The following is a 72,089-nucleotide window of genomic DNA, read 5'->3' as shown; positions in this document are numbered from 1 at the left end:
TTTTTTTAAAAAAACTTTCTGTGCTTTCAACTTTCTCTATTCTGCAATGTGAGCTTGGTAGGAGGCATACAGAGGCCAATAGAAAGGGACCAGCATGACCTTAAGAGAAGCCAACAGAAGGAAAAAGTAAGGCCATAAAGCAACAAGTGAGACCCCTATATAGGTTATGATCTCAGAAAACATTTCCTTTGGCTTCTTCAGTTAAACTGTATATAATCACAGCTATTTTCTCTCAGAATGAAGGCACAGGGGGTCAGCTGATTTCTGTTCTGAAAAGCCAAATCATTTCTCCAGCTTTCTTTCTTGCTATTAATTATATTCCAAAGTATATGTTTGGACAATCTTATCATCACTGGAACTTGGTGATAAAAGCTACTTGATATGGATACACAAGACATTAATCTAAACTTTCCAAATCCAAAATCAGCATTGCTATACTGATCAAAAACAACTCTGAGGTTTATTTGGCTTATAGCACCCTGTTACAGTCCATCACTCTCAGGAAGTCACAGAGGCAGGGGCTTAGGGAGGTGGTCCCATCACATCCATAGTCAAGAGAAACAAATACATCACTGCCGCCTATTTACTTTGAGCAGCTTTCTCACTCACTGTCAGGGCCCACATGCCTATGGAATGGGATCGCCCACAGGGTGTGAGCCTTTTTTACATCAACTATCAATTAAGACATTCTTCCATGAGCCAACTTAGTCAGATAATTGCTCATTAAGGCTCACAGATTATTTGTACCAATTTTAATCCATTGTGCTTTTGATGTCAACTTAAGAAAACTTTTTCCATTCATGAGGCCCCAAGTCCCAATATGCAGGCATGCATGCATATTTGCTTGCATGTATGGGCATGTGCAAGCCACACACACCTGTTTCCTTCAAGGTTCTTACAGTTCTGTCTTTCTTTGGGACAAATCAAAGTGACAATAAGCACAGGCCTGCAAAACTCACTTCACTTTCAGCATTATGTTGAAAACTTGCCTGAAATTTGACTGTCACTAAGAAAATTTGCCTCTATGGTGATGTGGCCACTCCACTACTCCCCTGTGGCAACAACACATGTTCAAATTACGTTGCCCCACCTTTAGGATATGCTAGAATGTCTGTTCCTTATACATCCATGTCAAGTTTGTACACATGTCAGAATCATAAAAGAAAAAAAAGAAAATCAAACTTGAACTGATTTTTAAATCAGTTTGATGAACATTCTTTTTGGTGCATTATCTATCAAAACATGAACTCTGGTACTTTCTGTCTTACTGTCTATGAACTATTATAATACACAATACTCTCTTTAAAGGTTTGGTACAAGTTTTTAAAAGTTTACTCCCTTGTAGACAGAGAAAGCCCATCAAACAAGCCCAGGTCCTCTAATCCCTTTAATGGAATGTTTCAAATGTAATTAAGACTAATAATAATTAGGGTCTGAAGAGTTGACTCAGTTAAGAGCACTTGTTGCTCTTTCAGAGGCCCCGGGTGGATTCTCAGCATCCACATGGTATCACAGCCATCTCTAGTCCCAGTCCCAAGGTGTCTTAGTCACTCTTCTACTTGCTGTGACAAAATACCATGACCCAGGGCAACTTATAAAAGAGTTTAATTGTGTTTATGGTTTCAGAAGGCGAGGGTTCATGATGGTGAGCAAAACCATGGCAGCAGGAATAGCTGAGAGCTCATATCTGAATCTACAAACAGGAGGCTCATGGGAATGGCATGAGTTTTTGATAACTCAGTCTGCTGACAGTGACATGCCTCCTCCCACAAGTCCTCCTCCTAATCCTTCCCAAACACATCCACCAATAGTCAAACACATGAGCCTGTGGGGGGTCATTCTCATTCAAATCATCACAGGGAGTCTGATGCCCTTTTCTTGCCTTGATGGGCCCGAGACAAGCATGGGGCGCATATATATACACACATATATATACATATGCACATATTTATATACACACCATTATATATTATACTTATATAGCATACATATAAATATATAAATTATATAAATAATACAAATATTAAAAAACTTTTAAAAGAGATTTCTAATAACCATACAATAACTGTGAACTGGGGATACAGTTGACAAGGTACTTACTTAGCATCCAGACTCAACCCCCACCTCTGTATAGGGCAGGCATGGCAACACAAGCCTCTCCATCACTGAGGAAGTGAAGGTAGAATATGCAGCTACATAGTGAGTTCCAGAACACCCTTGAGGCACTGTCTCAAAAAGAGCAGCAGCAAAAAAAAAAAAAAAAAAAAAAAAAAAAAAAAAAAAAAAAAACCAAACCCCAAAAAACCCACCACATCGAAAAATACAAGCAGTTTATTATGGATTGAGCAGAGTGTTTTCTTTCATATAAAGACCCCCAGATTGTACACATATGCATTACACCTGGTATGGAAGTAGACGGGACTATTTGGGAATAGGAACAGGGCTAGTAATAGGAGACAGGAGAGTGTATGGGGATAGAATAAAGTTGAAGCATATGGTATGCTTGAACAAAAGTGTCATTTGAAACCCATCAATTTGTATAATGGATATATGCTAACTAATAATTTTTGAAATGTTAAAACTTCACAGGATGGATTTAGAGCTATACTAATTTGATTCACTTGAGTGTTGCATTGTCGGATTGCAGGTTACCGCATTCCCGATTTGATTCACACTGACTACATTCCAGAAGTACTTACCACAAGGTCTGATTGCAAGGGCAGCAGGAGGCTCCTTTAGGCAATTTAGTTCAGTCTCACTCTCTAGTTGACTGTTTTAGCATATAAATCACGCCTTGGGTAAACGTTCCCCCTACCAAATCTGCTGACCTGACTATAATCAAGGGAACAAGCTCCAGCAAGCTGTCAGATCTCCACAAGCAGGCACGTGTGTATGCGTGTAATACTGTGCACGCTCACATGTGGTTTATCAGCAAATTCGTGAGAAAACAATGATGGAAGTAACTCTTAATACAAGTTGCAAATTCCAACACCTTGTTGAGCCATTAAGAATGAGCAGATACCAGGCTAGTTCACTTGGACATAAATTTGCTTTGTTTCAGCCATTCAATTTTTTTTTGAGTGGTTATGGACATAAGAAACAGGTTCTTCATGATTTTCAAACTAAAACAACTAAGTTACTCTCAATAACTGCTTAGAAAAATAAACTTGAAAGAGATAACATATCCTTTCCAAGACACTATTTTAACCTTATATCACATTTTCCTTCCTATATACACTGACCTCTATATGTAATTTCTGCATTTACTCCAGGAACTCTGGAAGAGGAGCCAGTGTCCTTAAACACTAAGTCATCTCTTCAGCCCTTTGAGTTTGTCTTGCACAACAATTACTACTCAATTGTGTTTGAAACATGTTGGAAAGTTCTGCTAGTTTTCTCCAATTTTCCTAAGGTTTTACACAGTGCAGATTTTTTCTCTATTTCCTTGATAGCAATATTACCTCAGTCCTTGCCATCGTTGCTTACTGCCTCTTCTCCATGGCTAAGGTTAGGCTATCTTCCTGTTGTCATATGGATTTTGGGAACATGCATCACCAAGCCCACAAACTTGGTGCCAGTAAAGTTGAAAATATCAAATACAGCACACTAAGCACCAGCTCGGATGTAACTGTAAGACATGGCTTTGTCTTCTAGAGAGTCTCCTAGTGGCTGAAGCAGTCTACATCCTTCCTATCTCACAATCAAAATCAGCTAACGTGAACAAGTTTTGTTTGAAGCCCTTGAGAATTGGATGCATTCATTCATAGATTTATTTTTCCAAACAAGACACTGCTCCAAAACCTACACTGGACTTGAATGCTCTCCCTGCCTTGGCTTTGTTATTGCTAGGATTACAGATGCATAGCACCCCATCTATCCGGGGGAAAATTGAGTCAATAATCGTGCTGGAGACTGGCTTGTCTTTATTTGCTGCATCTCTTAACTTCAGTGTGAATGTCCACTTAATCCTTCCCTGAGATGGTATTGTTTAAAAATAATGTTTTCAAGCAGGACTAATCAATACCTTTCCTTTTGTTCCTAATCATCATTTTAATTCCTAATTAAAACTTGCTTTAAAGTCCACTATAGGTCAAGAAGCCATGGATGGGACCGGACAGATGGCTCAGTGGTTAGCAGTGAAACCTGCTCCTACAAAGGATCCAAGTTTGATTCCCTGAACTCACCTTGGGCAACTCAAAACATAAACATAGCTATATACACACTCATACTTTGGAAAAAATAAAGTCTCAGGCACAAAACTGTTTCTATACTATTTTTATTGCATAATTATCCAATATATACTTATAGAATTGATCACTTTGACAATGGATTTGTTCTGTGAACTTTTTCATTTATCCAAAACATTTTTATTAAATATAATGAATTATGTTACATCTTTGTTGATGAATTTCAACTTAAATTTACACTAATGGGGATTGAACTAAGGGCCTGGAACACACCAGGCAGGTAAGTGCACGGCCACCAAGCTTGTCCCCGGCCCTAACTTGCCCTCTGCCACTGCAACAGGGTATTTCCAGCGCAAGTAATGCTTTGTGTCTCCAAGTTACTTCTGAGTACATTCTGATTCATCTTAAATTTTCTTTTGGTGATATTTGTGAAGTGGCTTTTACATTTTAATTTGAAAACCATGTAAAGTTTACCATCTTAACTATTTGTGTGCACTTTATTACTGTTAAGAATAGAGACATTGTTATAACATTTCTAATATTCTCATCTAACAAAACTGATATCATATATTCACTTAATAGCAATTTATAATTCTCTTCTCTCAGCTTTAACAGATGTCCATCTCTAGCTACATGCTCCACATTAATGGAATCATGCAGTATTCTGTTTTGTCGATGAGTATTTCTCATAGCATGCAGCCTTTAGGTTCATCTATGTTTTATCTTGTAGCTAATTGAATAGAACACTCTCTCATGGGTTTATTTACATTTATATGCTTGATGAAAATGCTGAACAGATTTATAGGAAGTTATCTATACAAGTCCTTTGACCATTTTGAAAATTAAATTATACTCTAGAGTTGTAGGTGTTCTTTATATATACAAGACAATTCCTTATCATGTTTTATACGTGTGATATACAAGAAACTACTGATTAGTGGAATGTCAGAAAGCTCTTCACTTACGGGTGGACTTCTTCAAAATTAGCACCGTCTTGATGCTGTGCCCCTTAAATACTGTTCCTCATGTTGTGGTGAACCCAACCATAAAATCATTTTATGTAATAAAATGTAACTGTAATTACATAGCTGTAATTTTGTAATGCTATAAATCATAAATTGTCTGATATGCAGAATACCTAATATTCAACTCCTGTGAAAAAGGGCTGCTCAACCCCCCCACCCCCCACCCAAGTGCTGCAACACACAGTCTAAGAACTGCTTTCCTAAGTGTTCTATAGTTATGGGTGTTATATTTAAGCATTTCATCCAATTTCAACTTTTTAAAAAATATAGTGTATTGTTTTTACATTTGGATTCATAGTTTTTTCAATACCATTTGAGGAGATTTTATCTCCATTGACTGTCCTTGGTACACAAAAAAATCATTTGAGGTCCAGCAAGATGGTTCAGTGGAGGAAAGGCACTTGTTTATGCCTGACGTCTATTCAACCTTTGAAACCCAGCCGGTTAAGCGAGAAAATGGACTCCTGCACGTTTTCTTCATGTCATAAGCTGTCACAGAAGTATTCAGCACAACACCTAACATCAACCTCTGGCTACCATGCATGCACGTGCACACACGCACACATGCATACACGTACACATACATGTACATATTCACACACAGGATTCTTTAAAATCATTTGGTACATCCATGGAGGTCTCTTTCAAAGCTCTCCCCAGAATTTTGTAGCACATCTGGAGTGTCCTTCTTTCTCCGCCATTAATGGTTGGGTTTTTAAGTGTGAGTGCCTGCAAGTATGTCTAAGCACTGAGTGCATGCCTAGGGCTCAGAGCCCAGAAAATGGTCATGGATACACAGGGAGGGGGTTGTGAGCTGCCAAGCACAGGTGCTGGGAATGAACTCAGGTCCTCTGCAAGACCAGGCTGCACTCCCAACTGCTGAGTCATCTCACTAATCTCCCCTCCCTTTTAGACCATTCTCACTAGCAGCCTCACTTTCTCCTTGCTCAGTCTCAGTGCTGGTGTTACAAGCTTGTGCCACATTCAGTTATTTCAACTTTATTCTTTTTTGAGAATGTTTTACAGAGGGCAGTAAGTTTTTGGTCAAATATTTCAATGTCTGAAAGAAAAAAGTGCTGTCAAGATTTTGACAGGGACTGGAGATTCTAGATTAATTTGAATAGTACCGATATGCTAACAGGATTACATCATCCATCGACATGAATGTTGGATTTGTTGACACTCTGGCTGAGACAAGGTCTTGCCATGTGTATGCTGCTGAGGTTGGCCTCAAGCAATCCTGATGTAAACTGGGACTACAGGCACATGCCACTCCCACCCCCTCTGCTATCATTTAACATGTGTAATTCACATAGACAATTCAATCAGTTTTACACACTTAGCTCTTAGATTCCCAAAGATGGCCAGCACTCATCAGCATTCACTCCACATTTCTTACATGCCCCCACAACTTGCACCAAGGAAACTGTAAAGTACACTCTATCCATGGATATCCTGTATAAAGAGGCTCAAAACCTATGGCCCATAATCTTTCGTGCTGTACCCCTCACAATGATTACTAAATGTTCTACTTTAGGTATACAACACATCTATCAGCTGCAGAGATTTGAGTTTTTGCTTTTAACATGTTTTAACATGAATATTTGTGCTCAAGTATTTTTGTCTTGGTTCACGCATGTAGGAATGGGATTGCTGGGTCATGTGATTACCAAACTGTCTTCCAAACTGGGTGTTCTATTTTATATACCGGGGGCAGGGGGAGAGACTTTAATTCCTCCCCATCCTCAATGGCACTTCAGTATCTATCTTCTGTAAATAGTAACTAATAGTCATGTTATTGGTATGAAGACATGGATTTTTTTTCACTCTCCTGATCCTACATCTTCTTTGGAAAAATGCTTAAATTCTGCCTCAGTTTTAGGTGGGTTGTTTGACTTGTCTTTACATAATCTAAACACAATTCCTTTAGGAGATACACCTTTAGTACAAAAGTACCTTTAGTACTTTTTGTACACCTCATTTGTGTACAATAGGCCTTTGTATTTAGAGTAGTTTTAGGAACAGAGCAGAGCTGGGCAATGTACAGTTACTGTCACACATCACTGTACTCATGCAAGCACGCCCTTCCCACTGTCAATGAGCAGTCCAGAATGGCACACTGCTTAAAATTGACAAACTGACATCAACATCAAAGTTCACAGTTCGTTCATAAAGGAGCACATTCTACATGCTGACAACTAATGATCAGCTAGCTACACTGCCCTAAGAGTCGTCTGCTGTCTTCTCGACCCTTCCCACGTCTCTGGCAAGCTCTTTTTACCGTCTCCAGTTGGTTTTCCAGAATGCTACAGCTGGAATCACATACATTGAGCAGCCTTTTCAGATTGGTTTCACTCAGAAACACAATCTTTAGACTTACCTCTGTATTTCCTCAACTTGATTGTTCAATTACATAAAGCAATAAATAAAAATTCATTGACTGAATGCACCATGGCTTATTTACTGACCTCCTTTGAGTTATCTTGATTATATCCAAGTTTAGGCAATATGGCTAAAGCTGCTAATATCCATGTACATGTATGGTTATAAACTCCAATTTGTGTGGTAAATTTGCTTGCTTTATTTTTGTAAAAGTTATTACAATTTATAAGAAACAGTTGAAATAATTTTCAAAGGTGACCATGCTTGTTATTTTGCACCCCCCACAAGCTACCCACTTCCAGTCATTGCATTTGGTATGCTCACTGAATTGGTGTTTGATGATCTTAATGGGATGTTATAGCACCCTGTGTTCTGGCTGTAACTCCCCAAGTGGAACATCTTTTCATAGTCTCTCTTGCTACCTCTTTTTCTTTGGCTTTTGGGACAGTTTTGTCTTGCACACAGAATCTCATACAGTCCCAGGTTAGTGTCAAATCTGTTACATAGTAGAGGATGACCTTAAGCTCTTGATCCTCTTACCTCTCCTTCCAAGTGCTGGCACTTCAGGAGTATGCGGCTGTGCCCAGCATTTTTGATTACCCTTAAACCAGTTTGATTTCTTATTTTAAATGGCTTTTGTACATATTTTTGGTCAGGGTGCTTTGTCAAACTTTTTTTTTTGACAACTATTTCCTCCTAGTCTGGTTGTTTTTCCTATCTCTTAGCAGTTCCTTTCATACTGCATGTTAAGCTTAATGAAGTCTAGTGTTCAGACATTATTTCCCTAGATAAAACTTTGCTATCATACAATCCCAAGGACATTCAGATTTTCTCATATAATCTGAATTTCCATAAGTTTTACTTTACATTTATGTATAAAACCCACTAAGTTAATTTCTATCAAGAATGTGAGTTTGCATGTAGATTATTCTGTATGCTAATCTCAAATTCTTTATTACATTTCCTTCTCAGCTTTGTGAAGAGTGTCAGCGTCCATTCACAGCACAACAAAACAACACCAACAGAAAATGTGTTTCGTGCCTTTTGCACTAACATTTACTCTTCTAATCCTAGTAATCATTTTGTTTTGTTTGTTTGTTTTCTTGAGATATGGTCTCATTTGATTAAGATGGCCTCAAATTTACTGTGGATAGCTGAAGATCACCTGGAACTCCTAATTCTCTATCTTCCACCTACCAAGTGCTGGAATTAGAAGGCACAAGGCCCAGCCTAGATAATTTTTTTAAAAAAAAATTCTGATAAAGGGGAGGACCTAAACAACTTTATTATTTGGCATAGATATCCAGATTTCCTTCCACTACAAACAAATATTCTTCCCCCATTAAATGTAAATTGATTGATAGACATTTAAGAATTTGACACATTCAAACACACATATACCTAAACCTTATGTTAGTAATACTGTCTTGGTAATTATAGTTTTATTAAGAACAAAGCTAAACACTTTACTATATTTTCTTTCTTTCATTCTTTGTCTGGCTGTGCTAAGAACACAGTACAGAGATTGCTAGAGTTCAAGGTAAGCATTCTCCCAGTGAGTAGCATCCACAGCCTAACTTTGTTTTCTGTAAAGTTTGTTCTGACTATCCCAAATTATTTAAAAATTTCACATGAATTTCAGATCACTTTGTTAACTGTTGCATGAACATACAACACACACACAAACACACAAAGCCATCTGGGTGCTTATGGAGATTGTGCTGATCTGATGATGTACACTTCTCCTGTTCATCTCGCTTGTCTCCTCAATGTCTCGCATGTAAATGACTGGTTGTACTTTCATAAACTCTTGACAACCTGCTTACATCAGCTACTTAAATATTTGTACTAAACAAACCACCCCAGCAGCCTTTTTTATTTTTTTTTCTTTCTCTTTCCTTTCCTTCCTTATTTTCTTTCTTTCTGGTTGGTAGTTTGCAAGTTTTTTTTTAAGGGGCTGGAAAGATGGCTCAGAGGTTAAGAACACTGCCTGCTCTTCCTGAGGTCCTGAGTTCAATTCCCAGCAACCACATGGTGGTTCACAACCACCTGTAATGAGATCTGTGCCCTCTTGCACCTGCTTCCGATTCCCAATCTCCCACGTTCAGTCTTCATGTTTTCTACTGAATCTAATTTACTAATTCATCAATCCCATCAATTGATTTTTATGCTTATTATTTGTATTTTTTTTTTAATTTCAAAGAGATCTGCCTGCCTCTGCTTCCCAAATGCTAGGATTGTGTGCCACCACACTCTGCTCTTGAGTAAGTATAGAAAAACACAGGCAATCCACATTTGCTTAGTAATTCCACCACCAATTACTTTAAGGGATGGTCCTCCTGCGCTCATTCTCACATGTGGCAATTATTAACTTTGTGCTACTCTTTCCTTATAAAACAACTTTAAGTAAATACCTTGTGTTCCAGAAATAAAGCTGATTCAAAGTGATCTAAATTTGCTTACAGTGGGCACCTGTGAAATTGACAGGTTCTCATTAACTTTTTAAAGCATATTTAGTAATTGATATTTATGTGTTTGTGTGTGTACATGTGTATGCACATGCATGAGGAAGCTCTCCACCTATTTTTTTTCTAACTTTTATTTACTTTTAATTCTATGTATACGAGTTTTTTGACTGAATATATAAATGCTCACCATGTGTGCAGAAGACAGTTTTGGGAACTGAACTGAAGTTCTTTGGAAGATCAGCTAGTACATCTAACTGCTGAACCATCTCTTACCCCCAATCACTTCAGTCATTCAAACAATATACTTGGGCTACAGGAATGTGTCTCTAGTGTAATTTTTTCCTTCCCTATTCTGCTTAAAACAATCAAAAAAATGTTCTATTCCCTAAGGGAAAAGAAGAAAAGGCAAATTAAGTTCTTTCACTGAGAATGTATTTAATGTTTGTTTTTGTTTTTGAATTTAGGGAAGAGCATAAATACAGTCTCCCACAACCAAACTTACACAGTGGAGCTAAGTCACAATCTTCAGGAAAACAAGCTCCTGCATTTCACTCAGGTGCCTTATAGACCTTTGGAGATTTTAAGATGTCTCATCTCATCGTCTATCACGTGGCTACTTCACTGGTTTTACCAATAAAGTTATATGCACCTGCCCCTATCACACCCGTTCAACACAGCTTCTGGAACCACCAATACTTCTTCATTAACACATCCTGGCATATTCTGCATACCTACAGAATCAACCTTCCAGTTTCCGACACACCCGATTCTTCTCTCTTATCCATCAAGGCTCAGATGTAATTCATATTTCCTGTGCTACCAGTTTAACTAAGATTATCATTCTCCATCTCCTAGACAGAAAACCTGTTAATAGCCTCCCGCCATTTTTGTCCCCATATAACCTATTTCCTGTGCTATGGACAACAGTGATCTTTTAAAAAAATAAAAATAGGATTATGTCATAGTCTATCTGTAAACCTGCACTTGAGTTTTTGATAATTCCACACTATTTAACGTGGTGTACAAATTCTAATCTAATCTGACTCTGCCTTCACAACCTTAATTACCATTTTATACAGCTATGGGCAAACTGGTTTCTCAATTTTCACAGCTGCCCTTTTTCAGATCACTGACACTTCAGTGACTCCTCTTCCTGAAATAATTTTTCCTGCTTTTTGCTCATTTCATTCTTACATATCTGATTTTACTCTAACTTGACTCTTTCCAGAGGACCATTCTATCTAATCCAACACCAACCTGTTTATTCTTTTAGATACAAGGACAGTGATTTCGTCATGGAAATAGCCTCAAACACGCTAATCATTTATCACTAGCTATATCCAAGTTCAGGCTACCCTTGAACTTATACTGCTCCTATTGGTTTCTTTGTGATTGATTATACAGGCCTGCCTCCTAGCCCAGCAATTAGTAGAATATATTTATGCTTCTGTTACAAAAATGATTCCACACAGACATCACTTCTAAAAACAAGCATCAGAAACAAAAGATGGCTCAACAAGTAAGGGTGCTCCCTGCCAGGCCTGAGGACCTGAGTTCCATTTCCAGGACCTACACGGAAGGAGAAAATCAACTCCTTCAAGTTGTCCTCAGACCTCCACACTTGCAATGAGACATGAGTGAATTTGCCCACCTTTGCATGCATGTGTATACACACACAAATGAATTTTTATGAATAAAACCCTACTATCTAAACCTCATAAAAACATACATACAAGATGGGCAGTGGTGGCGCAGGCCTCTCATTCTATCACTCCGAGGCAGAGGCAGGTGGATCTCTGTGAGTTCGAGGCCAGCCGGGTCTATAGAGCTCGTTCCAGGACAGCCAGAGCTGTTGCAGAAAAACCCTGACTCAAAAAACAAACAACAAAAAAAAAAAAAACCACAAACAAAACCCAAAAACAACCCCCCCCCCAAAAAAAAACCAAAAACGAATGAAAACAAAAATCATACTTCCTTTCCTACAGTAGCAAGACTGGCAGAAAACTGTATAAGCTTTGAAACATCTAACATAACCTACCTGAGGCGGTTTCTCTGAAAAGGCAGTGGCCATAAGCAGTAATGAATGGTGATTCCAAGGAGATCGTGTCTCTTATTCACAAGCCCAGGCAGTCCCTCTGTTCAAACACTAGCTGGCAGCTTTTCTTTCTACAGCTGCCTGATTTCCCTCTTATTTGAGGTCACCTTCCCTCATTGTTTCAACACTCACTCTCATGTTTACCTTTGGAAGCCTCTCTGAAAAGTTTAACAGCAGAAAAAGACCTGCTCACACTCCTACAAGTTAAAGAGATCTGGAGCCCAGACAGCTATTCTGGCTCTCTCTTCTACCTTAGCTTAACATTTAGGCAAGAGAATGGAATGAACATATCAAGTAGGCCTGTCTATAGCAACTTTTTTATTCCTTCATGAGAAATTACATTTTTTAGTCAGAAAATTCTATTTTTTGATGCTGACAGTATTCATATATCACTTAAAATTACTCCTTTGGTTGTGACTATTTCCAAGAATTTTCAAATTGTGTATAATTTTATACAACAAATCTTATGACATAAGTAAGTTTAAGAAAACATGTAATACCATACAATCAAATCAAACTATCAGCAGAAAGATGCTCACCAGAAATCGTTACCTTTATGGCTGCGCGTGCATTTTCACTTTCTGTCCACAGGTCCTGTTCATAGTAATACAAGCCATCGTTAATCACTTCAGAAAGTTCTGATGTAATGTTTGCTTGTGATGTATGGGTGCCTGTTCAATCGCCTCCATGGTGCTTTCTCATATAATGTGGTGTCTGAGTCACAATCAAAATCTTGTTTAAATCTTGGTCATCAATTTCAAAATCTGAGTCTTCATCAGACCAATCATTGACTGTCATTTTCCTTCTTTCTGTATGTTCCATCTCTTCAAACAAAAAGTCACGTTCTTTTTGTTCTGGGTCTGGAAAGGTTAGTTGATTTGATGTCTCTTCAAGTATAGATATTGATTCCTAAAGAAACAAGGCAGCTTGATATATATGTATATATATATATACATATATATCAGATATACATAATACATATATGTACGTACATATGTACTTTGTAAAAACCTTTTTTCTTTTAGGACAAATGTTGTATACAAGTAGGCAAATTCTAATAGAAAGCTAAGCAGTATTGTTTTGGATTAACTGGAGAAAACACGAGGTTGGGTAAAAGAATTGATGCAGACTCCCTGGAGTGGTCCCTAGATCATCTACAACATAGCACTCTTGAAGGACACAACTTCAATTTTTATAAAACACTGGGGGAAAAAAATCCATGTATGATAAACAGAAAACTCATTATACTCAACCAAGGCACACATTTCATTGGGGTTTGTAAACTTACTTTTAATGTGACTGGGGATGGAGGATGCCTCTCTTTCACGTCTACCCATGGTTCTGAGTCCAGGTCAGGCAGGCTGGCAGACAAACCTCTCGACATCACTCGGAGAGTACTTGTTTCAGTATTGTTCTTTGGGCTCAGTGGACTTCCAATTCTTGGAGAGTTTGTGGCAGACTCTAAAATTTTAAATCAGTTCTGCAATTAAAATACTGGCTCCTCTTTCCTATAAACTCAATTTCATCTTGCCTTAATTTGGATTTTCCTGCACAAAAACATAATAACCAATTTCAAAACCCTCCCATGATTTTCAAATATAAAAGGCTTGCAAGATCTACTCCAAATATTCAAAAGGAAAATCATCGAATGAAAGAATGTTACCAACACTTATACAGAACATCGCATTTGTTATAGGTTCAAGAGGACCAGTGAGTCGCCAATTAAAAGCCTGCACATTAGACTACAGAATGTCAGCTGCTAGTAAGCCACAGGTAGTCTAAATACACATATTTCCTGACAGTAGCCAGTACTCCTATGCCCACATTGCATGCATTAAAGACAGTGTGTCCATTTACTTCATGCCTCATGTTAAACACTGCAACACACACGCCACCACAGTAACGCACACAAATCCACAATAACATTTCAAAGATTCAGAATTTAAAAGACCACTTTTGGGGGTTGAAAAATGGTTCAATTGATAAGAGTTGCTCTTTTCAGGTCTCAGTATCTACAGGACACCTCACAACAAACTGTAACTCCAGTTTTAGGGTTTAGGGTGCCTGACTCCCTCTTCTAACCTCCACAAGCACCAGATATACACATGGCATATATGCATGCAAGCAAATAAAAACAGTAAAATCTTTCTTTACCTTCCTTTTCAGTTATTTTTAATCAAAATAAATATAAACTCTACTGAATCTAAATTGTTTCCTCTAAAATGTTTTTCAAAGGTTTAAAAACCACTTAAGTGCCTTTTTTTTCAAGACATAGTTTTCACTTGGAGCCTGACTTAGAACTTGCACTCTATAGACCAGGCTGGGCTCAAAGTCAGAGATCCGCCTGTCTCTACCTCAAGTGCTGGGATTAAAGGCACGCACTACCACAGCTATTTAAACTACAATTTCATTCCTAGGTCAGAAGAAAACCTGGAATATTTTTATAGAAGGAGCCATTATGGGATTAAGGAGAAGCCTGGTTCTACAAAAATTTCCAGGAATCCAAAGGATGATACGCCTTCTCCCCAATTAAGACTCCTAGCAATAGTGGAGAGGGTGCCTAAACTGCCCTTCCCCTGTAATCAGCTAGGCAAATACCCTAACTGTCATAGAACCTACATCCAGTAACTGGTGGAAGCAGATACTGTGATCCACGGCCAAGCACTGGACTGAGCTCCTGGCTTCAGATGAAGACAAGAAGGAGGCGTCATATGAGTAAAGATCATGATGGGGAAAATCAGAAGGCTGGCCTCAACAGGTAGCTCATGGACTCTGAACTGACTGCTGGGGAAGCGGCATGGATCAGAATTAGGTCTTCTGAATGTGACAGTTATGTGCCTTGATCTGTTGGGGGAGAGATGCTTGGCAATGGACCCAGGACTTATTTATCCCAGGTGCCTGAACTAGCTTCTTGGAGCCCATTAACTATGGTGGGATACCTTGCTCAGCCTTGACATGGAGAGGAGGTGCTTAGTCCTAACTCAACTTGGTATTCCAGACTTTGCTGACTCCCCAAGGGAGGCCTTACTCCCTCTGAGGAGTGGATAGGGGCCGGGGGGGGGGATGGAGGGACAAGAGAAGGGGAGGAAGGGGAACTGGGGCTAGTTTATAAAATTAAAATAATTTTAAATAAAAAGATTATATGAAAGCTGAAACAGATGAACAATGAGCCTTTTACTTACTAAAGGCACAAAGCAGGAATACGTGTGATGAGGGTTGCAGCATTTATTTCCATAAGCATGCTAGAGTTGGATTTGGTATCCTCCCCCTATGATACATGGATGCAGTAATCATCAGATCGCTGTTATTTTTAAAGAATTAATTTGATTTAGAATAGAAAAGTCTCCAGAATATCCCAACCAATGCAAGCACACAGATAAAGGGAGGCCTTTGCATTTGATACCCAAAACCACAAAAAGTTTGTTAAATATAATACACTCTAGTTATAAGGAGCCAAGAACTGGAAATGGGGCTAATATGCTAAATGAGCAAAGATTTATGTTAGCCATGTTAATAATAATGTCACCATATTAAATAAAACTATCTATGACAATATTACTGAAATTAAATTAAACTGCAAGTTGGTGTTTTTGTTCTGTTTCATTTAGACAGTCTCACTGTGTAGCCCTGCTGGCCTAGGACTTACTAAGAAGACCTGGAACTCACAGTCATCGGCCCCCCTCTGCTTGTCTTGGCACTGTAAAGGTGTAGGTCAACAACCTGACAAATAATTTCAAGGCTACTAAAAACTTTGAATTTATATGTAGGATTCATATATCCTTCCTGGGACATTGTTGCTCTATAACATTCTCCATAAACAGCTCATTTATCACCAATTCACCAATAAAACCAGTACAAATGAAACAAAGAGGTTATATACTCTTTCACACAGAGAGTAGGAGAACTGTTATTCTAATACTCAGAAATATTTACACAATGACGGAAGTTTTATTTTATTTTTTTATTTTTATTTATTTATTTATTAAAGATTTCTGTCTCTTCCCTGCCACTGCCTCCCATTTCCCTCCCCCTCCCCCAATCAAGAATGACCGAAGTTTTAAAAGAACACAAAGAACCACTATCTTGTTAACTAGGGGGATGATTTAGTTCCTTATACAACTATCACTGAACTGCATATATAGCTAAGGCGTAAATGTCAGAACAGTACTGGAGCCATACACAGTAGGAAAATCAAAAGTGTGGCCTTTTAATCTTTATTTTTATTTGGGTATGGGTACCACCTGTGTGTGGGTACCCAACAAGACCAGAAGACGGTGCTGGATGCCCTGGAGCTGGAGTAATAAGAAGCTGTGAGCTGTACTACATGAGTCTTCTGGCTGCCTACTCCAGCCCCAGTAGTTTTAATACACAAGGTTCGTCTTCTTATACTCACCTCAGGGTTTATTATACAATCACATCTTCATGTCTCCTAGGCTTGAATTATGAGTGTACCATGGAGTGTTCTAGCAGAGTAAACACTATGTACTGAGAAATGCAATGATAGTGAAATATTTGCCAAAGGAAAAGTTAGTACCATCAGAATGAAAGCTTGAAGGTGTTCACTTTGTGTTTAAATTTACACTGAAGCCCTGTCGTGTTTTCTGGAACCTTAATTTTTTATAATTAAAATATTTCAGAGTACCTATTTTTAAAAAGCTAAAATCAAAAATTTAAGTAAGCTTTGGAGTTTCTGACATTACTTTACATAGATAAAAGTGGTTTAAACACATACCTTGGCTACAACTGGTGAAACTACAGACAACTTACCTTTGCTGATTTTTGTATTAAATGAAAAATATCAGCCTGGTTCTCCAAAGACAAACATATTTTTTGATCTAGTGTGGTTTTTTTCCTACTGTGGGAAGACTGCAGTTCTGAGTAATGAGGATTTAAGAACTTTGACAAAAGTTTTCAGGAAAAGCCCCCCAGCCTATTCAGTAGCCATTAGGCCCTCAAAGGTCACAAGCTGACAGTACACCGCACCCACAGCAAAACCTGCATTCCAGAAGTCATCTTACCAGTCTCATAATCAACCTTTTGTGGTGATTAAGATCTTCTGCTCAGTGGCAATGCCAAACCATGTTACACAATTCAACCTCCAAAGAGGAAAAAGTAGATATTTAAATTTCTGTGATGAAAAGGATCAATTATGTTAATATTTTACCATACAAATGGCACAGAAAATATAATCAAAAGTTATCAAGACACTATAATTTGGAATTAAGGGGCATTAGATAAAAGCTTCACTCCTTTACTCCACCTAGTTACATAAGGCGATCTATACACCCTACCTTATTTCTTCTCCTGTACATAGTGACAGACTACTTCTTCAAGCAGCCTACAAGTAGACTAACGAGGTCATAACGTGACAATTCAGAGGAAATGGTGGTGGACAGAATTACTCCTATGAGCTAATGTGGGTCAGCATGTTTCTATCAATATCCCATATTCCCTTATTTACCATCTATCAGCTCTTTGTATAATCTAAGGAATCTGATATTAATGTGACATCTATATTGACTTATTTGTATGAATATGAAAACATGTCAAAAAGTAAAATGTACCAAACATTTTTTATTCTTGCAATTTTATTAATAATACACAAATGGTTAATGGAAAGGTAACTTGACTTACCACCTTAGCTATCTTATGGAAAAAATACTTTGTATAATGCCAACATTCCCAATAATTGTTCATAAGGTAGTTAAAATATCATCTTAAATCCCAAGATTACAGTTATCTTGTGGAAGAAGTAGTTTCTATATTATACAACTTCCCAACTAATTGTTCATAGGCTGGTTAAAAAGAACCCAAGTTTACACACCAAATCTTTCATAGTTATTTGTTAAATCATTAAGTATAAAGATCTAAATTTCACTTTTCTTTAAAAACATACACTAGTTATTGCAGAGAGAAAAAATTACGAGTATAAAAGATCTGAACAGAGATATAACTTTGGGGCACAAAACATCTGAAACTAGTTCTTTGTAACAATAAGTAATAAATTCTATGCACTGTGTGCAATTATAATTAAAATATCTTTATAATAGAATTAAGTCATATGGTGTTTTAAAGGAAAAGAGGGATTATTTTGATTTGACCATTACTCTTCACTGATAGGCAGTGTATTAGCTACCTTTTTATCACTGCAACAAAACATCTGACAAGAAGCAACTTTAAGGGAAGAAAGATTTATTTTGGCTCACAGTTTGAGGGGTTGAGTCCATGATGGCAGGGAAGACATGGTGATTGATGGGAACATGAGGTGGCTGGTCACACTGCGTCTACAGTCGGGAAGCACAGAGAGATGAATGCTGGTATTCAGGCTAAGCATCCAGCCCATGTTTAGGATGGCTCTTCCCTCTTCAGTTAAACCTCTCTGGAAATGCCCTCACAGACATATCCAGTCAGGCTGTCAATGAAGGTTAATCACCACAAGTACATTCCTTTGTCACCTTGAATCTCAAACAAACCACTTTTAAACCATTACATTTAATCTCTGATCCCCATACGCTCATAAAGCAAAATGAATTCAGTCTCACTTCAAAAGTCTCAATAGTCTTTAGCTGTCCCAACAGTGTTCAAAAGTCCAACGTCTCTTCTGAGATGCAAGGCAAACTCTTAATTGTGAGTCTCTATAATTTCAGAAAACAAGTTACATAGTTCCAATGTACAATGGCACAGAGTAAACATCCCCATTCCATTGGAGAAGAATGGGGCATAGCAAAGGAAGATTCAAAGCAAGACCCAAGTCTAGCAGGCAAACACTAAACGTTACAGCTCCATGCCCATCATCTGGGGCCTGTGATACTATCATCTGGGCTCCAGTGACCACGGGCAGCTCCACTCCTTCAACTTTGTCGCTTGAAGCATAAACAGTCTCTCTCATGGGATGACTCTACTCTTCTAGTTTTCCTTGGCAGATGTCCCACAATTCTGGAGTTTCCAATAGCTAGGAAGTCTACTTTGTAACTTAACCCTCACAGCTTCAAACAATGGTGTCTCAATCTCTTTAGCCACACAGTGGGCTTCCGGTGTAAATCTCCATGACCCTGTATCTTACATTTTAAATGCATACTAAACTAGCATGAAGTGGATGAAGCATTCAAGTGCTACTGGCAGATTGGGGAGTTATCTGGACCCCTCCTAACACTGCTGTAAGTGGCCTTTGTACAACTTTGTTACCAAACCAGGTGAACATTTCATTTCGGAGTTTACATAGCAAGGAACCCCATCGGCTCTTCTTTCAAATCAATGTCCATTTCCACAACTTAGAAACTTCCAGGTTTTACCCACACTGGTGCAGTCTTAGACTGTAAGATACCTCACTTTGGACTAACAATTAAGCTTTGTGTACACCCTGCTTGATGGCAACTTCAGATGACACACCCCCTACCTATTTCCCCAACTGCACATTTCCTAAACTTTCTGCTTTCTCCTGTTATAGATCTCAAAAGGGCAGTGATGCTATCTTAAAACTGCCTTTGCCAAACAAATTGCAAATCACTCTATGACATTTTCAGGAATGGACATTCTTCATCCGAAGAAAACACAAACAGCCTTTGACTCAGCTTCCCCCAAAGTCCTTGCCCCTCGCTGAAAACTCCTAGGCATAATGTTTACTTTCCACCTTTTCATTGACACACTGGTCTCCGACAAGCCCAGAATGGCCCACTGAGCTCTACTTACAGTGTTCTAAGGGTTCTCTTGCCTACAGTTTAGGAGTCTTTCATATCGCTTCTAAAAGCCAGCTTCAAATGCCTACAAACCATATGGTCAGGATTTTCAAGTGACAGTTCTACTCCTCGGTACCAACCGTCTTTATTAGTTACTTTTCTCATTGCTGTGACCAAATTCCTGACAAAAAGAATTTATTCTGACTCATGATGAGATGCATAGGCAGGCAGTGCTTTCATGTCAATGTATGAAATACAGTTTTGAGACCAGCCACATGGCTCAGAAAGTAAGGGCACTTGCTGTGCAAATCTGACCACCTGAATTTAATGCCTGAATCCCACAGTGGAAATAAAGAACTCTCAAAAGTTGTCCTCTTACCTCCACACACACACACATCATGGCACACATGTGCCCACACTCATATCATATACACACATATCATGTATACACAATAGTAATAAATAAAACAATAAGAAAAGCCCTTAAATAACAATCTTAAAGCATAAAATGCCCTCATTTATTTAACTTAAATTTTTTATCCCTTAAGTATTCACATTAATACATATTATAGTACATGTGAAATATGACAACATGTGAGTTATGCAAAGTATACTATATTAAAGAGCAAGTCAAATAGCAAAGGACCTAACAATTTTGGAAATGCTACTCAATCCTCTCTTTTTCTGCTTTATTGATCTGGGCAAAGTAATAAATGCCTGGAAACAAAGATAGAATTTGCAGTATTTCCCCAATGATAACAATGAACTTTCCCACCATGAATGAAGTAGCCCGTGCAGCCTAAGCTAATGACATAGAAAGGAGAAGCTCCTACAGTAATGACAGCAGTCCTCTGGTCTGTCATCATTATCGTAAAGGTGGTTATCTCCACTGCAGGCTGGCCCAACCTTCTCCACAAGGGGGTGGGCGTGGACATTCTTGCACAGAAGACAGTATGGTCACTCTCGCTTCTGCAGCACGATTTGCTCTCATATTTACATGGTATTTCAGGGAGTCACCTACTCCACTGTACATTCCGATCATATGACATCCAAGAGCATCAGTAGATCATCACCCTGACTGAAAAAAGGTTAAGCACACATATTTTTCCCAAGAGCAATTATCTTAAAATGAACCAGGCCAAAAAAAAAAAAAAAAAGAAAGAAAGAAAAAAAAAGGCTTAACACAAATGTAGTTTTTGGAAACTCAAAAGAACCAGGTTAAAGAAAAATCCCAATTCTATTTTAGAATATGCGTTATTTTCTATTTTCAAGACAAGATTAAAGTACATTACTGACAAAAGTAAAGGAAGGCTAGCCCACTCTTGATCACAAATTTTGGCTCTTTTGGTTTTACATGGAGAAAAGTGGCACTATATATAGTCATTTAGTAGAATTAAAAGAAGATAGAAAGAAAGCCCAAAAGATAACACAGACAAAATCTATGATCAAGAAATATCAATAGAACTTTACCTATGTTCTGAATAATTACAGTCTAGCTGGGAGATAACATAAGTAGAATTGGGAGGACCAGCAGTCATTTGCTTAGCTTTGGTTTCCCCATGAAAGCTCAATACACTACAAATAGACAGGCAAACTCAAGCAGCCCACTGTCACACTGTTTGCACTAGAAGAAAAGCAGTTACCTGTATGGGAGCCAAAGGCCTGCCCTGGTATGAACTCCGGACAATCAATCAACTGAGAAAAGTCTGTTTGTGGCACATTTCGTGGAGGAGGGCCTGGGATTGGCCATTTTTCTGGTTCTATCTTTTTCCTCATTTTCTCATCCACAATTTCTACTTCTGTGCTATCTTTCAGTGCCTGAAATAGACAATTTAAGCTGTTAAAGTAGCATTCAGAAGGTTTTAGTTATATGCCTTATACTTCTAAACTGAAAATTAAAAAGCTTCAAGTTAGTAGACTGTAATACCGTTAATGACTTTAAAAATAACCATGAATTTGTGACAGGAATAGAACAAATTTTTTTAGGGATATTGGCCCAAGACTATAATCCCAGTGGTCAGGTGGCAGAAGCAAGGATTGTGCCAAGTTTGAGGCCTTTTGGTCTACACAGCAAGCTCTGGGCCAGCCCCAGTTTCAAAAACCAAAATCAAGGCGGGGCGGTGGTAGAGCACACCAGCACTCAGGAGGCAGAGATAGGCAGATCCCTGTGAATTTGAGGCCAGCCTGATCTACAGAGTGAGTTCCAGGACAGGCTCCAAAGCTACACAGAGAAACCCTGACGCAACAAAACCAAAAATAAATAAATAAATGAAGGAAGGAAAGAAGGAAGGAAGGGAAGGAGGGAGGGAGGGAGGGAGGGAGGGAGGGAGGGAGGGAGGGAGGGAGCGAGCAAGCAAGCAAGCAAGCAAGCAAGCAAGCTGGGCAGTGGTGGCACACGCCTTTAATTCCAGCACTTGGGAGGCAGAGACAGGAGGGGTCTCTGTTGAGTTCAAGGCCAGCATGGTTTACAAAAACTAGTTCCAGGACAGGCTCCAAAGCTACAGAAACACCCTGTCTTGAAAAAAAAAAAGTAAGTAAATAAATAAATAAAAATAAAACTCAGGAAGTGGGGATAGGAGCTAAACAGTGGTAGATGAAGTTCTCCTAGTCATTCTAGGCTACATAGTGTGCTTGAGGCTAGGCTAGGCTATATGAAACCCTGTGCTGCCAAATGCAGCTGTCAAAAAGAGTAAGTGAACAAAGGAGGCTTAAGACGTAGCTCACTTGATAGAGTACCTCCTAAAACGACAGATGTCACCATGTCTGGTGACTCATGCTTATAATTCCAGCACTCAGGAGGTAGGAGCAAGAGGATGAGGCGTTCAAAGAGTATCCAAAGTTACATATTCTGATATGAGCTCAAGACAAGACCCCACCTAAAGAGGAATGTACAAAAAAGAAATCTCACAGACTGTCAAGAAAATAGGTGACTAGTGCTGGAGAGATGGCTAGGGGGTTAAAAGTACTGGCTGCTCTTCCAGAGGAATTGGATTCCTAGCATCCACATGGTAGCTCAAAACTGTCTGTAACTCCAGTTCCAGGAGATGTAACACCTTCACACCAATGTACATAAAATAAAATTTAAATAAAACAAAAAAGAAAATAAGTGATTGATTATTTGGTCAAAGATGAGACAAAAACTGTTTGTTACTGATCCTATGTAGAAAACAACCTGTGGTTTTCACACAAAAGGCTTTACATACTGTCTTTAGCAAATCAACAGGTGGAAATCAAATTTAAATTATTCACAATTGATGCCTTCTTAAAAAAAAAAGGTACAGAATACATATACACCAAGGGCCAGGCATGATGATTCATGCCCATAATCTCAGCACAAAAGAGGCTGAGTAGGAGGATTATTTACTACCTTATGTCAAAGAAACAAGCAAACAAACTAAGTATATTGCAAACAGTTCAAGTAAAGATCTAAAACTGGCTGGGTGGTGGTGGTGCACGCCTTTAATCCAGCACTTGGAAGGCAGAGGCTTCGAGGCCAGCCTGGTCTACAAGAGCTAGTTCCAGGACAGGCTCCAAAGACAGAAATCCTGTCTCGGAAAAAAAAAAAAAGAGAAAAAAAAAAGATCCAGAAATGATATTTTTATAAAACCCAAAGCATGACAAATTGACCTAAACAAGATCCCATACACAATAATTTAGGATATCCAACATTCTCATTGGCTGATCAACTGGGTATTCTTTTTCATGATAGAATTATTGAGAAAAACTTCATGGTGGTGCACACCTCAAGGAGGCAGAGGCAGGCAGATAGATCTCTGTGAGTTCAAATACAGCTAGGTCTACAGAGACCTTGTCTCAGAAGAAGAAAGGAGAAGAATGAAAAAAGAAGAGGAGGAGGGGTAAGGAAGGAAGAGGAAAGAGAAGGTGGCACTGGGCTAATGAGGCATCTTAGCTGGTAAAGACACCTACCACCAAGACAGAGGACCTGAATTAAGTCCATAAAACCCAAATGGTAGGAGAGCACCAACTCCTAGAAATTGTCTGACACACATACACACCTTGCCCATTCATCTACATGCAAAATAGATGTCTGTTTGGCTTAACAGAGTTAAGTACTGGGGCTGGAGAGATAATTCAGTGGTTAAGAGCACTGGCTGCTCTTCCAGAGGTCCCATGTTCAATTCCCAGCAACCACATGGTGGCTCACAACCATCTATAGTGGGATCTGAAACCCTCTTCCGGGTTTTAGTTGTACATGCTGATAAAGCATTCATATGCATAAAATCAAACAAAAAAATTCTTTAGTACTGGGATATGTACCTATGAGAACCTGAGAAGAAAGGACTGAGCAGCTGCAAATTAAGTAGATACAGAAAACAGGGTTTAAGATTAAACAACATAAAGTTAAACAGCTGGTAAACTACAGATCCAGGCAGGATTATTTGTATCTAAGGCATATATCAATAGCAAGAAAGTTATGAGACAAAAAAAAAATGAACGTTGAGTGTAGGATTTCACATCTGTAATCCCAGAACTCAGGAGGCCTGATGCAGGACTTCTGTGAGTTTAAGGCCAGTCTGGGCTACGTTTTTAAGGGAAAAAAACCTGATTCATCATGTTTAGCTATGTAGACAATACTAAATCAGAGCAACTCACTAAACTTTCTAGGAACTACAGACCATCATAAATCAAAATACATTCACATAAAGACCACAGTTTTTATTCATCATTTTCAAATTGTAAGAGGACAACTTGCATGAGTAGGCAGTGGCCCACTTCTCTTTTATCGTTTTTACTCCCGGCATGAACCTAGGACCTTATGTACATTGGCCAAATGCTCCTACCATTCATCTCTTTAACACTATTTTTCAGGGCAGTTTTTGATTCCCAGGAAAAGTGAATATAACTTAGATTCTTTTTAAATGAATATTTACCTCCAAGATGAGATTAAGGTTTGTGGTGAGAGCTCGCACACGGTGAAAACCAGCAATCAGGGAAATAGGCAGGAATCCCTGCTCATCCATCTTTCTGCGAAGAAAGAAGTCCCGCTCCAAGTTCTCTGTGCTGAAGTAATACTCACTAAGAAAGGAGAGGACATGGGTTCATTCACTCATTTGGCAACATAGAGATATACCCACTGCTTACAACAACTGCTACCAAAATGTTTTCCTATGCTTAATAATACTTATTATCTTACAGGTTAGGCAAAATATACATATATAAAACAACAAAGGACAAATATGAGACCAAGCAAAAACCTGGTTAATTGACAGTTTCTCTTATACACAAGCATAAACAGAATATTAATTAAAATTTAACACTATCTAGAATAACTTCACTTAAGTCTAACAAATTAAAAGCTAATTTTAAAATCCATTTGTTGATGTTGTTGTTTGGAATCCAGCCCTATACGTGCTAGATAAGAGGAAAATCTACAGTCCTGGATTTTTCAATTAGTCAATCATTGAAAGATTCCATTACAAAGACATCTCCATCTGCTTCATTTAAACACTAAATAACAAAAGATAAACACCAGTTTTACTGCCTGTCAATTTATTCCCAATCACTGGGGAAAACAGTGCACTTGAGAGTATCTTTAGTTCATACTCAAACATAAGGAACTTGAGTTTGTCTTTTTAACCTAAACTGACAACGAGATGACTTTTGGACCCTTTGCAACCAGCACACAGTTAAGTTAAAAAAAAAAAACACAGTTACACTTCTATATCCATAAATATGCACAGCTCCTAGAAGCCCCGGATTTGGTCCTCAGCACTTTGAAAACAAAGGGAAGAATGAATGAATATAAAATAGCTAAGAAAGAAATATCAAAGACTTCATGAAGTCCATGGAGTAAAAATGCAGACAATGCTTAGATAACTCAGGGTTAGAAAAGTGTAGACCAACCTAACCAATCCCTAGACAGAAAGTAAGCAGAAACTGTCAATATGACCAAAGACTATAAACCTCGATATAAAGATAAGAGAACCAACAGAAAATATATTCAATAAAAGAATTTGGAAATCATACATTTAATGTACAGCGGCCACATAATAAAATGAGAGTAAGATTCTAAAGACAAAGACCAGGATCCCAGACAGGAGAAAGTGAAACCCATGGTGACATAGCGTAGCTGGCAATCCTACAGCTTCTCAAGACCTGAGGAAGTTCAAGAGGCAGCAAGTTAAGAAAACACACACAATTCCACATTTTTTTTTAGTGTAAAACTCCATTACTAAGTACTTAAGACAAATTCTAACCTGAAAGAACTAAGCACCTCTAAATAACAACTAGTTTGGGGCTATTACACTTGTGGGAGAGGAAAAGTTATCCTACCATTAAAACATAGGACATCTAAATTTCTCTTGTGTGATATTCAAAGTGCATCTCAGCAACATTAATAAATCATTTGCTCTAAATAATGAAAAAAACCAAAGTTGTACATTCTGAGTTTTTTGTTTTTTGAGACAGGATTTCTCCGTAGCTTTGGAGCTTGTCCTGGAACTAGCTCTTGTAGACCAGGCTGGTCTCAAACTCACAGAGATTCACCTACCTCCTCCTGAGTGCTAGATTAAATGTGTGTACCAGCACCGCCCGACACATTCTGATTTTTATTGCACTTCAAATACCTAATCACAGTGCCTCGGAAGCTTGAAATGACTGAGATTACTAAACCTGGGACAGTATACCAGGCATTCATGCAGTCACAAGTTAAAATTGTACTTAGATGCAAATTTCTTAAATGAATAATAAGCTTCCCTTTAAATGCAATCCACTAAAGACCAAACTACATAAGTAAATCTACAAATCATTATTAGCTATAGTCTATGCTGGGTTACAAACATACAAATCTCTAGATCGGAATGACCAAAGATTCCGTCCGCCCGCCCCCCAAAAATTATCAGTGTTAAAATTTAATCCAGTGTGATGACGAGATAGCACTTGGGAAGTTAAGGAAGGAGTCTGAAGCAAGCCTTGACTCCATTAATGTCTATCACAAAAGGAAAAATAAATTAAAATAAAAACTTTAAATGTATTATTGATATAAAATTTCCATTTAAAGTGATTGAGACTATCAATTAGGAATAGTGAAGCATATTAATTTAAAATTTATTTCAGCTACCTATTTATTAAGCTTTGTTGGTTAGGGTGTGGTACTAATAAAACATACTTAACACCAAAGAACAATGAAAACTTAAAAAAACAAAAAGCGAACCCAAACTCAAACAGATCACTTCTCTAAGTACTAGACTAGAAACACAGTCTACAGCATGATTCCTCAAAGCCATAACTCCACTAAGCAGAGTAAGAACCAGTTTCCCTGAGACTCCACAGATGTTTGCCAAATCCCTGCCTGAAATCCCTAAAACAAAAAGAGAGGTCAAGACTAACGTCTGACATTTTTTGCTCAGTGTCCTTGGGGACATAAAAGTCCTACCTTAGCAGCTCTGCATTCTACACTGCATGCCCAGAAACTCCTCCCTCACTCGCATGAGCACAGTGGAGGCCGATATCCTGACATGGAGTTGCATGTTTGTTCACTGTCAGGTCTCAGAAGGGACCTAGCAGTAAGAGTTACAAAAAAGACAGGAATAATGGGATGAAGTTGACTGACACTTTCTGGCCATAAAAAGGCCCTTTTCCTGATCAGCTTTGTGTCAGCCCTAACAGAGGAAGCAAGAAGCAAGTTGCTCTGCACTCAGAGTCCATCTCATCTACCACCGTGGCTACCAAAGGTGCCTGGCTGGTGTCAATGAAGAAATTAATTTCTAGTTACAGAGGAGGATCCAGTTTCTTTTTTAAAAATGACTATTTTTTAGATGCTCATGCCCTTTCAGAAATAGTCCTTTTCCTTTACCATTCCAGATTTTAAAAACAATAAGATTTTATCCAGTTTTGTTACACAAGTCATGTGGTTTTTCTTTTATCATTATAAAGATATCATCCAAATACACAAAATGTATATTTGAAACAAGCAGAGGGCTGGACAACAACTGTTATGGAGATGTCAGGTCTGAACTAAAACATTCATTTAATAGAGGTCACAAAGAAATAACAACATAGGATAAAGAGCTTAAAAGATTTAAAAAAAACAGACAATATAGAAATCAATTGCTAAGCCGGGCGGTGGTGGCGCACGCCTTTAATCTCAGCACAGGTGGATCTCTGTGAGTTCGAGACCAGCCTGGTCTACAAGAGCTAGTTCCTGGACAGGCTCCAAAACCACGGAGAAACCCTGTCTCGAAAAAAAAAAAATCAATTGCTATGAAAAACTAAGACATTGGAAGTGCTTTTATTATTATTTTTAAATGAGACAGAGTTTTGTTCTGCATCTCAAGCTAGCTTTGAACTCATAGCAATTCTGCTTCAGCTCCCCAGTGCAGGAGTTACAGGCATGCACTACCACACCTAGATCATTTACAAATGTTAATATAAACATCTATTTGCAAATGAGATAAATTTTACTTAATTTCAAATAATATGTAGACATTAGAGTCTTTTTATGATATTTACTCATTATGTAATGATATTTAAACTATTCTTAGGAAAATGATGAGAACATGGGAAAAAAATCTGTAGATACTTATTTTGTCACTGTTTTCTAGGAAACAAAAAACTCACTCTCTAACTTTTATTATTACACTTTTGGAACTGTGATAAAATAGTCAAAGATATAAGTTTGCTACAGAAACAGACATCACTGCCATTCTAGTGTGCACCAACTTACATCTGGCGTTTAATGTACTCTTTGAGCAGTGTCTCTTCCACAGGATATACCTGCACACCTGTGCCATCGTCGTAGTAATACATCATGCTGGTGTTAAGCTCTGTGGGAAATGGCTGATCAGTTCTTTCCCCTGGCTCTCGATAACCATAGGAATAATCAAAGTTCACTGGACACAAAGTAAAAGAAAGGTGATCACAAGTTAAAAAATAAGCTCATAAATGTAAAGAGAAATCAAAAATGAACAAGTTCAAACACAAAACCAAATTTATTGGGAAACCAAAATAATTAGTAGAAACATTATCCTGAGTACAGTTCCTGGGTCCCATGTGGTAGAGAGGATCAACTCTGCCTTTGTCCTGGTTTCCACATGCACACCACCACGGTGCACTCACCTAAACACTCACACACACACACATGCGCGTGCAAGCACACAAAAAACCAGCATAATACAGGGTAGTATGAAAAAATGAGAAAATTTGCTAACTTTTTTTCAAAGAACATCTAATTTAACAGAAAAAAAATCTCATATCATACATCTAGGGTTTCCTCGACCCCGGCCTCTCCCGCGGCCCCGGCCTCTTCCGCGCCCTCTTGCAGAACCTCGGATGGTGCCACCCTCACTTCTCACACTCGATACTTCATCTTGATCATCTCTCTTTTCTCTATCCCGTCTCCAACCTTAAAATAAGATATTTTTTAACATTTAAATTTGCAATAAAATAAATCATCTCTATGAAAACATAGTAATTACCTTCCACCATTTTTTTCCTCTTTGGATTTTATAGTATCTTTTATTTATTCTTTGATAATTTCATGTGTTTACAATGTATTTTGATTGTAGTCATCCTCTACTCACCTCTTTTGGATTTTTTTTCACACAAGGCCTCACTATGTAGCTGGGACTGGCATTGAATTCATAGATTTGCCTCCCAAGGAATGGGGATTAAAGCTGTTAACCACCAGAGATGGCTTCCCATGGTGGGTTCTCAGATAGTGTCTGACTATTCATTCAGTCCAGGCTGGCCTTGAACTCTAAGATCTTCCTGCCTATGACTTCTATGATACAGAGATTATCAGGCAGGGTTTCTCTGTATCTCTGGAGCCTGTCCTGGAATTTGTAGACCAGGCAGGTCTCGAACTCACAGAGATCCACCTGTCTCTACCTCCTGAATGCTGGGATTAAAGGTGTGCCTGCCTTAAAGATTCTGTAGTAAGTAAATGAAACATCATAAAGACAAAGAGGTCCTCTGCTAAGAATGCACTGATATGTACATGTTCAGTGCTCCAAGGCTATTGAATTTACATGTAAAACTCCTGTAAGAAAGAGATGCTACCATTTAAGTAAAAAGCTTTTGTTCTAAACAAGAGAAACTGAAAGCACACACACACAAATCCAGAAAAGACACATGAACAAAAGGAACTGGATCCATAATACACATTCTATGTGTCCTGTCCATATCTGGCCCCCTCTGCCTCATTCTCCCTATATTTTTTTTGTCTGTTTGTTTTTTTCTTTTGAGACAGGGGTTCCCTGTGTAGCTCTGGCTGTTCTGGATATTGCTCTGTGGTCTCTGCCTCCCAAGTGCTGGGATTAAAGGTGTACACCACCACTGCCCAGCCCATTGTCTCATACATACTACAAAATTAGAAAATAGCTAAAAGGCCAAACAAGAATATACAAGTAACCAATAAACATAAAAAATGATGCTCCATCTGATTGGCCCTGAGGAATGAGCCACCTATCTAGAATGATAGGCATTCTAAAGTCCTATGATAGCAAGTTCTTTTTTTTTTTTTTTGGTAATATAGAGCATTAACAGTGCTAGCTTAGTATTCTACAACCAAGGCATATCATAAGCCCAAAAATGCTGACCAAAACAGAAGATAGTACGTTGTGTACTGTTAGTGAGAGTGAAAACATCAACTTTAAATTGGAATAATACAATTAAATTATAAAAACAACCAAATTATAGATAAGGTTTTTCAACTGGTGAAGAGAGGGTTAAATGGAGTTACCGTGTGTGCTATTTAGATGTTTTACATCCCCCGTCACTTTCGCTATTAGACATCAGGCCTCAGTAAAGACATCCAACATTATCTCCCCCACTGAGAGCAAACTGCCCTAGACCCTATAACTTCATCCTCAGTGCCAATTTAAAATTCCTTGTAACTTATGTGGATGTGGATGTCTACCACATCTGAAGAGCCCACAGAAGTTAGAAGGGCCCCCCTTGGAACTGGCATTACAGGGGTTTGTGTGCTGCTGCTACCATGTGGGTGCTGTAACCTTCACTGACCTTATACAAGAGCACTGAGCGTTTTTAACCCCTGAGCTATCTCTCTAAATATTCTTGCTAAAAATGGTAGCACAGCCGGGCGGTGGTGGCGCACGCCTTTAATCCCAGCACTCAGGAGGCAGAGGCAGGAGGATCTCTGTGAGTTCGAGACCAGCCTGGTCTACAAGAGCTAGTTCCAGGGCAGGCTCCAAAACCAGAGAAACCCTGTCTCGAAAAACCAAGAAAAAAAATGGTTGCACACACCTACAACCCCAGTTATTGGTATGGTGAGGTAGGGGTATTCTGAGTTCAAGACCAATCTGGGCAACAATACCCAGTGAGATCTCATCTAAGATAGATATTTCTTTCTTAACCCAAAGTAGGCCTTATTTTACAACACACCATAATAAACTCACAAAAAGTTTAATATTTAAACATTTTATAGAGTATTTGATGACAGTCATTGTTCATGGTACACTTTTATTAAAGCATTTGGGAAACAGGCAGGTTGCTCTCTGGTCTATATAGAGAGACCCTGGACTCACAAAAAAGTAATCGAAGATTCCTACTATTTTAAAGTTCAAATCCAATTATAAAAACATTACAAAATCCAAACTAAAGAACAGCTGCTTAAAATAATCTTATTATTTTGCCGGAAATAATGATGCATATCTTTATCCCAGGACTCAGAGGCAGAGGCAGGCCAATCTCTGAGTTCAAAGTAAACCTGGTCTACAAAGAATTCCAGGATAGCAATAATAATACTATTATCTTTTTAAAAAGATCAATGTCAGGAAAAACAAGGCAAAAGAACTGTCAAAACAATGATGGAGATTAAAGAGAAAGACAACTAAAGCAAAGTGTAATACCAAACCAAAAAGGGAGACATAGGACTACAAGCCCAGAATGATGACATCTTTCTGTCATCCTAGCATCCTAGCATGTAGGAGGCTGAGGCAGGAATATCACAAGTCTGAGGTCAGGCACATAAAAAGTGCCCAGCTAGTCCCATAATGAGATCCTGTCTCAATATAAAATAAGATCTAGAATTAAAATGAAAGCAAAATTGGACAAAAAGCCGGGCGATGGTGGCGCACGCCTTTAATCCCAGCACTCGGGAGGCAGAGGCAGGTGGATCTCTGTGAGTTCGAGACCAGCCTGGTCTACAAGAGCTAGTTCCAGGACAGGCTCCAAAGCCACAGAGAAACCCTGTCTCGAAAAACCAAAAAAAAAAAAAATTGGACAAAAAGTTATTGACAGTTACACTGTTAAAATTCAGCTTTGTTAAGTGCCATAATTACATTAAGGTATGCAGGGTTAGAGATGTGTCTGCAGTTTACTCTATACAGCTCCAATGATAAGCCCTAAAACTATGTTCATTCGAATATCATGCCACTCTTGAAACGACACTTACTTCGTGTATCATTTTTCCTATTACTGTGAGCTGGCTTATTTGCTTCAGATTGACATCTTGAGCTGTTCCGGGACCCAGGTCTTTCCTGGCTGTCTGGTCTCACATCATCTAAGTGTAGTGGTACCCATTTGTGCTTATTAGCTTGAAGAAACAAAACAAAATAATTTCATGACAATGTACAATTTTTATTAAAGCTCTGCAATTTTGAAAGCACTCTAAATTTTAAAGATTCAATTGTCTGTAGACTACCAAAATCTTTTTCATTCTTATAGACTGATTCTTGATAAGTTTGTGTAGATACTTCAAGTAAAATAATAGCAAGTGAAAAGCCAGTAATTAAAAACAAATCAAACAAACAAATATGCGAGGGTCTCGGAAGGTAAGTTAGTAAAACACTTGCTGGCCAAGCACCAGGACCTGAGTTTTACCCCCAGCACCCACCTCAGATCAAGGCCTATGCCACTAACACTCATGGATGGGGAGGTTGACACAGGAAGATCTCTGGGGCTTGCTGGTCAGCAAGTTTCAGGTTCAGTAAGAGAACCCATCTCACACAAGACAGAGAGCACTAGCCACCATACACATATGCATCCACATCCACATATACACAAACACACCAAAACCTTTGGTTTTAGAACACTGTCTGAAGCAACCATTTGTTCAGTCTTACTACTAAGTGGTTTCTCAAAGTTTGCGAGGAATAAGATGCTATTCTCTGACACTATATTTTTACAGTTATTATATTACAGCTGTTACAGATACAATGAAGATGAGAGAATATGAGCAAAGTGGATCTTGCATCTGAGAGGCTGAGGCAGGAGGAGGATTAAGTTCCAATCTATCTATCCTGAGATACATGCCAGCATGTGCTCGATTTTATGTGCTGGCTTTGAATCAAAAAAAAAAAAACTTCTCCGGTCGGTCGGTGGTGGCGCATGCCTTTTTCACAGCACTCAGAAGGCAGAGGCAGGCAGATCTTTGTTTTTCCTAGGTCAGCCTGGTCTACGTACAGAGCTAATTCCAGGACAATCAGGGCTACACAGAAAAACCCTGTCTTGAAAAACTAACAAAAAAAACCCAAAACTGCTTTCAAGCCTTTTGACCATTGTTAAAAGCTCAGACTTACATGGTAGGAGAGAAACAATTCCGGCAAAATATTTTTTTTTCCTCCACATGTATGCTGTGGCATGTGCATGCCCCATAAGTAAAATATTAAGTTTGTCAATATGACCTTCATTAAAACACACACACACACACACACACACACACACACACACACACGCTAGAGAGAAGGCTCAGCAGTTAAGAACTCTGACTGTTCTTCCAGAGGACCCAGGGTTCAATTCCCAGCAACCACATGGCAGCTTACAACATTATGAAAATCCAGTTCCAGGGGAACTGACACCTTCACATCGATTCACATAAAATGAAGTTAAATAAATCATAAAATTTATTTAAAAAATTAAAAAAAATACGTACACATTAGTGCACAATTCATGGCTCAAATATGATCTAAACTCTTTTTTTGGGGGGGGGGATGTTGTTTTTCAAGACAGGGTTTTACTGTAGCTATCAAATCTGTCCTGGACCTAGCTCTTGTAGACCAGGCCCGTCTCTGCCTCCAGAGAGCTGGGATTAAATGCATATGCCACCACCATGACCTAAATTTACCTGGCTATGTATAAAGTTCCAGACATAAGTATTGGGCAATTGATTTTAATTGAAGCAACAAAGAAAGTTTAGAGCGAAGTGACAGGTCTTTCAGAAGTATGAATTCTAGACAGCCATGAAGACAATTATATTAGAAGCAGGAAAAAAACATTGAGCGGTAAAGCAATTAATGAACAGGGAGAAACTTTTCAATTCTTGCTTATTCTGCTCTACTACTTGAAAGCAGTCAAGCTTTGCTCATTAGATCAAAGAAGTCTAGCCCTTAACTCAACAGCTAATATTCTTTAATAAAAGACAATGATTCAGCCAGGAAGGGCTGTTCATGCCTTTAATCCCAGAGTCAGAGGATCTCTGAGAGGCCAGCCTGGTCTGCATAAAGAACTCTAGGAAAGCCTGACTACATAAAGAAACTGTACCTTAAAAATACAATATATAGATTCTGCAGTCGTGACCCAGACACAGAGGAAGCAAGATGTGATGGCCTCCCCAAGAAAGGTACCAAACCACGTGGCTAACATAGACATGAAATATGGACTAATATAAGTTATAAGAATTAGTTAGGGGCTGGAGAGATGGCTCAGAGGTTAAGAGCATTGCCTGCTCTTCCAAAGGTCCTGAGTTCAATTCCCAGTAACCACATGGTGGCTCACAACCATCTGTAATGGGGTCTGGTGCCCTCTTCTGGCCTGCAGGCATACACACAGACAGAATATTGTATACATAATACATAAATAAATATTAAAAAAAGAATTAGTTAATAAAAAGAGCCTGAGGTACTGTGCCAATCAGTTTATAATTAATGCAGACTTCTGTGTGATTTCATTGGGGCTGAATGGCTACAGGACCAGGTGGGACAGAAACCACAGACAACAAATGATGCTCACATGGACAATTGCATCCACATAAAGCCTGAGAGAGCTTGGGAGTAATTCTAGACAGAATGGAGTTAAGCACGGCTTACTGATATCAGCATTTTCTCAGTTGAGCTCTTCTTGCTAGAGGCAAGTGCTCTCATTTAAGAGGTTTCCTGACTCAGCATTAGCTGCAAAACCTTGAAACTCTTTTAAGAGGTCCTGCCATGAAATACTTAAATGGTGTTGATGAAAAGCTGACTACATGCTTTTTGGTGGTAGCAGGGACCTTGAAATGCCATAGAGTTGTGGCAATCTCAGAAAGCTATAGAGTGGGCTGGATCCAGCCAAAGCCACAGCTTTAATCCTAGCCATACTGCTTAACAAATTAAAGACTCGTGTGGTCAGAAAGAGAGATATACAGTAAAGATAGATTCAAAGATGAAGAAAACCTCTAAATGGTTTACTGTGTGTTTAAAAATATATGTAGGCTTGGGAGGGGAAAATGCATAAAAGTCCTTAAAAGAAAAAAGAAAAAAGGAGCAGTTGGGTGTGGTGGCACACCTTTAAATAAAAATAAAAGAAATAGAATTTAAAGTAAAGCCACTTAAGATGGAAAATACACAGAGTCTAGATACTGTATTTTATTATGTTGTCTTTGAATTTCTTGATAGCTGAGTAAGTAGCAACAGCTGCTAAGACATTTGAATGCTTCTGGATTAATAAAACAAATATTTTGAAAATACCTTGACTTCAAAATTGAAGTCAAAAGGTATGATACTTTGAAGAAGAGGTTTTGTTTCCACAAGAAATGAGAGACTGTGGATTCATTCCAGATTAAGAAAAATCAGGTTTAGGGGGCTGGAGAAATGGCTCAGAGGTTAAGAGCATTGCCTGCTCTTCCAAAGGTCCCGAGTTCAATTTCCGGCAACCACATGGTGGCTCACAACCATCTGTAATGAGGTCTGGTGTCCTCTTCTGGCAAGCAGGCATATACACAGACAGAATATTGTATACGTAATAAATAAATAAATTTAAAAAAAAAAGAAAAATCAGGTTTAATCAAGGAAGACCCCCTGAAAAATCTCCAATAGGAGCAGATGGCCCAGATGTCTGAGTTCTACATCCAGAACAGATTCAAGATTGCTGCCCAAGATGATCCAGGCTCACAGGATACTTCAGTGACGACTTGATCATAATTCTAAATTTTCTTTAGGTCCCCATAAGATTATCAGCACCCTCAATGAGCAGCCTGAAAAACTACACTCACATTCCCAAAAAATGGACTATGGATATTTTCCTTTGTTTAGAATGTTGGTTACAAATTGTTGTGGATAATGGTCAGGAGAAAAGCTAAACAAAAGAGATTAAAAGTTCTTGCTTTAAAAAAATGGGAGGGGATGCTGTGGGACAACGGTTTACACCCTGTCAATTGTATTTTAATAAAAAGCTGATTGGCCAGTAGCCAGAGAGGAAGTATAGAAGGAACAAACCAGGCAGGAAGTAGAGGCAGGGCTATAAGAACAGGAGAATTCTGGGAAGAGAAAAGCTCATTCTGCAGTCGTGACCTACACACAAAGGAAGCAAAATGTGATTGCCTTATCAAGAAAGGTACCAAGCCACGTGACTAACATAGACAAGAAATATGGGGCTAATATAGGTTGTAAGAATTAGTCAAGAAGAGCCTGAGATACTGGGCCAATCAGTTTATAATTAAAAAAAATACAATAAATAATTAAATAAAAGACAGACAATGACTCGAGTAAGTTTGGTATTGACAACAAAGAAGTTAATGGACAAGTGCTATACCATCAAATATACCTTGGTGTGTAATTTCACCTCTGCAGAGTAAAATGCTTCAGTACCTGCTGTAGAATAACTCTTTTAGAACACTGTGAATATGTATTAATCTCATTGGTTTAAGAAAGAGCTGACTGGCCAAAAGCTAGGAAGGAAGAGGTGAGGTAGGAGAGTCAAACTGAGAAAATAAAGGACAGAGCCATGGGAGTCGCCAGCCAGATGCAGAGGAAGCATATGAACATGCTGTACTGGGAAAAGGTACTGTCACATGGTAGAGCATAGATAAGAAATGTGGGTCAGCCAGGCGGTGGTGGCGTATGCCTTGGGAGGCAGAGGCAGGTGGATCTTTGTGAGTTCGAGGCCAGCCTGGTCTAAGAGCTAGTTCCAGGCCACTCAGATTGTTATACAGAGAAACCCTGTCTCAAAAAATAAAACAAAAGAAAATATAAATTAATTTAGGATGTAAGAGCTAGTTAGTAACAAGGCAAAGGTATCCGCCGAGCATATAATTAACAAGTCTCTCCATGGTTATTTGGTTTGGTTTTTTTTTTTTTGTTTTTTGTTTTTTGTTTTTTTTTTTTTTTTTTGGTATTTTGAGACAGGGTTTCTCTGTAGCTTTGGAGCCTGTCCCGGAACTAGCTCTTGTAAACCAGGCTGGCCTCGAATTCACAGAGATCCTCCTGCCTCTGCCTCCTGAGTGCTGGAATTAAAGGCTTGCGCCACCACCGCCCGGCTTCTCCATGGTTATTTGTGAGCCAGCTGGTGGAACAGAGCTGACTGGCAGGACAGAGAAAGTCGGCCTACAAGTGACTTCCCAAAGAACTCAAAATCTTAAAAATTTTAAATTACATGAACCTTGCCTATATCTCCTGCTGCTCGTCCTAGGCTCAGAACCCTGAGTGAGTATAGGCTTTAATTAAGACAGTCCCTAAACACATGAAGAGTCCAGGAAAAGAAAGAAAGAAAAGAATTTAAGGCAGTAAGTTTTTCCTTCATAACGTAATTTTTCAGGGAAAACCTTGACTAAGATGAGAGCTGGAGAGATGTCCATACAGGTTATGTGCATGAGCTGTTCTTCTGGAAGACCTACTTTGAGCTCTAGCACCCATGTTGGGGGACTTACAACTGTCTACAACTTCAGAGACTCAAACACCCTCTTCTGGATTCCATGGGTATCTGTGCCTACACACACATACCCATATACCAACACACATGCACACACACACCACATACATACTTCACACACATACCCATACACCAACACACATGCACACACACACACCACATACATACTTCACACACATACCCATACACCAACACACATGCACACACACACCACATACATACTTCACACACATACCCATACACCAACACACATGCACACACACACCACATACATACTTCACACATACCCATACACCAACACACATGCACACACACACCACATACATACTTCACACACATACCCATACACCAACACACATGCGCACACACACCACATACATACTTCACACACATACCCATACACCAACACACATGCACACACACACACCACATACATACTTCACACACATACCCATACACCAACACACATGCACACACACACCACATACATACTTCACACACATACCCATACACCAACACACATGCACACACACACCACATACATACTACACACACATACCCATATACCAACACACATGCACACACACACCACATACATACTTCACACACATACCCATACACCAACACACATGCGCACACACACCACATACATACTTCACACACATACCCATACACCAACACACATGTACACACACACCACATACATACTTGAAAATAATTTAAGATCAATCTTTAAAAAACTGTCAGGTATGAACTATAGAGACAAAAAGTAGGTAAGTTCCAGGTTACCTAGAGACTGGAACTTATTATATTGAGACTTATATAGGGTATATAAGTATTTATATACAATATCTAAAATTTATTTTTTATATACAATATAGAAAGACTTCATATAAGACTTTATATTATATATAAACTTATATATTGGGGAGACTGTCTCAAACAAACAAAAATCCTTAAAATACTAACTAAAATTGTTCTCATTTTTTTCTCTTAGAAAACCAGGGGCTACCTGTGCAGTAATCCCAGCCCTCATGAGGCAGAGGCAAGTGGATTTGACAGTCTGATCTAGAGTGAATTCCAGTACAGTCAAGGCTGTTAAAAAAAAAGAGAGAGAGACAGAGAGAGACAGAGAGAAAAAGAAAACCAAGGAAAGAAAACCAAGGGCTGGAGAGATGGTTCTGTGGTTAAGAGCACTAACTGCTGTTCTAGAGGACCTGGGTTCGATTTCCAGCACCCACATGACAGCTCACAACTATCTGTAACTCAAGTTCCTGGGGACCCAACTCCCTCTCACAGGCATACATGCAGGCAAAACACCAATGCACATAAAGCAAACTTTAAAAAAAAGTCTTTCATTATCTCAGTATTTTCTATGAATGAAGCAATTTCAATGTAAATTTAAAATAACAATGGCATTAGACTGCTTTCCAAGAAAATATACAAGAATAAAACCTGTAAGGAATTTTACTCTATTTTGTACAGTTTAAGCAGGGTTGATACACAGAGAAACAGTCGAAAGAAAGAAAGAAAGAAAGAAAGAAAGAAAGAAAGAAAGAAAGAAAGAAAGAAAGAAAAAAAGAAAGCTGGGCGATGGTGGCACACACATTTAATCCCAGCACTTGGGAAGCAGGAGCAGGTAGATCTACAGCAGAGAAACCCTGTCTTAAAAAACAAAAACCAACAAAAAAAATTTATGTGTGTGTATGGGGGTGGTTATAGTTTGAATGCTAAATAAATAAATAAATAAATAAATAAATAAATAAATAAATAAAAGAGGTCAGGACAGAAGGCCAAACAAGTCAAAACCATTACTGCTGCAGGTAGGTTAACGTGACATCACATGTGATGACAGAGATGGCGCTAACTAATACGATTCATCCCCATGCATCTTCAAAACCTTCAAGGTAAAATGAAGACACAGGCCAGCTGACCTCTCTTCCGCTGGCTGCTTGACTGAGCCTCGTCTTCGCTGATATTCTCAACAGGACCATCTAGTTTTGCTTCCCGGTTCTCTTTGCTCTCACAGTTGCTTCTTTTTTCAATCTTCTCTTCTTTTTCTTTTCTAATTTGTGGTTTCTTATTTCCTTGGCCGATAACACTTTGAGACTGAAAAAAAAAAGCGTTCTGAATAGAATCATTTCTATTAACATTTCACTTAAAAAAAATCAACATCTATTCTAAATATTGCTAGGAAAATAACTCACCGAAAATAAAAACCTGGAAGGGTAGAGCACTTGTCTAGTATGCATGAGGTACTGGTTTAGATTGCTAATTTGACCAACACACGTAACTACATTGCCATCAATAGTCTAAGAAATGCAAATTAACTATATTTACTACAATGGCTACTGTTTTAAAAACTGACCAAATTAATCAGTACCAGTGGGAGTGAAAGTTTGGCAGTTTCTTCTTTTTTTTTTTTAAATTTGTTTGGCTTTTTTTGGGGGGGGTTCCTTTTTTTGTTGTTGTTTTTGAGACATGGTTTCTTTGTGTAGCCCTTGCTGTTCTAGAATTCACTTTGTAGACCAGGCTGCCTCAAACTCAGAGATCTGCCTGCCTCTGCCTCAGTGCTGGTATAAAGACATGAGCCACCTTATAAGGCCCAGTCCTTAGCAGGTTCTTTAAAAAAATAAACAAAACTAAATAGCTAGTATATGATCTTGCCACTCTTCTCCTAGTTAATAACTACGAGTGGAAAAAAGGAAATATCCATTCAAATTTTAATGGAGAGTTTCATTTATAATAATTCAATGTCCATTACATTACATTACAACCATAAATTGAAATATGTCATTGATACAACATGGAAAAATCTACTGAGTAGTCAAAGTACCAGGTGAATATATGGATGCCAGGGGCTAAGTGAAGCTTCCAACTAAGCAGAAACAATAGTGCCCCTACACTATTCTACATACACAGAAAATATAGCAACATTGCAGGCAGGAGCCAAGTGTTTGTTCTCAGTGATAAGTTTACTGCACAATCTGATAAAAACCAGGCGGTGGTGAAGGTGGTGCGCGCATTTGAGTACTATGCAGGTAAGAGGCAGGCAGATCTAGGTGAGTTCAAGGCCAGCCTGGTCTACACAGCAGGTTCCAGTTCTAGGATTAGAGCTACACAGAAAAACCTATGTGGACAACAAACAAAAAACCACCCACTCCAAAAACAAAACAAAACAAAACAAAACAAAAACAATTGAGTGAGGTAACCCAGACACAGAAAGACAATTATATGTACTCACTCATAGGTGGTTTTTAAACATAAAGCAAAGAAAGCAGGCCTACAAACCACAATCCCAGAGAATTTAGACAACAATGAGGACACTTAAGAGACTTACATAGATATAATCTACATGGGAAGTAGAAAGTAGAAAAAGACAAGATCTCCTTAGTAAAATGGGAGCATGGAGACTTTGGGGAAGGGCTGAAGGGGGAAGGGGAGAGGCAGGGAGGGAAGCAGAGAAAAATGTAGGGCTCAATAAATATCAATAAAAAATGTATTAAAAAAATGCCAGGTAGTGGTGGAGCACACTTTTAATACCATCACTAGGGAGGCAGACACAGGCGAATCTTTGTGAGTTCGAGGCCAGCCTGGTCTATAGAGAGAGTTTGAAACAGGCTCCAAAGCTACAGAGAAACCTGTCTTGAAAAAACAAAACAACTAAAAGGATTGTCAGGTTTAGGTTGGGCATGGTGATGCACTCCTTTAAACCCAGCACTGCAACACAGGCAGGCAGACTTCCTTGAGTTTGCAGCCTGTCTAGGCAGTCTACAGAGTGAGTTCCAGGCCAACAGGGGCTATGTAGAGAAACCCTGTATCAAAAAACAAAAGCAACCCCCCCACACAAATAATAATAAGCAGTAGAGAGACAGCTTGGCAGATAAGAGCACACGGTTGCTCTTCCAAAGGACCTGAGTCAATTTCCAGCACTCAGTTTCTCACAACCAGCTGAAATTAGGGCAGCAGGCAGTCCTTCTGACCTCCACAGGCATCAAGCATGCACGTGGTGCCAGAACAGATAAACACTCGCACGCATTAAATAAATAATACTAACCTTTTTTTTAAGTTAAAATGAAATGTAATCCTTTTTGTTAAAAAAAAATAAACAAACAACAAGAGTGATACAAACACTTTGCCCCAACTCCTGGGGATATAGCCAGGTAGGGAAATATAAATGAAAGTAATATCTTATAACTGGGTAAAACAAACAAACAAAAAGGATAGCTGTCAAGTTTTTAATCATCTTATCAAGGCATATAAACATAAAAATGTAACCGACTTTTTAAAAATTATATTTGATCATTATTTAAAAATAAAAAGTAAAATTACTCTGGGTAAATGTCAAGCCACTAAATTCATTACTAGTACTAAATGTTTCAAGTCAAAATAATCGTACTGCTGAGCTATATCTTTAAATACACCCAATACAACAAATAAGGCTGAGATAAGAATTCTTTTTAAAAGACTTACACACATACTCACCCCCGTGTTCGCTAATTCACCTGGTGTTGGCCAATTTGCCATATCACTGAAGTCACTAGCCTAAAATGTAATAAAATAATTGTTACAACCAAAAATGATTTTTAGAATTTTTAGATAGAAAAAATATTCTAAATGTAATTTTTGTTGCCAGAAATCCTGAGCACTTAGAAGTAGGAGAAATAAGAATTCTGGGTCACATGGACACAAGAGTAACCTGAGCTTCAATGAGACACCCCAGGCCAGCCTAGTCTACATAGTGAGACCCTGTCTCAATCAAAGCGGGGGGGGGGGGGGGGGGGGGGGAGCAACAGCAAAATCAAATAAAGTAAGAGTATTTTTCAAAATCACCTCTATTTACTTATATGTGGATTTGACAAGCTAATTCAAATATTTCTTAAATATTTTGAAGTAAAAATTCAATGATATTAGGATCAAACTTAAATCAGAATTGTTTTAAATGATTTTCAATCAATACATTTAAAAAGTACATCCTATCTGTAAAAGCATACCTTGTTGGATTTCTTTGTCTTGAGTTTTCCCGCTTTTATAATTTTTGGGGAACTGAGCTCTAAAGAAAATATATAAAATTATTTTTCAACCATTTCATTTATTAAGTTTAGCAAAACAAGTATTTCAATTTTGGCAAGTTAGCAGTCATAACTCACAATAAAAGCCAAGTTCCTGTTACTCAAATTCCTTGAAAGACACCAACTATAATATGCAAATTCAAATGTTATCTGCATTTAAAAAGTAGAAAATACTAGCAGGCAAGCGGGGGCTCAAACACTTAATCCCAGCATTTGGGAGGCAGAGGCAAGCAGATCTTACATCCAGGGCTATACAGAAAAACCCTGTTTTGAAAAGCAAAGGAAAATACTAATTTATACTTAACTAGCAGACCGATCCTTTTATTAAGAAAATACACTGCACTGGGTGAGGGTAGCTGGCACACACCTTTAATCCCAGAACTCATGAGACAAGCAGGCAGATCTATCTGAGTTCAAGAACAGCCTGGTCTACATGGTGAGTTCTACTACAGCTAGGGCTACACAGAGAAACCCTGTCTCAAAAAGCAAAAACAACAACAAACCAAAGAAGAAAATATACCATAATAAAACTAAAATTGCAACTTCTAAAAAAAATTCTACTCTACCCACTCCCTTTTAATTTAATTTTTTGGCATGTCGTGAAAGGGAAGATAAGTGTTCTACTTCCAAGTTACAGCCCCAACCCTCAACTGATTTTGTAATAGGATAAATATTTCTATATAATAGAACATTTATTTTATATATAATATATATTATATCTTATATAATGTTTATATAAGAAAATAGAAAATGGTTTACGACTTTAAACTACTTCTAGAAAACAAACAGGTCTGGCAACCTTAATAGACCATGCCTAGTATCACTCTTAGGGATGCTGTTGCTGTAAAACACCATTACCAGAGGCACAAATATGACTCAGGTTAAGAGTACATGTTGCTTTTAAAAAAGACCCAGGTTCAGCTCCTAGTACACAGGTGATGACATGCAGCAATACATAAATACAGTTCCAGGGAATCCAACACCCTCTTCTGACCTCTATGGACACTGAGCACACACATGGTACACATACATACATGTAGGCAATACTCATACACATAAACTAAATAAATCTTTAAAAAATACTTCCAAAGCTGGGCGGTAGTGGCGCATGCCTTTAATCCCAGCACTCGGGAGGCAGAGGCAGGTGGATCTCTGAGTTCGAGACCAGCCTGGTCTACAACAGCTAGCTAGTTCCAGGACAGGCTCTAAAACTACAGTGAAACCCTGACTCGAAAAACCACACACACACACACACATACAGACACACCAAACACTTCCACTATAACAATTCATCAGAGAAGGAAGCCAGGATTTAGGTAGAAGCAAAAGCTGTTGTTCCTGAGGCCATGAACGAGTGCTGCTTACTGGCTTGCTCAGCCTCCTTTCTTACAACACCCAGGACTACCAGTCTAGGGGTGGCACCACAGCCGGGTCGTGGTGGACCACAATGTGTTAGGTCCTCCAAGCATTCATTAAAAAGGTCCACAGGTTTGCCTATAGGTCAATTTTATGGAGGAATTTTCTTATATTTTTGGTTGTGAGCCTAGCCTTTAACGGCTGAGCCATCTCTCCAGCCCTGGAGTAATTTTCTAAATTGTGGTTCTGTCTTAGATAAAGCTACTTAGTTTTAAATTGGCAAAAAAAAAAAAAAAAAAAGATAAAACAGAGGGCTGGAGAGATAGCTCAGGTCTTGAGTTCAATTCCCAGCAACCACATTGTGGCTCACAACCATCTATATTGAGATCTGGTGCCCTCTTCTGGACTGCAGGCAAAGCATTGTATACATAATAAATAAGAGACACAGAGAGAGAGACAGAGACAGAGACACAGAGAGAGAGAAAACAGCTAACCAAGCAGGACAGCCAGATCCAGCCACAAAAAGGAAAGTAACAGGTCTCTGTAGAACTTTTTGGGCTGGGGCTGCAGTTGAATGGCAGGTAAAGAGCTTACTCAACCCGCACAAGGTCAGTGCCCCAAACAAGCAAAACAGACCATTGCATCATCTCTCCTTATCTTGAAAGAAAACACAATGGCTGATCATAAAAAACTGTCTTTAAATTAAGGCTTTTAAAGCAGCATCTGTTTTTATATTCACTCACTCATTATCTGTCTATCTACCTATCATCTATCTATTTGGGGAGTCTTCTTATGAAGCAGGGTCTGGATGTACAGCCCTGGCTATCATGAACTGGTTATACAGACCAGTTAACCTCAAACTTGAAGTGATTCTGTCTCTGCTTTCCTCCCTAGTATTGGGATTAGAGGTGTGAGTCACCACAACTGTCACACCAGCCTGGGACTGAGAGTCTACCAACAGAATGAGCTACTCTCTCTTTCTCATTCATATGCACAGGGCTTTAAACCCAGCACTCAGGAGACAGAGAGGCAGGCACTTTTGTAGGCTAACCCAATCTACACTGAATTTCAGCATACCCAGGACTACGTAGAGATTCAGTTACAAATAAATTAATTAAATGACCATATACCTTTTAAAAGATTATTGCTCAAAGAAAGGTAACACAGCATGGTGAAATGTACCTGTAATACTCTACAAGTATATGGAATAGATAGCATGCATATGTGCATACATACATGTACATATGGATAAAACATAACAAAGAACATGCAATGCTGGCACACATAATCTCAGCAGTAACCAGTGCCTCTTTACCTAGGATTAAGACCCGCTTAAAAATAAGGAAATCATGCCTGGTACAGGAACTTAGCCAACAACCCAAGGTTGGCAAAGTCACTGATCTTGGAGAACCTACAACCAGCACTTTACTAAAGCAACATAATCCCTAACCACATTCTAAATATGTCCTTATATCCAAGTGTAGAAACTTCTCTTTAAGAAAACCACAATCAATCAAAATGCAGAGTTGTGGAGCCTAGTCCCACTGGATATAACTACAATACAACTCAGGGAACAGTGCAGAAGGAGGGCAGAAGACAGAAAGAACTAGAGATCAGGGAGTAAGTATGTGTAGGAAGGACAGACGCTTCACCCAGAGTCTTACCAATATAAATACATAAACACTACCTGACTGAAGACAACACCTTTGATAGACATGCCAAAATGGACAGGGAAATTACCATAAAGCCTGAATCCTACACAAAAAGTCACAAGTTACAAAGGAATGCTGAAAGAGGGAGAAACAGGGAAAAATACAATTGGTTAAACAATAGGTCAGCCCTGAAAACACATGCACACATATGTATGTATGTATATGTCATTACAGAGCAGGTTGTTTATATATAGGAATCTGAATATATATAGGAATAAAAATGAAAGGGGCCATAAATTTGAAAAAGAGCAAGAAAAGGTATATAGGAGGATTTGGAGGGAGGAAAGTAAAGGAAGAAACTATGTAATTAACATTATAATTTAAAAAAATAAATATTTTCTAAAAAAAATAATCCATGCAATTAAAAAAATACAGGCATATGGGGGGGAAAAGGTAGTGTGGGTGATCAAGAGGATATAAACCTAAATCTACAGCAAAAATATTTGGGGTCTGGAGAGGTGGCTATTGTAGAAGGCCAGGTCCCAGCACTCACATGGTGGCTCACACTGTTTGGAATTCCAGTTAAACAAATCTTTAAAGAAATATATCCAGCCGGGCGGTGGTGGTGCACGCCTTTAATCCCAGTACTTGGGGAGGCAGAAGCAGGCGGATCTCTGTGAGTTTGAGGCCAGCCTGGTCTACAAAGCGAGTTCTAGGACAGACAGTGAGTGCAGCAAGCAGTCTACCAACTGAGCCCCAATAATTTTACTTTTATAAGGATATAAAAATAATACTATGTGTAAATAAATAATAAAATAGAAATAAATAATATATATGAAATTTGGAAGATGAATTTCACGAAGGTACTACTGACAGCAAACTTACTTGCAGTTCCCTACCCTCCCCAAAAAAGAAAAGCGGGTTGATAAATAGTATCAAAGTCAAGCACTTTAGCACAAGCCTTTAACCCCAGCACTAGAGAAGCAAAGGCATGTCCATCTGAGGTCAGCCTAGCCTACATAGTAAATTCCAGGCAAGCCAGGGCTAAATAGGGAAATCCTTTCTCAAAACATACGGTCAAAGAATAAATATGAAAAAAATGTACAAAATCAGTATTTTTATATTCTGAGTTTTTATGAAATTACACTACAAGACTGAGTTTTACTATACAGCTACAGCTACAAGCAAGTGATGAACAAGCCATAGACTGTTACTTAATGAAGGGGTTGTTAAATCACAACCATTTAGCACAAGCTTAGGATAGTTCGAGATCTTAGATCATAAGTCTTCATACTGAATTCAAGACATTCCAAGGTGGGCCTGGCTTTGGCTGAATTGTTTTATCTGGTTTCCCAGAAGCAGCGAAAGACCAGAGACATCCTAAAAGTGGAGGAGTGTCTCAAAACATGGGACCATCAAGAATCTGGCTTGCTTTTGTCCAGAGAAGATTAGGCTGCCCATATGGCTAACTTAATAGGTAGAGGAACTTGCTACCACACCTAACCTAAGCTTGATCCCCAAAACACACATGATCTAAGGAGAAAAACAACTCCAAAGCTCTTCTCTGATCTTCACATAAACCAGTGTGGCATGCATGTACACACACACACACACACACACACACACACACAAATAAATAAATTTAATAGGTTCATGATCATATCCTAAAGACTCCAAATGCTGCCTATAATGTATCTAACTCTGATAATAGTTTATGGCAAAAGTTTGTGGATGTAATTTCTTCACTACATGAAGACTGACAGTTTGGCTGGGATTGATATGCTTTTCTCTTTCAATAGTATCCTATTTGGGGGCAGTGGTGGCACACTCTTTAATCCTGGCACTCGGGAGGCAGAGGTAGGTGGATGCTGTGAGTTCGAAGTCAGCCTGATCTACAGAGCAAGTTCCAGGATAGACTCCAAAGCTACACAAAGAAACCCTATCTAGAAAAACAAAAAACAAAGAGTATCCTATCAGTAGACTTAATATAGCTTAATCTACATCCTTTAAACCCTAAGTGATCTCTGGACATACTTGTTTTTTATCATTACCATTATTCTCTTTCTGATTTAGGGCCTTACCTTTTTCACTTTAATTCTGTATTTACCCGTGTGCATGTGCGTGTGGGTGCCCAAGGAGTAAGAAGAGGGTGCTGAGAGTCTCTAGAACTGAGTTACAGGCAGCTATTTGCTGCTACACAATGTGGGTTCTGGGAACCAAACTCAGATCCTCTGAAAAAGCATCATATGCTCTTAACCTCTGAGCCACCTATCTCTCCAGCTCTGCCTCATTATATTGCTCTGGCTGGTCGCAAACTCCAAGGTGAAGCTGATTCTGTAGCCTCAGCCTTGGAGTAGGTATGTGCAACTACACATCTCAGTCTTTTTTTCTTAATATTTCTTGCTTTTATTTGTGTCACCCATGTGCAGACACACTCAGAGATTAGAAGGCAATAGATGCTCTATATAACCGGGGTGAGCACTCTTGACATAGGTGCTAGAAGCCAAAGAGTGCTTTGAAAGAAGAGTAAGCACTGAGCAATCTGCCCCAACCCCTATATCATCCTAGTCATTTTTCTTAGGAAAATGAGAAGCCACAGCACTAAGCTTGTATGTAGAAATAACTACCGGCAGTGGTGGAGCACACTTTTAATCCCTGCACTCAGGAGGCAGAGGCAGGTGGATCTCTATGAGTTTGAGGCCAGCCTGGTCTACAGAACAGAGTGAGTTCCAGAACAGGCTCCAAAGTTACAGAGAAACCCTGTCTCGGGAAAAAAAAAAAGTCAAGAATTACCTGGGCTGGAGAGATGCCTCAGTGGTTAAGAGAACTGGCTGCTCTTCCAGTGGACCTAAGTTCAATTCCCAGCAACCTCATGGTGGCTCACAACCATCTGTAATAAGATCTGGCACCCTCTTCTGGCGTGTGGGCACACATGGAGGCAGTATGTTGTATACTTAATAAATAAATAAATTTTTTTAAAAAAAGAAATCACTCTAGTGTTAAGAACGGGCTCCGACAGGAACTGAGTGGAGTGTGGAGTCTGAGGATTCAAGGAGACAGGATCTCGCCCTTTCGGTCTGAAGTTTTGGTAGAGGTAAAAGGTCTCCCCAGTAGCTGACTGCTCTGCTTTTCTGATCTTCAGCTTTAACCCCTATATTTGTCTCTGGGTTTTTATTATTTGTGCCACACATAGGTTATTTCTCTATTGCCCTAAATCCCTGTACCAGCCTTAAAATAAAAGTAACCTTGAAGTGGAAAAAAAAAAAAAAGACCTGGCTCTAATAGACCTGGTGGTGGTCCGGAGCACACCTTTAATCCTAGTAAAGATCTGCGTAAGCAGAGTTAGGCTGATCTTTGAGTTTGAAGTCAGCTTGGTGTACAAAGTGAATTCCAGGAAAGCCAGGGCTGTGACAGAGATACCCTGTATTGAAAAACAATCAATCAATCAAACAAACAAATTGGCTCCTTAATGACCATCATCCCAGCTACTGGGAAGACAGATGAGGTTTGGATAACTCAGAAAATGTCATCTCAAAACAACAAAAAAAAAAAAAATAGAAGACATGAACCCACCCATGTCATTAATTTAAAAGACCAAAAATCTTGCCAAAAGCCAACTATCCATTTAGTAACAACTAAACTATCACCCATTGCTTTCAGCAGTTCAATGACAATCTCTTATTTATGTTACCTATTACTGGAGGAACAGCTTAGAGTCAGGGTTGCTACCCTGACATAGATCTGAAAAAAAGGCATTGCTAATATTGCAGAATGACCCCAAAAATTAAGAGTTGTCAATAAAAAAAATTGATACAACTGAAACTCCTTTTGATTTTGTCTTTGGTTTTTGAGACCAGGTCTCCATATGTAGCCAAGGCTTTCCTGTAACTCATTGGTTAGATCAGGCTGGCGTTGAACTCAGACATCAGCTCGTCACTCCCACAAGAAGAGTGCTGGGCTTGGGGGCTGGAGAGATGGCTCAGTGGTTAAGAGCACTGACTGTTCTAGAGGACCCAGGTTCAATTCCCAGCACCCATGTCTCACAACTGTCTATAATTTCAGTTCCAGAGGACTTGACACCCATGGCAAGACACAAATGCACATAAAATAAATATTAAAAAAAAGAGTGCTGGACTTAAAAGAGTGAGCCACCAGGCCACTCTTGATTTTCTGAGATCCTGGTCTTGAGGGTAATTCAGGCTGGACTCAAACTCATGATCTTTCTGCTGGAATTACAGGTATGGACCATATTCCCAGTTAAGGGCCACTCTATTCCTAATGTAAGAAAGACGAAATATTCAAGGCACAAGTAGGTTAAACTGTGAAATATTTTCCCAATTAATTTGCAAATTAAAATTCCTGAGGGGGTGCAGAAAAAAAAAGCACGTACATACAGTTTGATGATAAAGTACAGGGCTCTGGGCTCATTCCCAACATAGGAGAAAAAAAAGTTGATGTGGGAGTCCCCTTTGTGTGCTATGATAACCTTAATGAATAAAGAAACTGCTCTGGATCTATAGCAAGGAAGAACTTAGGTAGGCAGGGAAAGCTAGACTGAATGCTGGGAGAAAAAGGGGCAGAGTCAGGGAGAAGCCATGGAGCCGCCAATGGAGACAGAAGCTAGGAACTTCACCAGGTAAGCCATAGCCACAGAGATATATAGATTAATAGTAATGGGTTAAATTAATATGTAAGAGTTAGCCAATAAGAAGCTAGAGCTATGGGCCAAGCAATGATTTAAATAATATAGTTTCTGCGTGATTATTTTGTGGCTAAGCAGCCTGAAACAAACTGGCGGCCTCCTTCCAACAGAATGTCAAGTCTCACTTTGAAATAAACTGTGTTTATTTATTTATTTTTCGAGACAAGGTTTCCCTGTAGCTATCAAGCCTGTCCTGGAACGACCAAGCTGGCCTCAAACGGAAGTCACAGAGATCTGCTTGCCTCTGCTGGGATTAAAGGTGTGCACCACCACCGCCTGGCTAAACTGTGTTTACAAAAACTGGTTTCAGCTGGGCGGTGGTGGCTCAGAGGCCGGCAGCTCTGAGAGTTCAAGGCCAGCCTGGTTTACAGTTCACAGAGAAACCCTGTCTAAATAAACAAAACAACAACAAAGACACAAAGCTAAAACAAACAAAAAACTGGCTTCATATTTGTTAGTTCAATAAAAAGTCTAGACGTGGAGAGGTAACTGTCAATAAAGCAATCAACAAGGGCTTTCTTTTCTTACTAAATGTTAGAGAGAATTGGCATAGCATGTTTTCTTCACTTAGCAATGGTAGTAAACAGCTCTTTTCAGCTAGGCAGGAATTATACCAATACTAACAGGGAGCAAAATTTAGTGTTTCTTTTTTTCTTAAAGTGTCAAACTTTAGTAAAAATTAACGAGGAGAGCCAAATGCCTATAATCGGAAGGAGGAATTGGAAGGAGGTAGTGGCGGGAGGATCAAGGGCTCCAGACCAGCCTGGGCTACAAACATAGGTCGTGTTTCAAAAGCAAACAAAATAACAAACAAAATTAATGAGAATTTTCGTGCAAAAGCTAAGAAACTAAGTTGGTTCAACATTTATCTCCCTCTACAGGACAGATTCAACTATGACATTTGCACAGGATCCCTTCACCGCGTTTGACCCCCACAACCCCGTTAAACGTACTCAAACTTTGGCTGTTCCACTGACTTCTCCACAGAACAGCGAAAACTTTCCAACAAAACAGCCTCAATTTCTATAGAAAAAGCCCAGTTATTTTAGTACAGTTTAATTCTAAAAACAAATGGGGAGTTTCAATCAGCCACCCCCCCCCTTTTTTTTTTACTTTAGGTTTTGAAAGACTTTAGTAAATTGCTCAGTCTGGCTTCGAACGCCTAATCTTTCACATCCATGGGGTAACAGGCGTGCGCCACCAAGTATAGGCCAGCCTTAATCTTATTTTCCAAACTGCAGCTGCTGCAACCCAAATAAAGCCCCAAGGGCCATATTGCCTTGGTCAGCATTCGAACGCGATGGCACAGCCCAATCACTAACGCGCAGGCTACCAGGAGAGCAGACTCCGAATCAACTGCCCTATGGCAGGCACTCTGAAACTCGACCGAAAATCGCCTTCGTGCCAGCTGCGCTCAGAGCCACCTCTACCTAGCAGCCAGTTCCTTCCCGAGCGAGCCCCAACTCACACACCGATCCGCTTATTCTGACTCGCTTACACTCTGGCAAGTTCCCGGAAACTTTCCCACAGTCTTCACCGCGTCCAGGTCGCCGACACGTGAAGGCACAAGCCGAGCCCGGCCGCGCTGCCCCGTCACCCACGCCGTGCCCCGAGCCGTCAAGGAGAACCTGAGGTCCCACCTCTTCCTGTCGCTCCCGCTCCCAGTTGTCCATTTATGTAAATCGGCACGTTGAATGACACCTAGGAACCCAACACCTCCCGCGGACTGCACTCACCGGCCTCCCGGGCGTCCTGAGCGGGCGGCGGCGCGCCGGTGCCCACGGGGGACAGGTGCTGCAGCAGCTTCTTGGTCCACGGGTTCCCCTTTGGCGGCGGCGGCGGCGGCTTGTCCTCGGGGCCGGCGGCCGCAGGGTCCTCTCGGGCGACCTCGGGAGGGTCCCGCGGGGCTGGCGGCGGCGGAGGCGGCGGCGGCGGCGGCGGCGGCGGCGGTGGAGCTTCCCCGCCGAAGGGACCCCCGGACGCGCGCGCCTTGTGTGCCAGGTGCAGCGCCAGCGGCCTCACGGGCACGGCCGCTTGCGGCACGCTGTGTCCCAGCACGAGCGCCGGCGACGGCTCTCCCCGCGCCCCCGGGCTGGTGGCGGCCGCGGCCCGCTCCTCCCTCGCCTCCTTGCCCTCCCGCTCGCCCGGCGCCGGCTGCTCCGCCCGCCGGCTCGCCGCTGCCAACAGCGCGTCCCGGTCGCCGGCCACGGCGGGCGGGTCCTCCCGGGGGGCAGCGGCGGGCAATGGGACGCGAGCGGACATGGCCGGCCCCTGGCCCCAGCCTCCTGCCCAGCCGGGGGCCGCCCGGGTCCAGGGAGCCCGGCCGCCCCTCTCTCCACACGGGGGCACCGACCCGCTTCGGTCCTGGGACGCGGAACCCGCCCGCCGAGGCGTGCAGCGCTCGGCGTGCCGCTCCTCCCCGCCCGCCGAGCGGAGCGCTAACCGCCCGCCGCCCGGCCTCGTCGCAGCGCACGGCCCGAGCTCGCCACACGCGCCGGGCGCGCCCGAGCCGCGAGCCCTCGGCGGGCGCGGGCGGCAACGCGGGGCTCCGGCCAGCCTGAGGGCTCTCTAAGGCGAGCCGCGGAGACGCGCGCGGACTGAGCCGGTAACTGCCCCAGGGGGCGGGGCGTGCGGAGGGCGAGGCAGCTGGGGGCGGGGCGCGGAGGGCGAGGCGGGCCAGAGGGCGTGGCGATCTGTGGCCGAGCGGGTCAGTGGGCGGGGCGTGCGGAGGGCGAGGCCGCTGTGGGCGGAGCGCGCAGAGGGCAGGGCCGCCAGGAGGAGCGGCGGTCGGTAGGCGGAGGTGCTCAAGGATCCCGGCGAGAACCGGAGGGCGAGGCACGGTGAGGGGCGGGGCCTGTGGAGGGCGTGTGGAGGGCGGGGCACCCTGGAGAGTGACGTGGCTACACACCGGCTCCCCGAGTCTCCTAGCTGCGTGCGGCCGCGGCCTGACGGGTCTTCCCGACGGAGGGGGGCGTGGTTTGATGTGGGCCCCTCCCCAGCGGAGGCCGACGGTGAACCTGCTACTCTTCTGGGCGGGCGCCTCCCGGTTCCTGCCTCTGTGACCCGGGGACGAGGACTTTCCCCGGTCCTTTTCCGCTAAGGTGAAGCGCCTCAGGCCCTGCACGGGAGCAGCGCCTCGGGACCCGGGGAAATTCCAGTGAGCCTCCTCATCTGAGTCCCGGTGAGGACCCAGCCCAGTAATTCCAAGGAGTGCACTTGTCCGTCCTGATTCCACCCCGCAGACACCGAAATGCTTCCTGAGAGGTCATGCGTAAAATAAAACACTTAGCATTTCCCCCCGTTTTTCTTTTTTTTACTTTTTTCGTGGGTTTTGATGTTTTCAGACAGGGTCTCCCCGTAGCCAAGTTGATTTTGAACTCAAAGCTGGCCTGGAACTTTATTTTTCGCTTTTTTTTTTTCCACTCAAGTCCAGGCTGACCTGGAAACCATCAGGTAGACCATTCTGGTTCTGAACTCGACGGAATGAGCTTACCTCAGCCCTTTAAATGCTGGGATGACTTTAGGCCTGAGTACCACACATCAGCTAACCTTGAAATTTTTTTTAATACTTTCTTCTTTTAGGTTTTCCTGGCTCTGCGTCCCTAGGGCTGGTATTAAAGGCATAAGAACCACACCCGGCAAGCTTTGGACACTCATACTCTCTCCATTTCTAAGATTTATTCTTTTTTTAGAACCACCTGCCTCTGCCTCACAAATGCTTGGATTAAAGGCATGCACAAGTGAGCGGGTGTCCTGAGTCACCAGAGGTATTGGATCTTCCTTAAACTAGAGATACAGGCTGTTGTGAATTGCCCAACTTGGTTCTGGAAAGCCAAGCGAGTGCTCTTAATCTTCCAGAAGGCTCTCCAGCCCCCAGCCTTGAACAACTTGACCTTGACTCCACCCCCCCAGGTGCTGAGATTAGGGAGGTGAGCCATCACTTCCGGTTTATTATCCAGTCCATTTATGGAAATAGCACTTGATCACAACTTGACTATAGTCCCAATTTTTCTTCCCTACAATGGATATTAAAATAGTAAAGATTTTGTTTGTTTGTTTTTGAGACAAGGTATCTCTATGTAACAGCCCTAACTGTCCTGGCCCTAGCTCTTGTAGATCAGGCTGGCCTCAGACTCAAAGAGATCCGCCTGCCTCTACATCCTGAATGCTGGGATTAAAGGCCTGCACCACCGCTGCCCGGCAATACTACAGATTTTGGTAAACCTAGTAAGCCCTTTCCGCTTAGCATTGAAGTTTGATTTAAAGTGATATTGGCTGTACATACTGTACTTTATGATTTAATAAAGTTATATTTTGGTGCAAGGTCATCATTAGGAGCACGTTCCTACTGGTGAAAGGTTTTTCTGCCGCCAACCACCACATTAAATACTCGCCATTTCACACATTACATCAGCCATAAACAGTAAGGCTTTTCTTGTTTTCTCCACAGAAATCTCCAGTTTACCTGACCCTAAGCAACCTCCTGAAACTGGCTGCTATTCAGTGCGGACTGTACTCCATTTCTATTGCCCAATACCAACTGCAAGAGCTCTATTCCTAGTGATACTTTGAATTTTAACATCCAGCTAGCTAGCTGTTCTTATAATGAATTTTTATTTGTTTGTTTTTGTTTTCTCGAGACAGGGTTTCTCTGTGTAGCTTTGGTGCTTGCTTTGGAACTCGCTCTGTAGTCCAGGCTGTCCTCGAACTCACAGAGGTACGCCTGTCTTTGCCGCCCGAGTACTGGGATTAAAGGCGTGCACCACCACCGCCCAGCCAGTTTTTAAAAAAAAAATGAGGCCGGGCGATGGTGGCGCACGCCTTTAATCCCAGCACTCGGGAGGCAGAGGCAGGCGGATCTCTGTGAGTTCGAGACCAGCCTGGTCTACAGAGCTAGTTCCAGGACAGGCTCCAAAGCCACAGAGAAACCCTGTCTCGAAAAACCAAAAAAAAAAAAAAAATAAAAAAAAATAAAAAAAAAATGAGGAAATACAGCCGTGCGGTGGTGGCACACGTCTTTAATCCCAGCACTTGGGAGGCAGAGGCAGTCATATCTGGTGAGTTCGAAGCCAGCCTGGTCTACAAGAGCTAGTTCCAGGACAGGCTCCAAAGCAACACAGAGAAACCCTGTCTCAAAATAAAAAAAAAAAAGGAAATACTTAGCTCTTGTACAGAATTGTACCAACAAATGCCAGCCAATATGATTCCGAACACATTCTATTCATTTTTGCCATCAGCTTATTTAAATACACACTGAGTCCATGGAGGAAAAGGAAATGTGATGGTGTCTCTCCAAAGTTCCATTTACTGTGCTGCTGTGGGTATTTGTCATGACTGGGGGGGGGGGGGGGTGCGCACGCGGCTGTATGAAGGTTGGAGAAGTATCAGGCAACATCTACCTCCCTCCCTCTTTCTTTCTTTCTTTCTTTCTTTCTTTCTTTCTTTCTTTCTTTCTTTCTTTCTTTCTAGGTATATAGGTAAGTTCTCCCACTGACTTAAACTCACCTAGGCTAGGCCAGCTGTCCAGAGCGTCTGTGCTTCCCCAAGGCCGCCACCATGCTTGTCTTCCCTCCCCGTGGGTTCTGGGCATCTGACTCAAATCCTCATAAATACTTTACTAAGTTCTTGCCCTAGCTCTGTTGTCTATAGGAGTCCCAGACTTCTCAAGTCAAGGTAAAGGATGGTCAAGAAACAGTATCTCGAGGAAACAGTGCTTGCTTTGCAGGGAGAGAACTGGAGGGCAGTTGTGGTCTTGGGGACTTGCAGTGACAGGATTTAAAAGACTTTATTGTAATACATTGCTATTGCTTGTGACATGAGCTATCTGTCTATTTTTTTCATTTTATTGATATTTATTGAGCTCTACATTTTTCTCTGCTTTTTTTTTTTTTTTTTTTTTTTGATTTTTCAAGACAGGGTTTCTCTGTGGTTTTGGAGCCTGTCCTGGAACTAGCTCTCATAGACCAGGTTGGCCTTGAACTCACAGAGATCCGAATGCCTCTGTCTCTCAAGTGCTGGGATTAAAGGTATAGGACTCCACAATCCAGCTTTGGTAAGCAACTTCACTTCTTTTTGTCCCTCTGTATTCACTCTAGCCTTTCTTTGTTTTTATTTGTGTTCTTCTTCTTCTTTTTTTAATGGTTTTTCGAGAAAGAATTTCTCTGTGTAACAGCCCTGGCTGTCCTGGAACTAGCTCCGTAAACCAGGCTGTCCTCGAACTCTCAGAGATCCGCTTGCCTCTGCCTCCCAAGTGTTGGTATTAAAGCTGTGTGCCACCACTGCCTGGCTCATGTTTTGTTTTTGAGGAGCAAGTAAGCAAAGTTTTATTAAGAAGCAGAGTAATATTTACCTGAGAGGGGTCTGGAAAATGGGTTGTTCTGTGTTTGGTTTGGTTCGGCTCATACTTTTTGTTTTATTGCAACTGAGTCTCATTACGTACCTCAGCCTGGCCTGGAACTTGCTGGCCTAGGCTGACTTCGAATGTATGATCTGTTAGCTCAGTCTCCCAAGTGCTGTCTGAAGTCGCAATCAGGTGCCGCTACACCTGACAATCCCCAGCCCCCCTTCTCCTGCCTTTCACAGAAGTCTAACCTCCCTAGGCAGTAGCAGTGTGCAGTAGAGGTGGGTCACCAAAGGTCCCCAGAGCTTTCTCTCTCCAGGCCCTCTCTAGTGCCTATCTTTGCCCTTTTAGCAAAGAGATAACAGCCACCGGCCCTCAGGGTGCTCTGCTAGCCCCTGTTGATTTTTTCAAAGATTGTCTAGACCTCTGTAAATGGTCCTTTTAACAACTTCAAAAAATAAATAGAAAAACAACTTTAAATTATAAATTTAAGTATTCATATTAGTGATATATGTTAGTGGTACCACCTAGCTGACCCAATTTGCCATTACTAACTTCCATTTTGTTCCTTGATTTTTTTTTTTTCTAACTGGTGCTTTTTCCATTTGCCAGCTCAAAATCACAGAGGAGCCAGGCAAGGTACGGTGTTAGGCACTTGTAATCTCAGCTATTCAAGAGGCATGGGAGGATCACTTAAACCCAGAACGTTGAGGCCAACAGGAGCAACAGGGATCTATGTCCAAAACAGTGCTCGGGTGAAAACCAGGTAGGGTGTGCTAAGTAAACACTTAACTGTTGAATTAGTACTTCAGTCCAATTGTTCTAGTTAGAGCGATGAGTCACTATCAATCTATGAATTATTTGTCTTTGAGTAGGGATTAGTTGTCCTAGCCTAGAGGAACAAGCTATTTGGTTGAAAACTCTGCAATCAAGGCAAATGGAAAGAGAACTCTCCTAGGAGTATGTGAGGGGAAGCTCCATTAACCAACTTCCCTTCTTTGAAACAGTCTCAAGTAGCCCAGACTGGCGCTGAACTCTTTATATACCTGGGGGTTCCCCAGTGCTGGGATTACAGGCCTGCGTTACCACACTTAGCTAAAAGCCTTAGTGAATGGCAGCCACCTTCTACTCCTTAAAAATTAGGATCCACACATGCACATCCCTTCCTCTCCCCTTCCATAGCTAGTTCATGCACCGACAAGAAGCTGCCAGCAGCGTTCGAGGCTCTCACTAAATCTTACTTCATTTGGGGTTATTGGATCCCTTTGCTGCATCCTCCAGTGTCCCCAGCCTCCTCCACGATGCTATCAACCTCCTCTAATGATGCCACAGCCTTAGCTGACCCCTCTGCCTCCACTGAGACCCATTTCATAGTTATTGTGAGCATTACATGATAAAAACGTAAAATGTTAGGCAGGCATGTACATTACTCAAGATTACTTCCCCCTACCCCTTAATGTAAAGGAAAATCAGAATCTAGAGAACATAAGGTTGTCTCTTGAGAATGGTTCTTCAGGCCTTGAGAAGTTATGAAACATAAAATAACTTTTATACAACCTCGATGACTGAATGGATTGTTCAAATAGCCTTTGGAAGAGAAGTCCTGTTTTTCTTGTTTGGGGTTTGCTAACAAAGGCTCAGATGTTTGAACACGCTCCCTTCACCATGGCCCCTGCTGCTTTAAGACATTTGCTCCCATGAGAACATTAAGGACCTCTACTATTATCGGGTAAATTCAGCAAAAGCCCAAAGTTCATGGAGTCTTCAACGACTGCGTTAGACAGAGTGTGTGTTGTAGACCTACAAATCCAAGGAGAAAATGAAATGGAACCCAAAGATTCCTTTAAAATCCCACAAAATTGTCATCTTAAAGACTTTTTTAAAGGAAGAAGTACTGAATCCTAGCCTCAAACTGCAGGTCTGTAGGCCTTTTGCCTTGTCTGCGTTAACAGGTTCTAGGGAGTTTCCTGTTTTCTCTAACCTTCTAACAAGGTCAGTGCTGATAGATATCTATTAGGCTTTGTGTTCTTCTTGCTTAATCTTGTGGGGGGGGGGGCAGACACGGGACAGTGCTGCCAGAAGCACCTCTGCAACAGGCCACTGGGGCTGTACAGGGAGTGCCAGTCCTATCTGGGCTATAGGAGACCCTGACTCAAAAACACAGAACAAGGGCTAACGAGTTTAAAGAGTTGGTTTAACAATTAGGAGCACTTGTTTCTTTTTGTTTGTTTTGGTTTGGTTTTTTGAGGGTTTCTCTGTAGCTTTAGAATCTGTCCTGGAACTAGCTCTTGTAGACCAGGCTGGCCTAAAACTCACAGAGATCCACCTGCCTCTGCCTCCCAAGTGCTGGGATTAAAGGTGTGCGCCACCACTGCCCAGCAATAGGGTTTTTTGTTTTGTTTTGTTTTGAGACACTGTTCCTCTGTATCTTTGGAGCCTGTCCTGGAACTAGCTCTTGTAGACCAGGCTGGCCTCGAACTCACAGAGATCCGCCTGCCTCTGCTCTGGAGTACTGGGGTGGTGTGCCACCACCGCCTGGCTCTAGGAGCACTTGTTGATCTCACAGAGGACCCAGCAACGTGAGACCAAAACAGAAAACAGAAAGAATACACCTTCCAGGTTAAGAGTTCTGCTTGCAGTTAAGATTAAGTTCCTGTTTGTCCTATGTTTGGTTGACCCATCTATACTGTTGTGTGTGCTTCATCACCCATGCGTAGGAGGCACATGAGCAAGAAATGAGTCAGAATGGACCCTTGCCCGACTGGAGGTAGGTGAGACGTAGAAAGGCAGGAAATACATCAGGATATATGCTTGCTTCTGATTGGACCTGATGGGAAATAGGGTGGCCTTTTTTTTTTTTAGAGAGAGAGATAGAGTTTTTCTTTTTTTTAAAAAAAAGATTTTTATTTATTATGTATACAGGGTTCTTCCTGCATGTATCCTACAGTACAGAAGAGGGCGCCAGATCTTTTAGAGATGGTTGTGAGCCACCATGTGGTTGCTGGGAATTGAACTCAGGACCCCTGGAAGAGCAGCCAGTGTTCTTTACTTCTGAGCCATCTCTCCAGCCCTACAGTGGCCTTTTTAAGCCTTTGGAAGCTGTGATTCATGGCCATTTTCTGGAAACTCAGGTCTCTGGACCTGGCAGAGAGAGTTCATCAACCTGACCAGTATTTAATTAAAGCTTGTCTCAAATTCAGCTTTAAATTGTGGTAGTGGTCTTATCCTCAACTAGTGGAATTAACGGCACCCATACAGTGGTTCACAAATACCTGATTTCAGTTCCAGGGACTCTGACCTGATGCCCTCTTCTGACCTCCATGGGCACCAGGCGTATATATAGTCATATACACATATGCACAAAATACCCGTACACATAAAATAGAAATCAATAAATCTAAAAAAAATTAAAACATCTTAAGAAAATACCACTTAAAAAATAAACTATATATCACGAACATAAAAAGTGTTGTGCTTGGGCTGGAGAGATGGCTCAGTGGTTAAGAGCATTGCCTGCTCTTCCAAAGGTCCTGAGTTCAATTCCCAGCAACCACATGGAGGCTCACAACCATCTGTAATGAGGTCTGGTGCCCTCTTCTGGCCTACAGACATACACACAGAATATTGTATACATAATAAATAAATAAATATTTTAAAAAAAAAGTGTTGTGCTTGCTGTGGGGTGGTGGTGCACACCTTTAATCCCAGCACTTGGGAGGCAGAGGCAGGTGGATCTCTGTGAGTTCGAGGTCAACCTGGTCTACAGAGTGAGTTCTAGGACAACCAGAGACACACAGAAACCCTGTCTCAAAGAAACAAAAACAAAACAAAAAACAATCACAGTTGCTGGGCAGAGGTGGCGCACGCCTTTTATCCCAACCCTTGGGAGGCAGAGGCAGGTGGATCTCTGTGAGTTTGAGGCCAGCCTGGTTTACAAGAGCTAGTTCCAGGATATGCTCCAAAGCCACAGAGAAATCCTGTCTCAGAAAACCAAAACAAAACAAACACAGTCTTTCTGTTTGCTAAAGCTAGGCTTAAACTTGAAGTGTCCCTTTTTCTACTTGAAAGTTCAAGGCACTTGTTCCTGTGCCCAGTTTAGGTAGCTTTCTGGAGGGCAGCTTCATTGGAATAGAACTTTAGCATCCCTAAAGCTTAAATTTAGCATCCCAAAAAGCTTAAGTGTCTTGACAAAGACTTTCTGGTCCATAAGCAGAGCTAGGACTGATGACTGTCTATTTGCCTTTCTTTCCATACCATTTAGAGTCCATCTTTTGTCAGGTTTTTTGAGGCAGGGCTTTAATGTGGGATTTCCCTCTGTGTGCTGTGATTACCATTGATGTATAAAGGAACTGCTTTGGGCATATAGCAGAGCAATAGGGAAACAGAGAGAGGTGGAGAAAACTAAACTGAATTCTGGGAGAGAGGAGGCAGAGTCAGAGAGAAGCCATGTAGCCGCCAGACATGGACAGACACCGGAACTTTCCTCAGTAAGCCACAGCCATGTGGCGAAACACAGATTAATAGAAATGGGTTATATTAATATGTGAGAGTTAGCCAGTAAGAAGCTAGAACTAATGGGCTAAGCAGTGATTTAAACAATATAGTTTCTGTGTGATTATTTCAGGGCCAAGTGGCTGGGAACTAACTAGGGGCCTCCTCCTACTACAGGGTTTCACAGAACCCTAGATGTCCTTGAACTCACTATTCTTCCACCTCCACATCCCAGGTCTTTTCTCCTTTAGGACTAATCTCTAGGGCTGGAAAGAAGACTTGACTGCTAAGAGTGAATCCTGCTCTTGCAGAAGACCAGACCCAGCACCCGTATCAGGTAGCTCACAACTACCTAACTCTCTGTTCTGGCCTCCACTGGAATCTTCACTCACGACACATACACACATAAAAATAAACCTTTAGCTAGGTGGTGGTAGTGCACACCTTTAATCCCAGCACTTGGGAAGCAGAGGTAGGTGGATCTCTGTGAGTTTGAGGCCAGCCTGGACTACAAGAGCTAGTTCCAGGACAGCTAGGGCTGTTATACAGAGAAACCTTATCTCGAAAAACCAGGGTGTAAAAAAGCTTTAAAACTAATGCCTTATGAGGCTTAGAGATAGCTCAACAATAGAGAGCATTTGTTGCTTTTGCAGAGGACCTGGGTTTACTTTCCAGCACCCACATGGTGGTTTACATCTGCCCTATAGCTGCAGTTCCAAAGGATCTAGTGCTCTCTTCTGACCTCTGCAGACTCCAGACACAGATATGTATGGTGCACAAACGTGCAGGTAAAATACTCATACACATGAAAAAAATCATTTTTTAAAACTCACAATAATACAAATAAAGATACTATTTAATTTTAAAAAGATATTCTGGGGGCTGGAGAGATGACTCAGCGGTTAAGAGCATTGCCTGCTCTTCCAAAAGTCCTGAGTTCAATTCCCAGCAACCACATGTTGGCTCTCAACCATCTGTAATGAGGTCTGGTGCCCTCTTCTGGCCTGCAGGCATACACGCAGACAGAACATTGTATACATAATAAATAAATATTTTTTTAAAAAAAGATATTCTGATAATTAGTAAGTGCAAAAAAGCAGAAGGTTTTCTCTTTTCCAGTTCTGAAGGAACAGTTATGTTCTAAATTTATTTTTATGTGTATGGGAATTTTGCCTGCATATATGTATTTGTTGATGTATGTATGTGTACCATGTATGGCTTGGTGTCCACAGAGGGCATCAGATTTCCTGGAACTGTAATGATGAATGAATGGTTGTGAGCTATGATGTGGGTGCTGGGAATTGAACCTGGGTCCTGTATATCAACAAGTGCTCTTGGCTTCTGATTTCTCTTTCCAGTCTAAGAGAACAGATATTACTGCTTTCAGACAGGTTTTCCTTGGATGTCTCAGGCTGTCCTCAAACTGGGGAGCCTCCTGTCTCATCTGTTAGTGTGGAAATTAACTTCAGGTTTTATCACAATCATCCACTATTTTTGACTCTCTGATGGCCAAATCTAATGTACTATTAATTTGCCCATAGACAAATTAATGAATCTAGAGTTGAGTCCAACTTTACAATTTTAAATTTTATTTATCACCGTGGGTATGTGTGAGAGAGAAGTGCTTGTGGGAATACGTGGAGGTCCAAGGCCAGCCTGAGGAATCAGCTCTCTCCTTCTCCCTTTATGTGAATTCCAGGGATTGCACAGCAAGCTTGATTACCTGCTGGTCCATGCGGACGGCCCTTTGATGTTTGTTTTTGACACTTCCATCAAGCATTAGGAGGTTGGTCATGTGGATTCCAGGGTCTATTCTAGTGGTCTGTGTGTTGTTTTTGTTGCTATAACTGAACCTTCTGAAGTATAACCAGAAGTCAGGTTAGGATGTCTACAGTATTGTTCTTTCTGCCTCTGATGACTTTGGCTACTGTGGGTGTTTTGTTTGAGTCCATATGAATTTTATGGGCTTTTTTTCTAATTCTGTGAGATATCATTGGAATTTTGGTAGGAATTTCATTGAATCTGTGGCGTATAGGTGCATCTTACTATCTTCATCAGGTTTATTCCGAGGATTTATTTTTTGATGATATGAGTGAACTGTATTTTCTTTTGGTTTCATTCTCAGAAAACTCATAACAGAAAAGCTTTTTATTTAATATTTATTTTGCTTGTGTATATTCTCTGTGAAAGTGTCAGATTCCCCAGAACTAGAATTACAGACAGGTGTGAACTGTCATGTGGGTGCTGGGAATTGAACTCAGGTCCTCTGGAAGAGCAATTAGTGTTCTTAACCACTGAGCCATCTCTCCAGCCCCCATGCCTTAAAGTTTTTAACTTGTCTGCAGAGATGGCTTAGCGGTTAAGAGCACTGACTGAACTTCCAGAGGTTCTGAGTTTAATTCTCAGCAACCCCATGGTGGCTCATACTCATCTGTAATGAGGTCTGGTGCCCTCTACTGGCCTTCAGGCACACATGCAGGCACAGAACACTATACATAATAAATAAATAAATCTTTAAAAAACAGTTAACTTGTCTCAGTCTCTTTAGAGTACACATATCCTAGGTTGTAATCGCTTGCATAGTTCCAAGTAAATTCACTTCTTTGAGAGTGTCTCTGCTATTAACACTTCTTATGTGAAATCATTCATTTGAATTTCTTGTAAAATGCTTCTGGTTGAATGTATAGAACAAACATTTGTGGTAATACCTTGAAATTTACTTTTTAAAGCGTTGGTTGTACTTTGTAACAAATCTCGTTTTAGCTTGAGTATTCAATTGAAATCTTTTTTTGGGGGCGGGGGGCAAACCCCACCAAATCTTCCAACTAGTATTTATAATATACTTTTCCAGTCTAACGAATATAGACAACCGAGTGAGTTTTAGCCTTTTCTGATCCTTAGAACACCCAGTTTGATAAAGGCCAAGGTGGCTTTGTGACGTAGCTCCGCCTGAAGAAAAGCTGAGGCGCATGCTCCACCTGCCCTCTTTCGCCACGGCCGTGGGGATGGATACATCTGCCCACGTGCGGAAGGGCAGCAGGCCATGACAACGACCACAATCACCACCACCGTAACCGCAAAGCGCTCTATCTTCTGCCGTACCGACCCTCTGCGGCTGTCCTCTCGCAACTCGCAACTCACAGAGATGGCCACGAAGAGTCAAGAGCACTTTGACGCTTATGAGACATTGGATCTTACAGAATTTGGCAAAAACCAGCCTTGGTGGCGCAAACTTTTTGGGCAGGAGACACGGTCTGCGGGCGAGAAGTACAGTGTGGCAACCCAGCTCCTGGTTGGCGGCATCACGGGCTGGTGCACTGGCTTTATATTCCAGAAACTTGGAAAGTTGGCTGCCACAGCGGTGGGAGGGGGCTTTTTTCTACTTCAGCTCGCAAACCATACTGGCTACGTCAAAATTGACTGGAATCGTGTAGAGAAGGATATGAAAAAGGCCAAGGAACAACTGACGATTCGGAATAGCGCCCAATTACCAACTGAGGTCAAAAGCAAAGCTGAGGAGTTGGTGTCGTTCATAAAGCAGAACATATTAGTAACTGGAGGATTTTTTGGAGGCTTTCTGCTCGGTATGGCATCCTAAAAGGGTATCATTCCACTCCTACGGTTCAGCAGCCTCTATACACCATCGTAGAAAAACCCAGAGGCTTTCCACTTCCTCTTCATGCCTGCCCTCCTCCCTGTTGTAAATCTGAACCGCTTCCATGCGCATCTGCCCATGCAAGTTAACACAGGTCCTCCCATGGGCTTGACAAGCCACAGGGCAGCGCACTCTCCATCTGGAGGTCAACAGGAATGGTCCTTCCCCGGTGTGTAGAACCTGCCCCAAACCATCTTTAAGATCTGTCCCTAACAGTCGAGCTGGAAGAGCGCTATGTGGAAAGGAACTGAACATATCTGACTGAGCATGGGAAGAAAGTAAAGCAGGGACAGTTGTGGGAGTACCACCTGCTAGTCAGCTACTTTAGGGGGACAGTCTCCTTACAAAACTTTACAAGTAAATTGATGCTTTCCTTTCCTCTGGACAACTACTCCAGTAAGCTGTAATTATAGCTAAAGTGTGACTCTCTTCAAAAAGGGCCATAATCTAAATCCCTGAAAGCCTCACTAAGACCTGGTTGTTTTTCTTTTTGTGGGGGGTTGGGTAGGATAGGGTGGACCTAGGGCCTTGCTCCTACTACTCGTACTAGGCCAAGGGCTACCACTGAGCTATATTCCCAGGCTTTTAGGTATTTTTCATTTTGAGAGGTCTCACTAAATTGCTCTTGCTGGCCTGGAACTTGACATTCTTATGTCTCAGCTTCCTGTGGAGGTGGGATTACAGGTCCAAGTCCCCGGGAACAGCTTCCCCAAGACCTTAAGAAAGAACTGAAGAATGCACCTCCGAGTCTACTTTGCCTCTTCTCAATCTTCTCATTTGCCTTTTCCCCCAGGATTAGTTTGCCATAACCCATCTAGCTGGGTTTTCTACTTCAGGGCCTCGACTACTTCAATCAAACGTCAGCTGGGGGAAATTTTCACCTAGACGCTTCAAGAAGAAGAATCTGCTTTCAGGCCTAGGTCTGGGGTACAATTTCTATATTTGCAACTGTAGGATTGATTCACATTTTGTGCTTTGTCAACCAGAGGACCAGCTCAGCTCTGGGAGGCCACCCACACAGTTCATCTCACATGGACTTTGCTCTCGCCATACAAATCAGAAACAGCACTGACTTCTTTTCTTCATGACCAGTGGGAGAGAGAAGAGGGCCCTAGGGGTCCAACACCTCTGCAGAAAGGGCAAGTGTGTGAGTGCAATCAGTGTTTCCATTGCCTGTTGGTCAGAAGGTAAAAATCATGGGTTCTGCCCAAACTCAACACTGTGAGCAACGGAAAACAATAATCGTAAGGAGCACCTTGGAAACTGTATGCTACACGGGAAGAAGAAACGGTTACTTCTCTGTCTTTGAGTATGTCTGGGTTTCCACCTTTAATACCAGGATTAGATCTTCATATTTCTACCAATGGGGGAGCGGGAACCCTACTAAACCACAAACTCCGTAGACCTGAGCAACAACCATTTGTTTATAAGCCAATTGGGTCTTTACAGTTTAAATTATGTTTACATTCTTCCGTTCACTTAAAACTCTTACCTAAAAAAACCAACCCCTCCAAAGGAAAATGTCAATTAGTACTTTGTTTTCTTTTGTTTTTTAAAGTCATTAAACAAATGGTAAATAAAAATTGGTTTTTATGGTTTTCTTTTTAAACAGGATTTCATATAATTCAGGCTGATCTCAAAACATCTTGTAGCTAAGGATGACCTCAGGAGCACTGAGTTTAAAGGAACATGCCACTGTGCCTGGTGGCTTTGTTTTTTTTTTTTTTTTTTTTGCTTTTCTCTTCTTATGTAAATATTTTCACCTTTATGATACTCATTCATTTGTTATTGTTTTGCAGTGGCTGGAGCCTCACCAATGCTAGCACTTTACCACCAAACTACAACTCTAGTCCACCTGTTTATTACATGGCCCTTGAAGGGGACTAGTTGTCTTACTGGACAGCTGCTTCCATCCCAAGGAGATCATCATATTGTAAAGGTGACAGGAAACAAGTCAGCGCTGCATTGGCTACGTGGCTTGGGCATGGACACTGTGGGCCTGGTCAAACCCTGTGCACCCTATAGGGATAAACTACAAATGGCTTTTCCCCTTCCTCCACACCCCTGGGGATATTGAACCCAGGTTTTGAGCATACTAGGAAAACACTCTAAAAGCAAAAAGAATATTTTGTGAGACATGAAAATCATATGAAATTCAAATTTCAGTTGTAAAAGTTTGAGCACAGCACATCGCTGGATCACAGTCATGTTGACTCATTTCCGCGGGTCCTTTGGCTGCTTTACACTACCCAATTAGTGTAGTCACAATAGAAACCATACGTGGTACTGTCATCGCTTTGTGTTACTGCAACACGGTGGATATGGAGAGTAATGGGGTGCAATTTTATTAAAACCCACTGAAAGGTCCAACTAAAAGCATTTGCTCCAGACACTCAGGAGGGAGAGGCAGGCGATTTCTTTTCTTTTTAAAGATTTATTTATTTATTATGTATACAGTATTCTGTCTGCTTGTATGCATACAGCGAAGGAGAGGGCACCAGATCTCATTACAAACGGTTGTGAGCCACCACATCATTGCTGGGAATTGAACTCAGGACCATCTAGAAGAGTAGCCAGTGTTCTTAACCTCTGAGCCATCTTTCCAGCCCTCAAGGTAGGAGATTTCTGAGTAAAAGCCAACCTGGTCTAGTTAGTTCCAGGCCAGCCAGGGCTATATAGTAAAATTAAGTCAATCTGCGCAGATATTCTCAGAGCCAAGATGTCCTGGTGAAAGAGCCTTGACACATGACCATTTGCAAAAGGTTTCGATGATACAGAGCAAAACTTTGAAACAAATGTGAATTATCTCCTTCAAAAAAATAATTGCAGCCTGGTGGTGGTGGCGCACGCCTTTAATCCCAGCATTCAGGAGGCAGAGGCAGGTGGATCTTTGTGAGTTTGAGGCCAGCCTGATCTACAAGAGCTAGTTCCAGGACAGACCCCCAAAGCTACAGAGAAACCCTGTCTTGAAAAACAATAATAATAATTCTACTCTCAGTTCAGCAAAATTCCAATGCTCAGGAGGCAGAGGCAGGCAGATCTCTGAGTTCAAGGCCAGCCTGAACTACATAGTGAGTTTCAGGCCAGACAGGGTTACATAGTGAAACCTTGTCTCAAAAAACTGAGACAAAATAATAACACATATAGAATATTTATTGTATATTTGAAAAATAATATATTACATAATGTATATTTATTATTATCATTATTTACTTATTCATTATTTTGTTGTTTGTTTCCTGAGACAGGGTTTTTCTCTGTAACAGCCCTGGCTGTCCTGGAACTTACCTGGAACTTGCTTCATAGACAAGGCGGGTCTCGAACTCACACAGATGCATCTGCCCTCTGCCTCCCAAGTATTGGGATTAAAGGTGTGTGTCACCACCGCCTTTGTTTTGTTTTCTGAGACTGGGTTTCTCTGTGTAGCCCTGGCTGTCATGTAACTTGTTTTGTAGACCAGGCTGGCCTCCAACTCAGAAATTCATCTGCTTCATCCTCCTGAATGATAGGATTAAAGGCATACACTACCACCGTCTGGCACAAAATTCTTATTAAACTTATTTGTGTGTGTATGTGTGCACATGCTTGCAGGTACAGGTACAAACCAACCCTACAGGTGTGAACAGGTGTGAAGTCAGCCCAGCTGGCTTTGCCCTTTCTTTCCTTCTGCCCTTAACTTCTCCAGTGTTGGGATTACAGATATGAGCAACCACATCTGATTTCCAACCATTTGATGGCAGCCTTTGTCCAGGACCTCATTACTCCCAGCTCAAGGGGAATCCTATAATTAAATGACACCTTACTGCCTGTCTCTCCCTCCCGATGCCGGGGATAAAGGCATGCGCTGCCATATGTTTACTTTTTTTTTTTGTTTGTTTTTCGGGACAGGGTTTCTCTGTAGCTTTGGAGCCTCTCCTGGAACTAGCTCTTGTAGACCAGGTTTGCCTCAAACTCACAAAGATCCACCTGCCTCTGCCTCCCGAGTGCCTGGGATTAAAGGCATGCGCCACCACAGCCTGGCCCTTTTTTTTTATGTTTACTATTTTCAACATAATCACATCTAAGTTCAACGACGCCGAGACAAACAAGGTATGCCAGAGTGCTTGTTCTCCTGGGATGGAATGGAGTAAAACCTGGCTCTGAGGAGACATTAGCATACTGATACTGTGTCAGAGCTTCCTTGACTCATTCCCGCCTTACCACATGGGTATGAGAGCTAAAGGCAAACCCAATTAGCTCAGGTTTGGACACACAAATCAAACGATAAATGCTTCTGGTAGTTGGAATGATACTTCTTTAAAAAGAAAACAAAGCAAATAACTTCTAAAATAGATTTTTATTATGAAATATAAATTTGGAAATATCTTAAAAATTCAGTTATAATGTTAATAGACATTAGAGAAAGCACCACGTTAAAAATACGTTGATAAAATCTAATGACAACATTGGCAAATCATGAAGTCTAAGTATAGAACTACACCAGGTCTTTAGAGCTGAGTGAAAATATAGAGTAGTAGTTACTTACACATAAGAAGTCTGCTAGCAGAATTGGGAATTCACACCTATTATGTACACCAGACAAAACTGTGTCAAACTGGCCTGTGAAAACTAGTTCCCTGCAACTCTGGTCTGATTGAATCTATAGTATTTATAGACCTAATCCACAAAGTGTCGGGAAAATGGCAGGCAGGACTTCTTTGAAAATACATTAATTTCTCAAAGAATATATATGACGTGTGTGTATGAATGTTTTTATCTAAGCTATTATTATGCTGAGTGGGCTTAAAGAAACGTGAAAAAAGGTATTTTTTCTCTCTGAATTAATCAGCTTAGGCAGTTTTGTGAATGAAGGATGAAAATAAATTTATTTATTTGAGTCAGATAGTCCTGAGTGGTCTGGGAACACACTATGTAGACTGTATTGGCCTGGAACTTGTGACTGATCCTTTACCTCCCAAGTGCTGGAATTACAGGCATGTCCTGCCAGTGACACACAGTTCTTCCTTTTTTTTTTTTCCTCTGTTGAGATAAGGTTTCTCTGTGTATCTCTGACTGTTCTGAACTGCTTGGCAGACCAGGCTTGCCTTGAACTCTGCCTCCCAGAGCTGGGATTAAGGGTATGTCCCACCATGCCTGACTCTGCACCCAGTTCTCAAAAAATAAAAATTCTAAAATAGTCTAAGAACTAATTAAAATATCAAATTTTCATTATTTTACTAGTAGAAAAACTACATACCACAGAATGTTTTTAATAAATGCATATGTGAAGAAAAATGTTGTTTTTGGCTGAAACTATGTTCAGAATCCAAAGAAATTCTCTCACTATATGCATGATAGAATGGTGTAATATATTTAATCTCTTGTTTTATTTTTTTTTTTAAAAAGACAGACAGGTTTTCTCTGTGTAGTCCTGGTAGAATTCACTCAATAGACCAGGCTGGCCTCCAGCTGAGAGAGATTGGCCTGCCTCAGCCTCCACAGCACTGGGATTAAAGGTGTACATAGGTTTTATTTAAAGGATCATTTTGTTCTGGAAGTCAAAAGTAAAAGTTCTAGTCTGAATATACGAAATTGCTGTAGCTCTAACAGCCTTACTGTGATGTATGTGAAAGTCCAAGTATCCAAGAAGCAACTACTTCTCCATCACCGACTCCACAGTAAAAATGTTTAAACAACTGCTTCTCCATCACCGACTCCACAGTAAAAATGTTTAAACAGCTGTCGGGAACTTTAGGAACAGACCTTAGAATGGCGCAGCATCTTTAAAAAGCTGCCAAGGCTACACAGAAACCCTGGCTTGAAAAAAAGAAAAAAAATCCACATATCTCCATTAAACTTAAATTTAAGAGCAATACAGATTTCAAACAAACACATTTTAATATTACCTTTTAAACATTCTTGCTCAGAGAAGTTTATCATCAGCACCATATATCTATCCATATAAATCCCATTTAAAAAGTCAGCAGTGTATAAAGCCTCAAGTTTTTCTGTACAATGGTTCAATTTCATATGTAGCTATTAAATTCTGAAATCAAAAAAGTCAAAGCTGTTAACTCAGTCTTTAAGCAACAGAAGATCCAGGTATGTAAGAAATGCCTGAAAGAATCTAGTATCTAGTGAAAAGTTCATCTAGCATATCCATTTTTCAAGACAAAGCTCTCTTAAATATAGAGAGAGCATGTTTGACTCCCATCCCAGATACATACAGGTTTTCTTTCTGTTTGGCGGACTGGAGACTGGCCTCAGAGTCTTCACAGGCTGGGCAAGTACAGCCCCAGCCCTGGCACTTTTCTGACCTAACATTTGATAACACTTTAAAGTCTGCTCTAGTCTAACTAATCTTATTTGCATGTTTCAGCATTCAGGTTGTTAGTAAAACATTACAAAGCAGTAAGGTTTTGTTTTATACTGTCGTGTTACTGTTTTTGAGACAGTCTTATGTAGTTTTGGCAGGCCTGCAACTTGCCGCACAGACCAGACTGGCCTTGAACTCAATAGAGCTCTACAGGCTTCTCTCTCCTCCCTGCTGGGACTGAAGGCATGAGCTACCATGCCAGACATATTTTTTTGAGACAGGGTCTCGTGTAGCTCAGGCTGGCCTCAACTTTGCTCTGTAAAGAACAATGATGGGACTCTTGACCCTCTTGCCTTCACTTCTTAAGTGCTGGGATTGCAGTTTGTACACAGAGGCACAACTCAGCAGTCAGGATAGTTTTCATAATTCAAAGGTAACACTGATTTACACATCTTAGGTATTTCTATGGCAGTAAATTACCTAAAGTTGAAAGCTAGATTATAAACCCACTACATAGACAAAAAGGAGGAACACAGGTTTTAAAATCAAGTTAATAGCAAAAAATGCCATATAACAGTATACAGTACATATGTTATATAATCTTAGTTTCAACAATTCTATTAAAAACCAATAGGTTTCCTATTTATTCAGAATCAATAAATTATTCATAATTAAAATGTTTTTATAAATATTAACAACAGATGTCATATTGGATATATGAGATTTTCAAGAGTAACAAACACTTCAGGATTGTATGATTCAAGTACTGCTTTTACATTAATAAAATCTACAGTTGGTAACTGACCCATAACACTGGCACATAGACTATATGGCAGCAATCAGCTGTCTGCTTGTTTCTCACATCATCGT

The 72,089-nt window shown here is 40.7% G+C and overlaps 2 protein-coding genes and 1 pseudogene across 9 annotated transcripts in view; 1 reads left to right on the top strand and 2 right to left on the bottom strand.

Annotated features, from left to right (window-relative positions):
• Nucleotides 1-12,472: 12,472 nt before the first annotated feature.
• On the bottom strand, nt 12,473-52,840 carry LOC142836272 (la-related protein 1B-like). 3 transcript variants are annotated; one of them, XM_075950384.1, is made up of 11 exons: nt 52,175-52,840; nt 42,651-42,709; nt 42,142-42,201; nt 39,591-39,765; nt 32,210-32,350; nt 29,054-29,197; nt 28,520-28,685; nt 24,726-24,870; nt 21,477-21,651; nt 13,446-13,618; nt 12,473-13,066 (listed from the first exon to the last, which is right to left on the bottom strand). In XM_075950384.1, exons 1-11 carry the CDS (start codon nt 52,698-52,700, stop codon nt 12,833-12,835), a joined length of 1,998 nt encoding a protein of 665 aa, XP_075806499.1. In that variant the 5' UTR covers nt 52,701-52,840; the 3' UTR covers nt 12,473-12,832. The 3 variants fall into 3 exon arrangements, with proteins under 3 accessions (XP_075806499.1, XP_075806501.1, XP_075806502.1); XM_075950386.1 differs by having other exon boundaries at nt 12,919-13,083; XM_075950387.1 differs by lacking the exons at nt 12,473-13,066; nt 13,446-13,618 and adding an exon at nt 20,317-20,911.
• Nucleotides 52,841-64,008: 11,168 nt separating this feature from the next.
• Nucleotides 64,009-66,495, top strand: LOC142836526 (FUN14 domain-containing protein 2 pseudogene; annotated as a pseudogene).
• Nucleotides 66,496-69,241: 2,746 nt separating this feature from the next.
• Abhd18 (abhydrolase domain containing 18) overlaps nt 69,242-72,089 on the bottom strand; it is a 40,028-nt gene continuing 37,180 nt past the window's right edge. For all 6 annotated transcript variants that reach the window (XM_075950948.1, XM_075950952.1, XM_075950947.1 and 3 more), the window contains one exon: nt 69,242-72,089. This exon is cut by the window's right edge and continues 87 nt beyond it. The gene's annotated coding sequence lies outside the window, so the exon portion shown is untranslated.

Source organism: Microtus pennsylvanicus, chromosome 16 (genome assembly GCF_037038515.1).
Source record: "Microtus pennsylvanicus isolate mMicPen1 chromosome 16, mMicPen1.hap1, whole genome shotgun sequence".
NCBI lineage: Eukaryota > Metazoa > Chordata > Mammalia > Rodentia > Cricetidae > Microtus > Microtus pennsylvanicus.
Note: the sequence above shows the minus strand (reverse complement) of the source record. Positions and strands in the feature narration are given on the sequence as shown.

Excerpts from the sequence above, each read along its gene's own strand:
- LOC142836272 (XM_075950384.1), bottom strand. The coding sequence starts at position 52,700 with ATGTCCGCTCGCGTCCCATTGCCCGCCGCTGCCCCCCGGGAGGACCCG. Across the intron at positions 29,198-32,209 it reads TAGGAAAAATGATACACGAA|GTTGGAGACGGGATAGAGAA; the intron begins GTAAGTGTCGTT and ends TCTTATTTTAAG. Across the intron at positions 24,871-28,519 it reads GAGTACATTAAACGCCAGAT|TGAGTATTACTTCAGCACAG; the intron begins GTAAGTTGGTGC and ends CTCCTTTCTTAG.